This window comes from Jaculus jaculus, chromosome 12, assembly GCF_020740685.1.
Source record: "Jaculus jaculus isolate mJacJac1 chromosome 12, mJacJac1.mat.Y.cur, whole genome shotgun sequence".
NCBI lineage: Eukaryota > Metazoa > Chordata > Mammalia > Rodentia > Dipodidae > Jaculus > Jaculus jaculus.
In genome coordinates, this window is record NC_059113.1 from 14,684,907 (window position 1) to 14,756,995 (window position 72,089).

A 72,089-nucleotide genomic window follows, 5' to 3' on the forward strand; every position below is an offset into this window, starting at 1 on the left:
GAGACAGGTTTGCTTGCTGAACTCAGAGCTCACTGATTTGGCTAGATAGCCACTGAACCCCAGGGACCTTCTTGATTCCGCTTCCCCAACACCAAGATTATAGTCATGTACCATCAAGCCCAGCATTTTTATGTGTGTGCTGCAGATCTGAACACAGGTTCTCGTGATTACAGGGCAAGCGTTTTACCTGTTAAGCCATCTCCTCAACCCCAGGCAATCACATGTGCTTTTGAACATCTACCTCATAGTTTCTGAAAGAATATTTCAAGTCTTCATTTAAATTCACAACTATAATTTCTGAAATAATTAATTTCCAATTGTCTTGATTATACTTTTAAAATTATTCTTGATTTTTTTAAATTTCCAAATGAAAGTTTGTTAATCTCCTAATTTTACTTCTTGTCCCCAGTTGCTTAGAAAATTAATCCTTTCTTCACTATCCTTAAAAATAAAGTTGTTCTACATGTCCTCTGTGTTTTGGAAGTAAGTGTTTGATAGAAGAAATGCTACTTCTCATTTTTCACAGTGAGATTAGTTCAAAACAAAACAAAACTGTAGTTTCCTCTTCTATTAGACCCATCCTGATGAAGAATGTCAAAGCTGGTTTCTTTGTTGTTGGGTTTTTTGGCAAGTATTCTGTAAGTGATTATGCAATTCATTACTGGAATCTGCAGCCTAAACTTCATCTGTACTTTGCCTGAATATAGATTGACCTTGGTTATGGAGGAGAAGGGGGCTATAATTAGTAAAATTCAAGCAGGACTCTGTCTCAGGGGCAAAGTGTTATTTTCTTTTTTAGTGCATTTGTGATGAAGACCTTCTGCTCCTGTAATGAAATGGGCATGTCAACTCCCTAACATATACAGCAAACATCTGTTGGCCAAAGGGCACAAACTGCAATTATAAGGCAATTCTGCAGACCTAATGTGCAACATGAGACTAAAGTACGATGGCAGAAATTGACTGAGAGAGTGGATCGTAAGTATATGTATATATTAATTAGCTTAATTTGTGAAAATAACTATGGTATATATGTATCTTAAAATATCATACTTGAAGTCTTGGTAAAATTTTATATAAATTTACATAAAATTTTAATTTTTAGTTATATCTCAATAAAACTGCAATGACAGACTAATTAGACAGAATAATTAACCGTATGGGATTGGCCCACTCTCCACCTCTCTGTTTTTATTTAGTCTGTTTTTCTCATTTCCTGTAAGCATGGATCTCCCTCTATTTCCAAGCATGTTAGTGGGAATATGAAAGTGGGCAAGTGAAAGGAGGGTTTTGTTTGCTCAGTCCTCTTTGTGTTGCTATAACAAAAGACCCAGGAGTAGGTTCTTTATAAAAAACAAAGCATTTTGCTCATAGATTAGGTGGTTGGGAAGTTCAAACTTGGACAGCTACTTCTCTGGTGGGGACCTCATAATCAGTCCAGATAATATCACAGGGCGAATGAATATACAGGTGTAATGAATGTCATGTGTGGAAGAGACATGTATTGTGATCTTTCCTTTTAACAACCCATTCTTATGTTAACTAAGCCAGCCCCAAGAAACCAGCCAACTCCTGTTAATCCCTTCTAAGCATGAAGCCTCTGTCAGCAGATTACCTCCTGTTGGGCACCATCTTGTAAACCTTCCTCCACCTTTCAATACTGTCACATTAAGGACCACGATTCTAGAAAATGTACCATTAGGAGACAAGCCATACTCAAACCATAACAGAGCTTTTCAGATTATTTGACGTATACCATATTTCAATTTGTATCTTTGACATTAACAAGTCAGCCTCACCATGCTAGTTAGAAATTACAATCACAAATTATAACCATAAACCAATTGCTTTCAGCTTATCTATATTTTACTTGCAAATTGTCACACATCTTGCAAAACATATCTGGGTTTGGAATATGCATAGAGACAGTATCTTAACAAAATAGAATACTAGGTTGTACAAAATGCAAGTATTGTGTGGCCTGTGGTGTGTGTCATCATTAATACCTCTGTGCATGCATCTCCCCTTAAAGTTGGTATCTTTCATAGAGACATGGACTTGATATTTCATTTTTTTTCTATTGAAAAAAACTGAAGTTTCAAGAATGCATTATTATGCAAGTTTGCTGAGTCATTGTCAGCCTAGAAAACTTGCTTTTAGAGAAAACTGGAAATAGCTGCACACTACAGAATGAAGAAAGAAATTTTGGCAGTATATTTTGGTGTCCTGCCCAATGTTTAACATTCCTTGAGGGAATATCTGATTTTAATGAAAAAATAGATTTGTGGACTAAAAGAAAACTTTTTATTTGCTCCTCAATCAAAAACTAAGGCTCTGGCTAAAGCCCAAGAGACTAGTATTGCATTTTTTTAAAACTTAATAGACCTTATTCAAATTAATGCATTATAAGTTGTGAAGAGTAGCCATCTTATTTTATTCTATTCCACCCTATCCAGGACTAGCCTCGTTCAAACAGTAAAGAAACTGAAGGTGAGTTCCCACTGCACGGGAGTAATGCAGAACCTAGAACGTCTGGATTCAGGAAGACTTCTTGTCAATCTTCCTGAGGCTGAGATCCTGGTCTGTAAATGATGGTATCTTTCTGCTAGGATTATTGAAGAAATTATATGTGATAAAACATGCTAGATACCCAGCATCGTATGCCTGAGTAGAAGCCCACTGGATGACAGTTTAGTCATTATTTAAATACTATCCCCATCCCCCAATCTATTTCTTTTCCCCCATTCTCAAGAAAAGCAATCTAAAGAAGGTCGTGAAGTAAGGAGGGTAGGAGTGACAGAGAGTGATCCTTGGCCTTTAGATTGGCGATAAAATGGGGAATCTTTGCTTGTGTCTGCCTTCAGCATGTTTCTATTTCTCCACCAAACAAAGCAATGCATTGTACAATGTGCAACAGCCAACGATACATATGTATTATAAGCAACCAAATAAAACAAATGGCTTCTGTGATTTAAATTGGAAAAGGACCTTTGATTCCAACTACAACATGTTTTATTTTTCTTTTTTAACATCACTGAGAAGTCTGTGAGTTTTGCTGTGATGGGTCTGGTCTGTTTGGATGCCTAATTCCTGCATCCACTGAATCAGGAGGAGGTACAGGAAAGGAAAGAGGACCATATTTGTGAAACCAGCTGATAAACTTTGGGACATCACATTCTTGCCATTTCCTCCATTTTTCTGGATCAGAGCTGTGGCTTGGATTAGGTTCACAGGGAGAAGTTTTTCAGAAGCTGAATTGTTTATACTATTTCAGGGGTTTGTGTAAACTCGTATGTCCTTTGCTGTCCTCTTCTATTTGAACTCCATTTCTAGGAAGTCCTCTCAATGTGGCATCTACCATCTTGCCTGCGTTTGCTGGTTTTTTCCCCCTCTTACCACTTCCTCTGCCATGGGCGCTTCTCCATGTCTGTCCATTCTTCCAAGCTGTCAGATCCCCCACCCGCCCCAATCTGTGGCATGCAGGACTTTATAGGCGCCCTTCTTTCTGTGGAGAGTAACTGCTGCCTCCTCTTTGCATTTGAGCCAATCCTTATGGTCTCAGTTAAGAAGTCGCTTCCTGCACAAAACCCTCTATGACCTTGTAGTCAGAGCCCAGGCTTGTTTCTCGAGCAGGGCTTGCACACGCGCAGTAGAGGACGTAGCAGACAGAGCTGAGAATGGTGGGTTGTCTATAGAGTGTAACTACATCCTCGTGATGGCACACACCATCTTCACATTGGTGTCCTCGTTGTCCCACACGCTGTCTGACTCACGGGAGAAACCCAATGAACACTTGTAAGCCAACACAATACATCTTAAAAATAAATAAATAGAAGGAATTTTCGATGATGTTTCTGGTCAAAACAGTCTTCTATTTTTCTTTTTCTTAGCTATTCCGGGTCCTTGCCATTCCTTTGTCATATCCTTTTCTGGAATCTGGGCTTCAAGTAAAACATACTAAGGACCTTACCAGCAGTGATGGAAACATTGAGGAGCAGCATAGCTTAGATGGTGAATCCTAGGCCCAGAGGTAGGAGCAGTGCTGGTTTTCACTCTTTCACGTGGTACCCTTGAACAACATACATGGTCTCTGTAAGAAGTGGTTTCATGGTCAACAAAACTACATGACATACTTCATGTGTAAATGGTTTATTGACCACCATGGCCTCAGGAGGGTATGAGTAGGAGGAAAATAATATTTTATATAATTTTTATTTATTTATTTATTTATTTATTTATTTATTTATTTATTTATTTATTTATTTATTTGAGAGCAACAGACACAGAGAGAAAGACAGATAGAGGGAGAGAGAGAGAATGCGCGCACCAGGGCTTCCAGCCTCTGCAAACAAACTCCAGACGCGTGTGTCCCCTTGTGCATCTGGCTAACGTGGGACCTGGGGAACCGAGCCTCGAACCGGGGTCCTTAGGCTTCACAGGCAAGCACTTAACCACTAAGCCATCTCTCCAGCCCGAAAATAATATTTTAAAAATTTATTTTATTTTATTTTATTTGAGAGAGAAAGAGAGGCAGATAGAGAGACAATGAGTGCGCCAGGGCCTTCAACCACCGCAAATGAAATCCAGATGCATGTGGCACCGTGTGCATTTGGCTTACATGGGTCCTATGGAATAGATCCTAGGTCCTTTGGCTTTGCAGACAAGCATCTTAACCACTTAGCCATCTCTCCAGCCCCAGGAACATAGTTTTTTTTTAATCTCTACATTGGCCTTTTAAAGTTGTCCTATCCACACCTTCTTTCCTCTAGGTAAGTCTAAAGAAGTAACCAAAGGTTTTCTGATCACTGGATATGGATGCCTTATTTTTCAGGCATTATACAGTCCAATCCATTACAACTTTCAAACATTAGTTTCTTACATCAATCTGAGATTTCTCTCCCACTCCCCAAGGTACTCAGCTTTGGATAACTTCAGGTTAGGAAAATCACGATGAGGAAAGAAGGTTATGGGAAAGTTCTTCAATTCTGTCCTGGACTACTTCTTTACCTATCTTTCACCCTGCTGTCTCTTCCCACGTGGCAGAGTCTGGGCATAGAAACACAGTGTAGGGTGGAGTTCTTTCTTGCTACCATCACGTTTACATGGCATTGGTATCTTGCCAGTGTTATAAAGGAAGATCTAGGTCATTAATCTCTTGCTAAGTGTTTCTCAGAAGACTGTGGCTCAGGGTATCTCCTCTCTGCTGGCATCTGATGAGGTCATGTTTCCATGGTTGGCTGCTAAGGTACCTTCTTAGATCATTTCTGTCTGTTCTACAGAACTTCCACAGGTGTCCCTTGGTCTTCCAAAACCACCTTTGGCACAGAATCTCTTTCAAATTGATTCACACCTGGATTCTTTCTCTAGGACCAATCTTTCTTCTCAACCTTCAATCTAGAAATTTTCAAAGTGCAAGTTATTCTTAACCTTCTGTCAGTAATCAGAGGTGGGATTTGAAGACCTTGTTCTACATAGGAAACAAAGAGGAATAATTTCCTTTTTTTAAAAAAAATATTTCATTTATTTATTTGAGACACACACACAGAGAAAAAGACAGACAGGGAGAATGGGTGCTCCAGGGTATCGAGTTACTGTAAATGAACTACAGAGACATGTGCCACCTTGTACATCTGGCTTACATGGGTATAGGGAATTATACCTGGGTCCTTAGGCTTTGCACGCAAGTGCCTTAACCTCTGTGTTATCCTCCAGCCCATCATTTTCTATTTTGATATTGGATTTGCAATGTAGTTTATGTTTTATTATCTATAACATAAAACATAAGTATATAACATAAACCACCAGTATCTTGTCTGTCTTCTAGCCTTTTGGCTTTTGGGGTGAGGGTTTAAGTTAGGCCCAAGGCCTGAATATGTCCCCTAAACTTAAAGGGCATATTTAAGATTTCTGAAGCTATTTGCTTGCATAAAGGGCCAAAGGGGGTGGCAGCATTTGAGATACTCTTTAAAAAGTAATACTTACACTCCAGCCCCTTCTCCCCAGTATCAGGCATCCCTGGTTCTCTGTGCCTCCCAGATGGCCCAATATTTTCTAAGCTTGAGGACCATCAGTTACATGGTCTTTAGAATACTGGATATTCTTCATCCATTACTTTTAATTTTAATTTGGGATATCAGCCAAAGTTAACATGATGGGAAAGTACCCTCTTTGACACCCTTTTGTACATGTAAATTTTATGTGTAGTATAGTCCCTTAATAAGTAGTTCTGGTAATTAGCTTGCTATTAAAGCTAAGTAGAGGTGTCAGCACCAATTCTGTCATCCTGAGTCATTCTATCTCCTATGAATGGTAGGGAGCCTTAAGAACTGGATGCCAAATCCAGTGAGAGATGAAAGAGGACCGCAGCTATCCAGGCGGTAATCACCACCTGGGCGTGGTTTTTTTCCCCCCACTCCTGACGTTAAAGCAGATAGCACGGACTTCCCTTTCTCAAGCATGGGGAATTTAAGTTCCATAATATCCTTGGCCTGGAGTTTCCTTCCATCTATCTGTTTGCTCATTTGCCTATGACATACTTATTTATTTATTTTTTACACGTAAATTCTAGTTTATCCTGTTTGGAAATTTTTTCCAATTTACCTATTAGAGGTGGTGCAGATAACACTCCATGGGAATCTTTGCTTCAAGACATACATTGCAATGCATATTTATGTGTCTCTTATTTTTTAAAAAAATATTTATTTGTGTATGTGTGTGTGGGAGAGAGAAGGGGTGGGGGGGGGCAAGTGAGCATGGATACACCAGGACCTCTTGCCACTGCAAATGAGTTGCATGTGCCATATTGTATGTCTGGATTCACCTGGGTACTGGGGAATTAAACCCAGACTAGCAGGCTCTACAAGCAAGCACCTTCCGTTGTTGAGCCATCTCCTTTACCCTTACATGTCTCTTCAGAGTAAGAACTATCCCTTATTATACTCTCACGAATTGAACACTCTTAAGGGGACCCATGTTTACTTTAAATAAACATCTATAAAATAAATAAGTGAATATATCACAGTAATTTGCTGATTACATAAGAATGTCTTACAGAAGTTGGAAAAGAGATTTGACTATACCATTGGTGGAATTTTATGCTCATACTAGAAGCCCTTTAAGGTATAAATTTATTGGGTGACCCCACTTTTTGTTTTCCTTACCATAAAGCATTTCAGTCTGCTCTACAATCCTGATACTGTCCTTTAATGCCAGAAAAATCACCCATGCTTATAATAAGCAGAGCTAAGATATGCCTTATGTAATATGTAACTTTGGGTGATATATTTCCTACTATTGACACATGATTATTTGTGTTACTTCTTTTAATAGCTTAATGAAAACAATATATCTAACCCTCATAGTAAACCAGAATTTACAAAGTATTGTCATACCCATTATCCAAATTCTTATTACTCTATAAGACAGTGTGATTACCACTGCTATTTTGAGAAATCAATGCCCTGAGAATTTAAAAACTGCATATAAGGAAGAAGCAATTTACAGACTCAGAAGAGATCAGGCACATTTAGGGTGGTATGGCTTCAGATATAAGGTATAGATTTCATTATTCAAACCAATTCTGCTGACTCAGGGTTCCATATTTTTTCATTAGACTAAAGTTGTATGTGACATGATTAATATCAGTAGAAAGATGCCCATATGATGTTGTGTAGAACAAATTTAGTGCATAAATATATTTATATTCACCATTACCAAGTAGTTAATATTCACTGCAAAACATGATATGCAAGTAGTCTTTAAATGTATACCAAATGTTCCTATTTATAGAGCACTCTATGTCTTTAAAAAAGAGGTTCATTATTCTCAACTAATTTTCCGACTCTGGAGCTTACATTATTTTCTGAGCAACTCATACATATTCTAAAAATAGGCATAAATTCAAACATTTGGTGACATTGCATAATATAGAAACTTACTTGCAAAGTCTGAGGACCTGAGATTATAAATCACAATGCCCTTTATAGCTGTTTGTCTAGTGATAAAGCTATCACTTACACAGTCGTTTACTGATTAACTGTGATCTTGTCATAGTCCAAAAAGAGCTTAGAGCTGTAGAGAGAATAAAAATGAACAAAGCTTACCCTTTGCCATGAAATGTCTTACATTTGAGACCATATATATATATATATATATATATATATATATATATATACATACATATATATATATATATATGGTCTCAAATATATATGCATATATATACATATATATGGCATCTTTTATGAAAATATTGAGTAAGAAAGGATAAAAGATTGAAGAAATTTATTTGGTGACCCCACTTTCTGCTCTCCTTACCATAAAGCATTTAAGTCTGCTCTACAATCCTGATACTGTTCTTCAAAGCCAGAAAAGTCACCCATGCTTATAATAAGCAGAGCTAAGGTATGCCTTATGTGATATCTAAATTAGGGTGATATATTTAATAGTTTAGGAAAATGAGAATGATACCACCTCAGGAAATCAGGTAAGTCTTCACAGAGGAAAGAAAACATTTAAATAAGAATAACACAGACAAGAGAAAAATGGAACGGGATGCTCTTTTATTAGTTATGAATATTACAATCCAATACAAAATAAATAAGCACAGATTGAGTTTCAGGGACAGCCAGTTGGATTGCAGACTGTGTGACAGGGGAGATATGACTGGATAGGTGAGTCATTGTATGGCAGTAGTTTTAAAACTATACCAAGCTTTCTGTTTAAATATCATTCAGTACCTTAAAAAGTGGTGCATTTTTTTCTCAACTACTTCCCATAATAAGCCAAAGTTTAAGGCTTATTCTTTCATTATTGTCTTAGCAACTCATAAGTACTCTAAAAATAGACACAAATTCAAGCATTTTGTGGCATTGCATCATACAGAAAATTGGTTATGAAGTCTGAGAAAGTGCAACTATAAATTACAACTTAAAGTTTTAGCAGAACAGGACAGTGATGGGCCTTGAATACCAGGCTGGAAGGTGCCTTTTATCAGAGTCTGTGGGGAACATCTGAAGGGCCTTGATTACGATGGTGTGGCAGGTTGCCAGATGCACTCTGCAAACCATTTGAAGTTGAAAATTAGAAGTACCTGTTAGCATGATCCCAAGTGTACTTTTGATAATCTCAGTCTTCTTGTCATTGATACAATGGTTTTTCTTGTCAATGAGAAAAACCCAGACCTTTAAAAACATGTCTGTGATGAGTTCAGACATTTTATTTTCCAGTCTTTCTTTCTCACTTCATGCCTCAAACTCACTCTTCAGTCAAGGCCCTCTTTTGAAACAATAGTCATCCTCCTGCTGCAGCCTTCCAAGTGCTGGGATGGCGGGCTTGCTTCACCCTGCTGAGCTTTCTGTAGCTTTCCAGTTGGACCACAAGCTCTCAAGGACACAAAAACAGCCTTGTATATTAAGGTACCCCAGCTCTGTGCCTGGCTTATGGAATTTGCCTTCAAAATATTTGTGGAATAAAAATGTGCATATAAGTGTATCACCAAGCGTATATGGAAGAAATCCCAGAGCAGTAGCACATATTTTATAACCACAAATAAGAAATGTCAATAAAGCCAATAAAAACAAGCGTGCTAGCTAGTTTCTTCATATGACCTCATTTAGTCGATTAGACTGCCTAAGGATTGTGGAGAAAGGTGTAAAAAAATCCTGTGTGGTTCTGTCCATGGTACTAAATATGAATATTTCACTCTTGAGGACTAATATTTCTTTAGTAGTTGGAGGATGGTCATTTCCTCTTTTCTTCTGTCTACATCTATATGTACGTGCTTCCTCTGTATTCCTCAACAACCATCATCATCATCTCCCTTCTTATTATTTCTATCTTATTTTACCTAGTGTGAACAATGGAATGTAAAGCTATCTGTTTTAATATAAGATTATACATAAAGAAATGTCAAATTAGAGATACTCAGTAGCTTGTTCAAAATTGCACAGCGAATGATTAACAAAGCTAGAATTTAAACCCAAATATTTATGGTCTCTAAAACTATTGCTAAACACTGGGCCCCCCTGCCCTTAGCAATCATTTCTAAGTTCAGCTGAAGGATGTTTTTTTCCACTCTAGCATTGTAGGCAAACCTCAGCCCACCAACAACACTGAATGTCCGTGCTGTTTCTTAACGTGCCTACCAAATTCCACAGTTATAAACCCTCATAATTTATCTAGTTCATAATACTTCAGTAAAATTGGTATGGTTGATGGTCTTACATTTGATTGATAGAAAAAACATACATCAAGTTAGGAAATGAGTCAAAAGGTAACTGAAGCATTGAACGTATTGTGGTATCTCCATGTCGGCTTATATAAAAGCGAATGCATAATTTAATAGACTGAACAAAGGACAGTGGGAAATACTAGCTTTACTTTTTTTAACTACCTTTTCATCGCAAGAAAATAACACAATGAACTTACTGATTTTTTTTTTATTTTCCACTTGTGTAGGAAGTGAGGACTTTTAGTGCCTTATGTAGTATTAACTATTCCTTCATCTTTACTAACAAGACTTACTAACTAGTTGGTTGGGAGACAGGAAAGCATGACAGGTTAAAAAAAAATCTGTATCTATGGCTGTCTTTCAGACATGGTTAACCTTGTAACTATATCCTTAGAGCTAAGAAAATTAAAAAAAAAAAGATGAATTTGTTCAATGTTTGTCACACAAACTACACACAAGAGTGATAACAGCTATACTGTGATGATCTGCTTTATGTGAGATAATTGTACATTAGTTTAGCAACTGTAAAAATAGACTTTCAATAGTGTCAAAAGATTATCTACAGACCCTGTAGTATATAGGGCAAACAAGACTCCTACCCCTAAATCCTTGTATTTTCCCATTTCTCTCTTCTCTTAATTTGAAGTGGAAAGATTTGACACTTAACAAAGTAAAATTATAGGAATTCTAAAGTGACCTTGGTTTAAATTTGTAAATTCCCCAAGGGCTATAGAATCATTTTATTCTCATGTATATGTCTCTGTAGTCTTATCTGTGAGTACCATATAGTAATAGAAATAGTTTTGTAATATATATTCTCCTACAGATAGATAAGAGGATAATTTGGTATTTCCTCTAGCATGACTGATCAGAATTCATATCTCATAATTGGTTCTTTAGAGAAGCTTATTTCAGCTTTATAACTCATGGCAGAACAACCTCAGCAACTTCCTCCATAGTGTCTTGCTTAGAGACAAACCCTGGGAGCACCTCAACCTTTTTCCTATGACCCCGTCATAAGAGCTGGTCCACACTAGTCCAATTTCAGTCTATAACCACTCCCCCCCCCTACACACACACCACACTGCTTTCAGAGCTGCAGGAAGGTCAGTACAGCAGACACCTGCACATCAGAAGTTCCTACAGAACAGAGAAAGTGCTAAATGACAACTCCAGTACCTCTTTTTTTAAGAAGTTCTTTTTTTTTTTAAATTTTATTTATTTATTTATTTGAGAGTGACAGACACAGAGAGAAGGACAGATAGAGGGAGAGAGAGAGAATGGGCACGCCAGGGCTTCCAGCCTCTGCAAATGAACTCCAGACGCGTGCGCCCCCTTGTGCATCTGGCTAACGAGGGACCTGGGGAACCGATCCTCGAACCGGGGTCCTTAGGCTTCACAGGCAAGCATTTAACCACTAAGCCATCTCTCCAGCCCTAAGAAGTTCTTTTTATTTACTTATTTGAGAGTGACAGACAGAAAAAGTGAAGGAGAGAGAGAGAGAGAGAGAGAGAGAACAGGTGCACCAGGGCTTTCAGCCACTGCAAACAAACTTCAGATGAGTGTGCCTCCTGCTAACGTGGGTCCTGGGGAATCAAGCCTCGAACCGGGGTCTTTTGGCTTTACAGGCAAGTGCTTAACCACTAAGTCATCTCTCCAGCCCCTCCAGTACCTCGTTAAGGACCTAAATGTAGGGTCTGAGCACTGAAGCTCATCAGACACAGCCTGATGGTAGTCATGGAGAGGACATAATGGTGAACTGAAAATCAAGGACCACCACCACAACATTAAAGTTTCCAGCATCCTCACCCTTCTTGCTATCATCTCTTTTTGTCCATGTTGGAGATCAGGGCAATGCTTGAAAAAGGGCTGAGTCATGAGATAGCTTTTCATCAGCTTCAAGGCACACATATTCCTGCTTATAACCCCAAGGGAAACCCAACTTATTGTTTTCTGGCTATTCTTTCCTCTGGAAATCCATGTAGCTTGCACTTTGGATGGAAACACGTCAGTGTCTCTTTGCTGCCCCCTCTCTTCCTCTGAATCAATAGGCTTGGAAACCCTTGTGGTCTACCTTAGACATACTAAAAGAGTTACCCTTCCCTGTAAGGTAAACCTTTCCTTTGTGGAATTTTCTTCCTTGACGGATATAGTAGCTGTCTTCTATTGATGAGGTGAAACACCCAACCAAAAGCAGCTTATAGGAGGAAAGGATTTATTTCAGGCTTGCAGCTTTGAGAAGAAGTTTCATCATGATGAAGAAAGCACAGCACAACAAGCAACCAGCTCACACCTCCATACATCAGCAGCAAGGTGAGAACAGAAGAATGACTTAGCTCTGCACACCCAGTGGGCTGAACTAATAAACCTCAAGGTCTTCTCTCAATGACACCTCCAGCAAGGCTCTACCCTCCAAAGGCTCCATCAGCTTGGGATAGAGTATGCGGTTTAATCACAAACACATGAGTCTGTAAGGGGCATTTCCCATTCAAACCATCACAATGGTTTCTAAGTCTTAAGTAATTCACTTCTATGCCATTATTCTCTCCAGTGCCAAATCAAGTTCTTTGTCACCTTGGCACTAGTAAATTCAGTGTTTAAATTCTTGATAATCAGCAGAGAACCTAATATCAATGAAGTTTAATAATACGAAGAAACGTGATCCTTCTTGGCTTGAGGTCAGTGCTGAGAATCTGTAAGAATCATTTCTCCTCTTTGAAATTTACTGAGTGGCAAAGGGCCATGGAGGAAGGTATTAGTCCATAGATTGCTGGACTTAAGTGTCTTATTTAACAGGCTAGAACTGAAAACAAGGGAGAACTTGAGTTCTCATCATTGCATGGTGCTTAATAGGATAAAGAATCATGATCCTCAATGGGGAATGGCTTGAATGGACAGGTATGAAACCAAGCAATAGCAATGGAGGTAAGATGAGAACCCAGTTAAATAAACTGGACACCGTAGTGATGGTGTATGTAGTAGAAAGCCTCACATCACTGAAATGAACCTCCAAACCAGGCAGTTGTAGGAGGAAGGGTTTTTTTTTTTTTTTTTTTAAATCAGTGGAAGTTCCATAATGGCAAAAGAAGCTTACCAGCTTTTACAGGTCTAAGAGAGAGAAAGAGAAAGAGAGAGAGAGAGAGAGAGAGAGAGAGGATCCCCACACCCTAGGATCCACCCACAGTGACACCGCCTTCAGCCAGGAGGCTGCCGATCTAAATTACAATCTGTAATAAAATCCTGAATATATTGGGGGGCACCCATTCAAACTACCACAGTGTGTGAGTTACTTTTCTCATTGCTGTGTCAAAATACCTAACATGAAGACACTTAAGAGGGGAAGGGTTTATCTGCCTTGCAGTTTCAGGATAGAGTTAATCATGACGAGGAAGGCATGGTGGCAGGAGCAGGAGCCAGGTAGTCACACTGGATCCCCAGTGAGGAAGCAGAGGGAGGGGAATGCAGACACTCACACTTTTTCCTTTATCTGGGATCTGAGCACATGCTTCAGTGCCACTCATATTCAGGGTGTGTTCCTCCTTAGCTCAACTGGAATACTCTCAGAAACACATCTAGAGGTTTGTCTCTCTGGTGATATAAAATCCCACCAAGTTAACTGTGAAGAAAGGAAGGAAACTACAGGTGTTCTGGGTACTGTGGAAAGACCTTTAGGAAGATGGATCAGAAAAAAAAAAAAAAAAAAAAACAGTGGGAAGCTGAGAGACTCTTGCAGTGAGGAGTCAAATAACTGCTCTGCAACCACCAAAATTAACAGAATCACTCTAATGACTGACTTAAAAGAGGACAGGGCTTATATTAAATGTCAAGCGCAGTAGCAGTAATAGGTAAGTTTCACTTCACTTGAGCCAGCTATAGGTAATGTTATCACACCCATTTTCCTAATGAGAAATGCCACAATTTGCAACAACATAATTGAAACCAAGCCAGCTGGTGCTATGTTAAAATGCAGTGAAACAGCAGTTTGCTTTTATGCGGTGAGCCTTTTAGATATGAATACTGTTGCTATCTTTCTGAGATTCTTAAGTAGCCAGAATTCTTAGAACAAAAAAAATCCAGCCCAACCAATATCTGATGCCTGGAAGTGTTCCCCCACCACCACCACCACCATGCCAGGGAACATTTTTGTTCTGTGAGCTGTAGCTATTGAGCTTCAGTTCCAGGATCAAACACTTTACATGTGTTGGCCCTGGGAGAGTGCCCATCTCTTCAAATGCGTGGGTTAGTAAAAGCTAGCATTTGAACTCAGCGATGGGGTCATCTGGTTGACCTTAGCCAAGATTAACATGAGATAGGGATGAGTTCAAGAATTCTGAGCTCTCCCTTATAATCTGCCCACTTTGAAGATTCAGTATTGAACCATGAGTCTGGGTTGTCTTTAGAATAAATCTTTGTGAACCAAATTATTGGTTGGTCCATGGTTAATAACAGTAGTGCCCTTTCTTTCTTTTTGACACGTATGTGTGTGTGTGCTGCATATGTATGTATGTGAGTATGGGTGTATATGTATCATACCATTTGGAGGTCAGATGAAACCTTACAGATGTTGGTCCTTTCCTTTGCATGTTTGAAACATGTTCTTTCATTGTTCCACTCTGTTCACCAGGCTATCTGGCTAGTGAGTTTCTGGAGGTTTCCTTGTCTCTACCTACCTCCTTATCAGAGGCATGCTGTGACTATAGATGCCTCCTACACGCTGTCTTCTTTACATGGGAGCTGGGGATCTGAACTCAGGTACTCAAGCTTGTGCAGCAGGCATCTTACCCACTGAGCCACTGCCCAAGTCCCATGTGGCCTTTTTGATTAAAGAGTTTGTAATTATAATACTTGTACAGCTGAATCTCACCATTTGGAAAACAGAGAGATTGTGGAAATTCTTAAAGTTTTCCCATCCATTTTGCCTCCTTCTTTAGTCTCATTATATTAACATGGGACTGAACATTGCAAGAATCAAAATGTTAATTTTTTAGATATATTGTTTTACCTTGCTGGTGAAAGAGACTTTTGGAGAGCAGAAAAATCATTTTTTATAAAATGCCCATTATTTTGTTGAGGATTAGTCGTCCCTAGATTATAGTATGTGTCTCTGTAACAAACTGTTCTGCAGTGTCATACCAAAAGAATGAGTCAAGGAAAATGCTGAACATTAGCAGCTCTGTTCCTAATCGCCACTGAAGTCGTCCTTCACCTCCAGGCAGTAGTTTCAGTCATAGTGACATACTGTGGACAGGAAAGGACCATATCCAGCACATTTACATGACTCTATCTTCAGACCTTACTTTTTTTTCTCTCTTACCAGAATGAAATTCTGAATAGTAGGGTAAGAACCTACCTGTAAGCAGCGCAGTATATACAGAGATAAGTTCAACCACAAGCCATTCTATCAGTTGGATACTGATCAATTAAAGGAGCATCAAAAATTGATTGTTCAGAGAATATGTAGAGTTGTTTGGAAGCTATAGCTAGATAGAACTGACTCCCAATTATCCACCTTTGACCAATAGAATATCAACAAAGAATCATGACAACTGTGCACTTTAATTCTGGCTTCTAAGGTGACATAATCTAACATGGGCTTCGTGACTATAAGACATGTGTGGTGTTGGTAATATTTTAGTTGAGTGGATGGTGGCATGGCTTTCCAGGAACTCAGAAGCATTGGATCAGGGAGCAACTAGAATTTCTGGAAGCAGGTGAGAAACTTTCAGAAAAAGGAGCTAGGAAGAGAGGTGCAGCAGGGCATCTCAAGCAATATTCAACCGTGCTGGAAATGAGGATAGGTCTCCTGGAACAGCAGCTATCTTAAGAGCTGGGTCATGACCATGAGGCAGAAATCTAGTCAGATGCATTGAATGCACATGGTGGGGAGAAGAGAAAACTTGGATTCTGCTATGGAAACTATCCAGTATAACAGGAGCAAAATAACTTTTTAAATTTCATCTGATGCTGAGTCTGAGGCTGAAGTTTTAAAAATACCCTTGAAGGGAGACTGGTTTGTGAAAGGCATGTCCTCTGAGACATCATATATCACTCCCTACCCTCTGTGGTTTGGATGTGAAATGTCTCCGATAGGGTCAAATGTTTGAACGCTTTTTCTCCAGCTGGTGGCACTATTTGGGAAGATGAGAAGTACCTTTAGGAGGTCATTATGGGTGGTCTTGAGGTTTCCTAACCCAGCCCCAGTTCCTGAGCTCTCTCTCTCAACTCTCTCTCAATGTTCTCCTCTTCCTCCTCCTCCTCCTTTTTTTTTTTTTTTTTTTTTTTTTTTTGAGCTAGGGTCTCACTCTGGCCCAGGCTGACCTGAAATTCACTATGTAGTCTCAGAGTGGCCTTGAACTCATGGCCATCCTTCTACCTCTGCCTCCCGAGTGCTGGGATTAAAGGCGTGAGCCACCATATCTGGCACTCTCTCACTCTTTGCTTATTTGCCAGTGTGATCAGTTTATGTATTCCCCACCATAGAATTTCCCCTCAAAACTATAAGCCAAAATAAACCAGTTGCTTCCTTAAGTTGTTTTTGGTTGGGTATTTGTTCAATGGAAAAAAAAAAAAAAGAAAATAACGAATACACTACCCATCTCTATTTCTACTTTCTCAACGAGTAAAGAATTGAATTACAGCATGGCATAAAACTATCCAGGCAGGGGATCTAACTGTCAGTATGTGTTGAGAATTTTAAGTCATCCATACCATGATAGAATATAAATTTAGATTTTACAGTGAATTCTGTATAGTAAATGTTCTAATTCTTTGAATTCAATTTTAGTTACTCTAGACTGCTATAGGTTATTTATAGCAAACAATCCCACTTAGTTCTTCACTGACAAGATGAGTTCAGCTTTTCTAGGAAATATGTGTATTTACATACTGTTTGGAATTGTCCTGTCAAATTCTACCCAACAAATGCTTTTAGGATTTTTGTTGGGATTTTGTTGAATGATCAAATTGTGAAAATATGTATTGACCTATAATAGTATTAATTTTTCATTCTATGAGTACATCTTCAAATTTTAACTTTTAAAATTCCTCTCAACAAATTTTTATGCTTTCACTGTATAGAATTATAAGTATTTCTTATCAAATGTATTCATTCAGTGTTTATATTTTAATATTATTAATTATGCTTGTAAAATGAGTTTTGAAATTCTAATTTCCAATTTTCTGTGACCAGTATGTGAAATAAAATAGAATTGTAAAATTATTAAGTTTATACTCTATCAATTTGTCATCTTAATAAAAACATCATGCATGCACAACTATGTCATCTGCAAATAAATACACTTTTTTTGTCAAATAATATGCCTTTTTTTTTTTCTTGCTTTTTTACTTGCATTAGGCTGTCTGATGCAATGGCAAATAGATATAACTTTTGAGGCACAGAAAGCACCTGAATCATGAACGAAGTCACCGGTATGTTTGAGAAGAACTTCTAACACATAAAAAATGAAGGTGTTTAGGAATATATGTATATGTGAAACCCTGGTACCATATGAATTTGAGGGCATGGTGAAAACCCCAGTTTTTCTTCAAATTGGTAAGATATGTGTCTTACTTAAAATATAAATTAAAATAACTTTGATTATGTAAACTGTTATAGTGAATCAGATTTATCCATTGTCTTGCCATTCATTCTATACTAACCTTCCTGGAGTATATCTAGCCAAAGTTTCTTCATGTCAGGATTAGATGGTTGCCTGCGAGGAGTGTATAATGAGATCAGTGAAAAGAGGAATGGACTACCTGTGATGCTGGTACAATATACAGTTGGGAAATGCAGTGCTGAGTGGGCACGCTAATACTACATAGCATCATCCGTATCTGAGAGGGTTCAGTCCAGCAACCTGTATTAGTATTGAGGTTCAGGCCTGATGCCAGCAATTGAATGCATGAGTATGACCAGCGCTTCAGGGATTTTAAGAGTGTCAAGCCTAGTAAGGTGGAATCAGAGAACTCAAGCAAGACATCTAAGATGGGTCCAGTGGGATAGGAGTTGAAGCTTATGGAAAGCTGGTTGCATGCACATCAGGAGGCTGGGAGGATGGTAGATTCACAAATCTGAAAAACATGTCCCTGAACAGTTTAGGTGACATTTCATGAGAGTGAGTTTCAGTGGCTACTGCTAATATATTCTCTTTCCAGTTAGGCTAGAAACAAGTCAGGGTCAGGCCCACACATGAAGGTGAGCCTCTCAGAAGCTGATTCCTTATGACTACACCAAAAGGAACAAAGATGGTTCTACCCTAGCTCCTAATTCTCCTCATATTCATTGTCCTCACTCCCTGTATATTTTCCTTTCTCATTTGATTATTTTTCTCCAGTGTTAATTTTTGTTTGAGATGTAAAATATTCTTTTGTCTGTCTTACAAAAGTACTGAACTAAAAGTTGTCCATATAGTCTCTTCTAGCTTAAAGTTCCTATGACCAAGTCTCTTTCTCTCTTCACCCACTCTCTCTCTCCATTATAAGTACTAGTGTATATGTAATTGTTGATCATAGGTTTTTTGAGAACTGGAAGAAGTCTAACTGATGTATATCATGTATAGGAAAAATTTCATGTCGTATAGAAATTTTACATTGTTAAGTTCTATATACCCATACACATAAATCTGTGTGTCATATATGTGTATATGTGCACATGTAGAGAGATAGAAAATGCCATCTTCTATGTTACTACTTTCATTGAAGAGTCACATTTTAAGTTATGCTACTCAAATGCCAAATATTTGGTGGTAACGACCTTTAATATTATCTGTCCCTGGCCTGCCTATTGAGATCATTTGCTTTTTCTTCATTTAACAATGTGACTATTACTAAGGTCCAGTGTCAAAGGTAGAAAGATGTAGCTATTATTGAAGTTTTGCAACCAATAGGCATAAATGAATGGGTTTTGAGGGCTCTCCATATCTAGACCAGATGGGCCTCCTTCCTCTGTCATCAAACCATCTGATGCTTCTGCCAGATGACCAGCAATCTTGTTGCCTAATCCTGGACCATTCCCTTCATGAAGCCCACTAGATGTTCATTCCAGATAAGAGTCGTGTTTGGTTGATTTGGACTGATGATCTCTTCCTGGATGGGGACAGTCCTTTCTTCCTAGTACATGTGTCCTGGTTTCACCCAAAACTAGTCCTGGTGTTCCTTTCCTCTCTTGGCTAGAAGATCCCAACATGCCATGCCACTTAAACAAGAGCTGTGTTAAGACAAAACACGATTAAGGTTTTATTTCTAGGTTTGGATAAAAGGAGGAAAATGGACATAGAGAAGCTCATTAAGGCTCAGGAGACAGGAAGACAATATGTCTGGGAAAGCTGAAATCTAAAAGGTTATAAAATGTCTTCCTAAGGGTCTATGAAGGGTAAACAACTGCCTGGAAGAAGACATTCATCTACCTCATAGCCATACAGTGAGCTGCAGAGATTCATCTTCTGGGAGTCGTCACCTACGTCAGGGTGGGCTTTCAGTGATGAAGCTGTCTTTGATTCACCCATATAGCTGTAAGCAAGCCCTCACTCCACTCTGTATGTAACTCCAGTGTACTCATTTATTTACCAAAATTGATTATGGTGCAACCATGCTATGGTCTGTTGTCTGTGCTCTCTCTGGTGTGAAGAGATGTGTCCTTGTCTCTCCAGGAAAAAAAAAATGTTTCATGTGACATACAATAACATGGAAGACTGGAATCAGAAAGGATGAATCCACCAGAACACATTAAGATTCATGTCTGTGTGTTGTCATATCAAGCTGCTCCTATGTGTGACCTGCTGGTTACATGGCCATTCTTTCCACAGTGGTGCACATGCTTTAATTTCAGGAGGGCCAAGCACTGCTTCACCCCAGTCAGGTGACTAGTGGCTAGGGTGACAATGTATGAGCTGTTGTAGCACAATCGCAGTTTCATAGACTCTCATGGCCTTCAGGTGAGTATGACCCTACTTCTACTGTCCAAATCTCATGCAAATATTGGCCAACTGTATCCAGAGCCATGTAAAGAGAGGATTCTAGGGAGGGCAGTTCCTGTTCATGTAAATGGACATTGTGTAAGGATAACACAGTTCATTAGTTGTTTGATTAGAACTTTATAAAGATAACAAGGACTAGGTATGTAGCTTGGTGGAGAAAGCCTTTACCCCATAAAAGAAGCCCTGGATTTGATCTCTAACATTATACAAAGATAGATAAAAATCATGCTTTTGCCAAAAAATGGCATGAATTTCCTTTGTAGAACAAGACCATAACAACTTCTTCCCCCGAAGTGGATACAAAATTTCTTTTCTGATTTCACTATCTATTCCTTACCAGAGCTCCACTTTATTTGTTTATTTATTTATTTTAGGAAATCCCAACAGGCTGATCTTTTTAATATGTGAGAAAGCAGGAGTGGAAGCATGTGTGTGTGTGTGTGTGTGTGTGTGTGTGTGTGTGTGTGTGAGAGAGAGAGAGAGAGAGAGAGAGAGAGAGAGAGAGAGAGGAGAACTGATGCACTAGGACCTCAGCCACTGTAATCAAACTCCAGATGCATGCACCACCTATTATGCAGGTGATGTCTTGTGCATCTGCATCACCTTCTGGCTTAAGTGGGGCCTGGAGAGTTGAACATGGGTCCTTAGACTTCACAGGCAAACACCTTAACTTCTAAGCTATCTCTCCAGTCCCTACTTCATTTTTTCTCAATTTTTATTAACATTTTCCATGGTTATAAAAAATATCTCATGGTAATTCCCCCCCTCCCCCACTTTCCCCTTTGAAATTCTATTCTCCATCATATCCCCTCCCCATCTCAGTCAGTCTCTCTTTTATTTTGATGTCATGATCTTTTCCTCCTCTTTTGATGGTCTTGTGTATGTAGTAGTGTCAGACACAGTGAGGTCATGGATATCCAGGCCATTTTATATCTGGAGGAGCATGTTTTAAGGTGTCCTACCCTTCCTTTGGCTCTTACATTCTTTCCACTACCTCTTCCACATTAGGCCCTGAGCCTTGGAAGGTGTGATTGAGTTGTTACTCAGTACTCTAGTCACTTCTTTCCAGCACTATGATACCTTCTGAGTCATCCCAAGGTCACTGCCATCTGAAAAGAGAAGATTCTATACCCAAAGTGAGAATAGCGTTAATATAAGGGTATAAAGGTTAAGAGAAATGCTTACTGGGCAGTTTGATAATCATAACATATACATTTTTCCAGACATCAGCAGATGTTACACCCCTAGGGCTCATGACTACCTCTGTTTTAAGTTTTCAGTATCAGGGATGTATTCCCCTCCCGCCCCCCACCCCCAATGGTGCAGGCCTCCAGTCCAATTGGAGGGCAGTTGGTTTCCACCATGACAGACGTGCCACTATTGCACCCGTTGGCTCATTTGGCCTGGCTGGCCAATTATAAGGCTTGCAGTGTCCATTGTTGAGTATCTTCACTGGTGGTATCTCTTTCTGTCATTGAACTGCATGCAGAATGGCTTCTTCCAGCTTTCTGTCAGCTGGTCTACATGGAAGAGGTTATCAGCTCTGTTTCAGCAGGATTTCTCAGTGGCCTTGCAGCCCAAGTATGTGGAGTCTTCAGCAATAGGGTCTTACTGTCTATTCCTTGTGGGAAACCAAGGGCCTCGGCAATGGCCTATTATGTTTTGGGCGAATCAGGGACCTCCCTGGCCAACAACTCACTGGAGGTATCCCATTCCTGGCACTGAAAATTTTCTAACAATGGCCTATGATTCACTCCTGAGTGTTCCATTGTCTGAAACTGGAGGATTCCATATGATTTATTTGCATCCTCTTAGATTTTGATTAGCCCTCCCTCCACCTTTCCTTTACTCAATATCTTCATTTTTTTTGTATCTCAGGGTATTGATTATGGGTTGTATAATGTCTACTATTCATGTGTCTCATGTTACATAGTGGTGAAACGAGGAAAATGAAAATAAACATTGGTTAAATCAGTCAAGCAATGCACATTATCATAAATGATCAACTGCATATGTGACTGTGGCCAAATAAGACTAAGGTAGTACTGAAAAAATTCCTGTAGCCTTGTGACCGCTTTGTCATCCTCACTTGATAGCACAGCATATGTAATTATGTTGATGCTGTTGCTAACAAGCTTATACACTGCTAGTTGTAGCATGTGAAAAATTTTATGGTGATACCTGGTAATGATGAATATATTATTGCTTATGTAATTAGTGTTTTGTACTTCTAATCATTGTTTTAAACCCCAACATATCTACTATCAAATATTATGCTGCATTATGTCAGTAACTGCCTTACCCATCTTGTTTTACTCCATCTCTGGATGGCAGCAAAGATGTTGAGTTACTGACTTATCTTCACTAGACTTATGTCATCACAGTCTATGGCATTCACATAATGAGTAAATCTCACCTCCCAGTGTACTTCTCAGAATAAATCCCTGACTTTTAAGAGGCATGTAACTGCATATGCAATTTATTTGTATCAGAAAAAGAAATAGCTAATTATTACCAAATTCATTATTCAATGGGCCATGTATCTGGTATTCGTAGTTTTCTTACTCAACTATTCACTTTGCCCTCGACAAGTCTTATAGCCACTTGGGTTCCTCACCTGGTAGGCTCATGACATGTTTGTTGTTGAAGTGTTTCAGTGAGTAGACTTGTCTTAAATTGGTTTGTTGGTTTTTTTTATTGTTTTACTGACTTCAAACATGGTATATATGAGTATTTTTAGTCACTCAAGACATCTTTTACTTGGGGCTTGGGATATGGGTCAGCAGTCAAAGGTGCTTGCTCACAAAGCCTTTGGCCTAGAATTCCACAGCCGCCCATGCAAAGTTAGTCAGGCAAGAGACCTTGGTATGATCACATGCACACGCATATTCATGTGTAAATAAATAAATAAACAATGAAATGGGATCTCCTACTTTATAGGCATGCTCCTCAGTTTCACATTGTATTGTAGCAAGTTGATCTCTCCTTGTGAGAACAAAGGTCAGTGTCAGAAACAGTCATCTGGCCAGGATTGTATCTTAACTTCCTCCTTTGCATGTTTACTCCATAAAGAACTCAAAGTGTCTTGGTGGCAGTTGTGATTTTCTGTGTCATAGAACTATTGTTGTGTTTTCTAGTGGAAGTACATTTTCATTATTAAGAAAACCTAGTTCTGCATAGCTCACAAATCCTGGGAAAAGAAGCACATATTTTACTCTTTCATAGATATTCTGGGGTGATAGTTTGAGGAGCAGCTCTCACTTCTGCCCCTTGCTCCCTAGATCATGAATTTTTGCAACAGGAGAACTAGCACTATATAGTAAACACAGATTGAGACAATACATTAGCTTAAACACACAGTTCTACAAGGTATTTCTATCCATGTTTTATACTAATTAAGTCTCCAGAGGCCATTCCACCCTACTGTCATATTCTCCTAATGATGGAGATGTTATGAGACCAGTGAGCTCCGTACGTGTTCACTGTCACATTTACATGCTATAAAATCAATGTACTGCTTAGAGTGATGCTATCAAGTAAGTCATGGTTGTGAGTAAGGCATTTTCTGAACTCATGGATGGTGGTTTTGTTGAAGCAATATAGTCAGGAAAGCCAATCCATATCTAGAACAAATATCTCTTCAATGTTTATGCTGTTCTTATCTACTTGTGACGTTCCTTTTGAAGTAAATGGTGCAATACTGTCAAGGTGGTAGCTGGCTATCAGTTATATGGGAATCTGGAATGTCTTTGAGAGGGATGGAGCCATACACAACTCTTGGTTGGGCTTTTGACTTGGGAGTTAGGGTGGCAGACACTCATGATCATGCCTTCCACTGTGTCAGAGGCCTCCAGCTTCTTGTCTTGTTAATCTGGACTGAAATCGACAGCCCATAGCGGGTGAGGTTTAGAATGTTTTTTTTTTTTTTTTTTGCAGCTATTAAGAAAAGGAAAGAAGGCAGAGCTCCTATATAGCAGAAGGTTTCCAACATGGGTAATCTGACCAGTGATTCTGATTGGGGTATTTACTGAATGGATGTTTTTACCTGATGGGAGACGAGCTAGTCAGTCCAGTCCCCATTGCCAGGTATCTAGGTGTGTCGCAGTGTTGTTATTCACAGCTTCTTGTCAGATTTCTAGAGAAGGGGAACTGCTTTAGGGAAGAAGGAATAAAGAAAATCTAGACCCCATGCCCTAATTCCAGGTACCTTGTGATCTTGTTCACATCTTTATGTCAGATTCCTAGAGAAGGAGGACAACATGTAAGGAAAAACACGGATTCCCCCTTTCCGGCTCAAGGACATTTCCTACTTTTAGCCACTTTTAGTTTACTTTCAGGGTCCTACTCACCCTAAACTGCTCCATCAGGTAGCTGGCTAATCTTTGCGAGGAATGTCACCAAGCATGTCATTGTTGGCTTCTTGTGCTGGAAGTTGGGCTTTGTCACTAGACAACGCTTGGTAAATAGCAGTTCATATTGCGAAGTACATGAGTGACCCCAGCATGCAGTCACAGTCACGTTATTATCAGTTCACCAGCCAAGGACACGGGTGGTTTTTGAACAAAAAGGTTAATTGGCATTCTTTCATGGATGATGGATGGGGCACATGAGGCTACCACTCCTCTCCGAGGAGTTATTTATTGGCAGTTAATGATTGCTGAGGGAGTAGGGGACATTTTCTGCAGTACTCTTGTAAATAAACTCCTACCGATGTTCATGTAGGCAGCCCCAATAGAACTTAGTGGAAAACACACACACACACACACACACACAGAGAGAGAGAGAGAGAGAGAGAGAGAGAGAGAGAGAGAGAGAGAGAGAGAGAGAGACATAAAAGTCAAAGACATGAAATAATAGCAGACTAATTGACATCCATATTATTATTCCTTCTCTGCTAAGGATAATCTTTGTTGAATGCAAGTATGTCATCTTGGGCTATAATCATCACATATAGTTATCAGCTTCTTCCTCTTTAGAGCACAGAGGGTGGGAAGCCAGAGAGAGCTTGAGTCAGAGACATGTCCTTCCACAGAGAATAAAGCTTTGGTAAGGCTTTTTCTTCTGGAATGTAGGCTTGATATAGACAAGGTCCTATGTCTATTTCACAGTGTTTATTCTTGCCTAACTCTGGCTCAAGCCATTTTTCTTGAATATTCCCAGTAAGAAGTTTGTCCGTTTCCTGAAAATACAGCCCAGGAAATTGTGGCACCCTGTAAGATTATGAGCTCCCCCCACCCCTAGGAGTTTCTCTTCTTCGTATCAGTCCCCACTCAGTCTCCAGGAATTCTTTCTCCCACTTGCCAGCTGAGTGTACTTGCCAGTTTACTGCACTTGAAGGCTTCTGCTCAGGATAAGCTGATGTTAGCTGTCCTTGTCAGAAGTTGCCTATATCTTCTACATTTGCAGTACAAGTTTGCCATGAATATATCTTAAAAAAGTCATTATTTCAGCTTATTCATCTTTTCCCATCCTGTCATAGGGACATGCTTTTTGCATGTCATGGGTAAGACTGGAAATATTGGTCATATATGTTTAATTATTCATGGTTTTGTTCACTTTGATGTTATGAAACAATGTTGAGAAAATACATCCATGTTCTCTGAGGAATAGATTCTCTATTCTAAAGAAGTAGGACCAGTAGATAATAGATGTTTTTAAAGTGAGTGTTTTACTTGGTTTTATGACTGTAGTAAAGATGTTGCTTTCTTCCTCCATTTGTTTGAACTGTAGTACCTATATCCAGGATGTTTTCCAAGTTGTGAAAATATCCCTATCCTTAATTGATTTGCTCCACTGGCAAGGTTTGCGGGGATCTGGGAAGGGACTACACATTTAGAGGAGTGAAGTAAAGTGGCTTTTCCACAGAGTTTATTTTTTTATTCTATAAAAGTTAAATTTGCCATAGAAGCAAAGGAGAAACAAGCCAAAACTAAAATCTAAAAACTGACCAAAGTTATGATAGGAAGGAACACTTGAAAACTTTTCTCTGTGTGGCAAAGCATACATCTGTGTCTTTATTCAATAACATTACTGCCCAGTAGATCATAAAATTACATGATATAATTTCCCTGTACTACAGAACTTCCTATGACTCACAGATGTGAGCTACCTTGTGTTTAACAAGCACTTTTTTCTAATATTCACCAAGAGCCAAATTAGTTATTAAGCTTCCAGGAATAGGAACAAGATTGTCTTTGCTCTTATTCTCTCTTTTGAAACCCACAAGTTTACTTGATGTTATTTCTTCTTTCTGTTCAAATAAGAATTACTTGCCAATTTTGATAAAAATCCAAAGCACTTGGCAAAAATTGATATTCCCTCTCTCCTCTGCTGTGTTGTCAAAAATGCCTCACCAATATGTCTTCAAGTAATTTACTCTGGAAACACCACGAGTAACTGTAATTCTTCAAGAAACAGGAGTTTTGCATGCTTATCAGCTAGCTTAGTAGCAGATAACCTGAAAAATACTATTCTTATTGTATACAATAATTCTGTGACTGTTGACTTGTTTTAGAATAGTCAATTTTTTTTTGCGTGTGTATGTGTGTGCATGCTTATGTGTAAGTGGATGCACAGGTGTTGGTGGGTACATTGTGCATGTGGAGGCCAGAGGTCAATGTCAGGTATCTTCCTCAATCACTTTCCATCTTATTTTCTGAGACAGAGAGTCTCACTGAACCAGGAGCTCACTGATACTGTTTGGTTTGCTAGCCAGTAAGCCCTAAGGATCCTTCTGTGTCTACTTCCCCGGTACTGAGATTGTGAGCAGGCACTGCTGTGCCTGGATTTCATGTGGGTGTTAGGAATCCAAACTCGGTCGTCATATTTACATTGAAAAACTTTACCCCATGGACCATCAGTTCTAGAACATTATACTTTCACGTGTACCCTTAGCACGGCAATAATGTTTATCTTATTCTTTTAAATATGTAATTCACACATTCACAATTCGACTACAAATTTATGAATGAGGAATTAGTAGAGCTAAAACTCAGAAGGCGCACTCTAGCATGGACAGGTGACATGTATTGACAATTATTAACCAACCCACTTTAACCATAAGAAACCTGTCTGAATATTCCTTTTCTTACCTGAGGTTTAGCTAGAAGTCAGCAGATCTGACTTCCCAAGCAAGATGTCGTGTCCTACCAAATCCCTTCAAGTCACTTCACTTTGCTGAATGATAGTAGTTCTCAGTGACAGAGCCTCAAGTGGGCCAAATATGTAACATGGAGGGTTCCTAGAACAGTGAATGAAAAGGCTGTAGCAGAAGGGATACAAGAATCATATGTAACTATAAAAAAGCATGACTAGTGAGCCAAGCTAAGACAAATTTATGATGAAATGACTTTTGGGGTTTTTTTTGTTAATATATTTTAACAGTATTTAATTTTATTTATGTATTTGAGAAAGAGAGAGAATGAGAAGGTGCACCAGGGCCTCTAGCCACTGTAAATGAACTCCACATGCATGTGCCACCTTGTGAACCTGGCTTTATGTAGGCACTGGGGAATCAAACATGGGTCATTTGGCTTTGTGGGCAAATGCTTTAACTGTGAAACCATCTGTGCTGGTTTGATTCAGGTGTTCCCCATAAACTTAGGTGTTCTGAGTGATAGGTTCCCAGCTGATGAAGGTTTGGGAATTAATGCCTCCTGGAGGGAGTGTATTGTTGGAGGTGGGCTTATGGGTGTTATAGCTAGTGTTCGTCACACTCTCCTGTTGCAATTGTCCATCTTACGTGGGCCAGGGGGTGATGTCCACCCTCTGCTCATGCTATCATTTTCCCTGACATCGTGGAGCTTCCCCTTGAGCCTGAAAGCCAAAATAAATCTCTTTTTCGCAGAAGCTGTTCTTGGTTGGGTGATTTCTACTAGCAATGAGAACCTGACTGCAACAGTAGAGTGGTACTGAGGAGTGGGATTGCTGCTATATACCTGACTGTGTGGTTTTGGCCTTTTGGGGCTGATGTTCAAGAGGAATGTGAAAGGGTTTGAAACCTTGGCCTAAGAGATGCCTTGCAGTACTGTAAGTACAGCTTGATGGACTATTCTGTTCAGAGTTGAAAGGCCAGAATACAGTAAGCACTACGGACTTTGAGGTTTGGCTTATGAGGGTGAGAAAGTTTTGCCTGGATTGGGCTAGAAGTTTGTGTGTGAAGCTTGCTGTTATGCCTGTGTCCTGAGAAGTTGTGCAGGGTTGCTTTGCGTAGACATGAACTGGTATGAACAGAGGGATGTGGCATAGAAAGAAAATCTTTGAGTGAACTGCTGCCCATTCAGCTGCAATTGAGAGATTACAACCTTTGAGATTGGGCTGGCTAGCTAACCTGCACTGGGGCAACAGGAAGAGCATAGACTCTTTTGAAGGGGCCTGAGTGTTCAAGGAGTCCTGTTCTTCAAAGTCTGCTTTATTACCCCTGGGTTAACAAATTGGCACCCTACCTGGTATTGTGGAGTACAAAAAATGCTAGAAAGAGGGTCATTGAGTTTGCAACACAGTCTTGTCTCTCTTTTCCTGAGCCCTTTCTCTTCCCGTCTCCTTCTTCCTTCCCTTCTTCTTTTTCTTCTTTTCTTCCCTTCTTTCCTTTCTTTTTATCCCTTTTCTTCTCCTCTTCTGTTCCTCCTCTCTCCAATTTTCTCTTCCTCTCCCCTTCCTTCTCTCCTGTTCTTTCTTACTTATTTTTTTAAAATATTTTTTAAATATATTTTTTAAAATTATTTATTTATTTGAGAGCGACAGACACAGAGAGAAAGACAGATAGAGGGAGAGAGAGAGAGAATGGGCGCGCCAGGGCCTCCAGCCTCTGCAAACGAACTCCAGACATGTGCGCCCCCTTGTGCATCTGGCTAACGTGGGACCTGGGGACCTGAGCCTCGAACCAGGGTCCTTAGGCTTCACAGGCAAGCGCTTAACCGCTAAGCCATCCCTCCAGCCCCTTACTTATTTTTTTTTAAGGTCATTTCATTCTTTTCTCATTTTTTAAAAACATTATACCAAAAAATTACAAGGACAGAGTACACTTGACAAAGTAAGTCAGCCATTGTTATAATGTACTAAGGTTTGAACTCTAGCATATGTACAGGTCAGCCTATGTTGGTGATTGTGTCAAATCCTATTCACTCCTGTTTTGGTAAGACAAAGTCTGAGGTATACTTTTTAAATGACTAAAAGAAGCAAACAAAAGAGAAAGACATTTTGTAACACATACAAATGACATGAAATTTAAATTCAGAGTCCATAAATAAAGATGACTAGAACCCAGTCATGCACATTCATTCACACATCGTGTCTGGCTTTCATCCAGTCAGAGTGGCAGGGCAAAGTAGTCCTAGCTTAGACCATGTGGCTTCTAAGGCTTAAATTATTTATTTCTGTTCCTTTATAGAAAATTTTTTTGACCCCTGTATCAGAAGGTTAATCCTTTAGAATGTTAGAATTTGACAAAAACTTAGAATTCAGCATCAGATCTCCTTCATTGCAAAGAGGGATTATTGTTTCTTAAAGCTCTACATTCTTCCTTAAAAATGCCACATTTTTCCATAAGAAAAATTATAATTATTATAATATTATAAAATTATAATATTATAATCATTAGGAATAAATAAGACTCTACTGATTGGATCAAAAAATGTCATGAAATAAATAGTGGGGGTTAAAAGATAAAATAGTTGAGAAGGTTTTCTCTAGACCTTTCTAAGTGGCTCTGAGGGGTGTGGCAGACATGGGCTGAGCAGAGGTAACATTGACTCTGTCTAGTTTACTATAATAATACTTGTTTATACATTTTTAGTTTAAAGTCTATAATACTACTAGGTGGACATGAAAAAAATTTAAATATAACCCAATGAACTGGTTATGGACATGAAAGTTCTGTGTGATGATGAAGATGGAGAACTGAAGAAACATGGGTTGAATCATGTCTGAAAACATTAGCTATGATCATATCAAGTTATCATTCTCCTGTTATACAATTTTGAATACAATTGGCTTTAGTCACATTCTTGGGGCACTAGCCTAATGCCTTCATTATTAAGTTGCCATTTTTAATGATGAACTAGTTGTTTGGGTTCTGGTTTATGCAAGAGGTAATGTGCTATCCCTCTGGCCTGGACAGGTTTAATGTATTATGTAGTTTTTTTGGGAGAGAGAGAGAGAGAGAGAGAGAGAGAAAGAGAGGAATGAATAGGGGGATGACAAACTAGAAACATCAAATAGTGCCATCCCCTCGGAGCTAATCTGCTGAATTGAATATTACTTTCAAAAGTGCACTTCAAAAACTCCTTCATGAGAAGTGACCTAATATGTTTGTGGGCTTCTCAAATAAAACTAGCAAGGTTTGGAAACTTCCAAAAAGGTCTTGTGGAGTGCATGGAAAAGGGCTGAGCAATTCTCTTTCTCATAATGCTTTTGGAGAGTAGGTAACAAATCAATAGAACTCTCTTGCTGCAAATAGGCAGAAATATACTCTGCCATTTTGCTTGTTTACTAAAGTCACAAATTCCATCAATAATCCTTGCATCTACCTTCTCCAAACCCAGTGTACCCAACTGCCTTTACTTATGGTAGCCCATTACAGCAAACGTGGCTGTTATATGTTCAAAAATTTTTTAAATAAAGGATGGAACATGTCTACATTCATGATGCCTGTATTTCTATTTCTCACAAATGGAAACCAATATGCAACAAATTTATCATTGACTTCTTACCTAAATTTAGAGGCAGTTGAAGGAAAATCATGAAGCTCATTAATTAATCATCTATCTATGTATCTGCCTACCATTCATTCTGTAAATGTGCAGTGATTTGGAGTATCACACTAATTTATTTGAGTATGCTGAACCATTTTTGCATCCCCAGGATACACTTGGCTTGGTCATGATCTATATTCTTTTAAATGTGCTTTTGAATTCTGTTAAGTAAATGCTGTGTATGAGGTTTTTTTTTTTTTTTCTTTTTGCAGCTATGGTTCTCAAAGATATCAGTCTAATGTTTTGTTGTTTTTTTTTTTTTTCCCTCATAGATTCTTTTGGCTTTCGTATCAAGGGAATATTGGCCTTGGGAAATAAGTCTGGAAATACTTTTGCTTCTTTGATGTTTTGAAAGAGTTTAAGAAGGATTAGTACTAATTCTTCTTTAAATGCTTGGTAGAATTCACCAGGAAAGACATCTGTTCCTGGGCTGTTCTTTGTTGTGAGGTTTTTGATCACTGACTCAATCTCTTAATTCAAGCCAAAGCAATCAGACAAGAAAAAGAAATAAAAGCATCCTATAAATGAAAGAAAAAAGTAAAATTATCTATTTGCAAATGATGTAATCATAAATATAGAAAACTCAAAGAATCCATACAGGAACTGAGATGACATACTTAATCTAAAAAATAAAGATGAAAGATATAAAATCAACACACAAAAATATACCTCAGCAAGGAGAGGCCATGGAGGAAAAGGTAGGACATGGATGAGCCTAACAATGGTACCAAATTGACTATATTCAATGAGCACAAAACTAATTAGTAAAAAAAAAAGTAATCCTAAGGGGAAGTTTTTTAATGTCATTTATGATACCATTAAAAAAAATAAATAATTTGGAATAAACTTGAAAGTGAATGACATATATGCTGAAAAGTATAAAAAAGGTCACTAAAAGAAAGAAAAGACAGAGTAAATAGAAAGACATTTTCAAAGACAGGAAAGTTTAATATTGTCAAAATGTCCAAACTACCCATAGTGTCCACCAAATTCAGTGTAAGGCCTATTAAATCTCAATGGTCCTATGATCCTACATTCTGGGAAGGCTAAGGCAGAATGTTTTCAAGTTCAAGGGTAGCCTAAAAAACATGGCAAGATGCTCATTTCAAAAGAAAGTGCAATTTAAATAAGAGTAAACAATGGCTTATTTTTAAATAGAAGATTAAAATTTCATATGGAGCCATGAGATACCCTGAACAGACAAATAAATTTTCAGAAAGAAGAATGCTATGGGAGGCAAAGGAAACTTCTTTATTTGGAAATACCCTAGAGTACTATAGCAATGAAGACAGTTTGATACTGTCATAAAAATAGATACACAGACCAATAAGACAGAATAAAAAACTCATAAGTAAATTCACACATGTATAGTTAACGAATCAGTCACAGGGGAATCAAGAATACACATGAGGGACCTAGGGAGATGGCTCACTGATTAAACGTGTTTGCTTGCAAAGCCTGACAACATGGGTTTAATTGCTTAGTACTCACATAAAGGCAATACACAGGTGGCACATGCATCTGCAGTTCATTTGCATTGTCAAGAGCTCCTGTCTGTTCACAAGTAATAAATAAATAAACAAATGAATAAAATATTTTAAAAGGATGCACAGTAGGGAAAATAGTGCAACTTCAACCAATCGTTGGGGAAAGCTATATTTACAAACAAAAATAATGAACTCAACTTATGTTACATGAAAAAATTAACTCAGAATGGGCTAAAAAGTATGGTATATCTTAGCAATATTCAGTCAATATTCATATTGACTATTTTCTATAAAATGTACAGCTGCTCCATTACCTGTATTAATAATAAATTATTGGAATATTTAACAATTGTAGAATTTTGTTATTATTTTCATTGAAATTTGCAGTGAAAAATATGTCTGGGCTCAAATTATTGTTTGCTACCTTATTATAAAAATACTTAAATAATTATTTGTGGTATTCATATTTCCATCATATAATGAAGTATATAACCATGTCTACTTTCTTATACTTGTCTCATACTGTAATTGTTGTTTCTGACATTTTCCACTTAATATTTTCAGACACTGGCTGACCATAAGTAACTGGAAGTAGAAAGTGAAGCCATGAAGAGAAAGTACCTTTTAATAATGGAGTAACAATTGATATGGAAATGTTACAAATATAGAATTACAGTATGTTCTTCACATAGCTTACCATGGCCTTGACATACTTTACAACTATAGTAGATTTGCTAAAAATAATCAGTTAAGTTTCTTGCCTACATAGCCTAAGGAGCCAGGTTTGATTCCCCAGTACTCCCAAAGGGCACATAATGGCACATGTGTCTGGAGTTCCTGTGGATGGAGACCCTAGTGCACCATTTCTCTCTCTCTTTCTTCCTCCCTCTCAAATAAATAACTAAACATGTTTTAAATATATAAAATAATCTATTAATACCTGTACATTACTATTTCCTAGTTGAACCAGGGTCTTAATCTGCAGCCCAGCATGGCCTCGAACTCACTGTGTAGCTAGGCTGGCTTTGGGCTCAGCAGCAATCCTCCTCCTGCCTCATCCTCCCAAGTGCTTGGGGATTACACGTATGGGCCATTCCTATCCCCAACCCCAAACCTAGTTTATATGACCATTAACTAAAACACAGATTTGATGCAGATTTTTCACAAGACTTCAGTTGAAGTGGTCATGTCTTATAACAAAGCCAGCATACCATGTTGTTTACCAAACACCACTAAGAACCTAAAACTTCCTAAATGAGAAAATTTTAACTAGAAAATGGACCTCTTCTGGGCCTTCCACTGGGAGATAAAAGAGAGAACGATGATAGGAAATATTACCATGTGTTATATGGGGCTGCCTTATCCCTACATCACTAAGGCAGGACATAGTTGGCAATGGAGTATTTGTGTGTATGGGGGTGGGTGTGAATCCATACCACTGTTCCTAGGATCTACACAGAAAATCATTTCTGCAAAAGGATACCTATTGCAGCAAATATTTGCTTCTTGTTGAAACTGTATCAACTATGTATACTTATTTAATTCTACTCAGAAACTTTGATTTGCTTTATTATATATTTGTTTCTTTATTTGTAAGGAGAGAAAGAGAGAGAGAGAAGATACTAGGGTCTCCAGCTGCTGTAAATGAACTCCAGATTCATGGGCCACTTTGTGCATCTTCACTTACATGGGCACTGGGGGATCAAATCTGGGTCATTAGGCTTTGCAAACAAATGCCTTAACCACTGAGCAAACTCTCTAGCCCCAGTAAGCAACTTAAAAATGACTTAATAACTCTCACAACGCATAAAACACAGCCCCATGGGGAATACCTGCAAGCCCACTGAGGAGTATCCCCAATGGAATGGAGGCAGGAGTGAATGAAAAGAGGGCACCAACACATGATGTGTCCATACAAAATATGTTGTTAGTAATAATAATAATAATAATAAACATAAAAATGACTTACTAAATACAATTTGGTAAACTTTTGAGTTTTGTAGGGGGAAACAAGAAATTGAAATTTGGTAGTAAGTAGGACTATATGTGGGCTAAAGATATGTATATGTGTATATATAATATATATTATAATTATATATTCTATATTATATATACTTATAATTATATATTATATATATTATATATACATATATATTTGAAGTGTTGGTCTCTTGCAGGGCTCTATGGTGGGGGACAGTACCACTGACCCATAGAAGAGGATTTGTAGGAAGCTATGAGATAGAAAACTCATATGGGTAAGTCCAGAAACTACACCTAATTGACATAGAGAACCTGCTATATACTGAGGTTATGTCAATTAGTGGAGATGCCAGGAGACTGTTACTGTGGGATCAGATTAGGTAGCTGACTGTAGATATGCTTAACAAGTGCCTTAAACAGATCTTATCTAAACTCTTGTACTGATGTTATCTGATCCACTGTATGGATTTCCCTGGCAGGCCTCTCCTCTTGATTGTACCTAAGCTCTTGAGTGTTCCAGTAGAATATTTCTAGATAAGGCATATAACCAAAATACTACAAAATCTCAGCATGTATTAGAGCCACTGAGACAAGGTCATTCTTGTGAAACCCACCTTGGCCAAGAGGGCTCACTGGGTAGCATACCTGGCAAAACTTTGGGGGAAGGGAGAGCTGGATTCATGTCCACCTACATCCCTTCTTGGTGGTGTGATTTTCATCTTCTTGTATATACTGTTCTTAACTTTCCATTTCCTTGTTTATAAAATGACAAGTCTAATACCACCTTTGCAGAATTCTAATGAACAAAAGAGACGATGATTATAAAATAATTGACATATAATTGTCATTCCAAAAATAGATGTTTTCACTACCCTCATTATTCATCCTTTCCTAGAAAAATCAAGAATCTTGGTTAGGAAGACATGATTTGTATGTAGTAATTTTATTTTGACACAAGGCAGGGATGATTAAACAAAACCAGTCATGTACTTTCCAGCAGAAATAAGTGAATTCAGAGTTTGAATGTGAACATGGAGATAGGCTTTTAACTATCAAGGAATCCTAGCAAGGTAGAGAGAGACTGTGATTCATCCTTCCATCCAACTGAATCATGAGCACCAGCCTCACTGCAGATGCTGGGTGCTCATAGCTTATTTCTAGTTTCATCTGATCAGTTTTCCTAGGAAGCCAGAACTAAATGAATCCCAAATGAGTTCCGGCCATTCTAGAGCCAGTGTGATCTTCCTTGAAGCTGCTCATTGCATCTCTTCCCCTAATGCAGATCCCACATGTTTCCTACTAAGCACTTTTCTGTGGTAAAGACTACCAGACCCAAAAATGTTTCCTTTGAAAATAGTGCAAGCTCCTTTAATCCAAAGAAGATGAGATATTAAAAAAAAATAGGCTTTAGCACACATTAGCCCTAATGAAATGAACTTAGCCTACAAACTTATGTAAAAATGGGAACAAGAATGTGTTGTTTTGTTAGAAAATGATTTGAGGTTGCAAATGTTTTTTCATTAAATGAATTCACAAGTTTTAAAATATCCTGTGACTAAAGATTAGGTGAGTTACTTAACAAAAATTGTCACTCCTTTGTGAACAAATTAGCAAACATTCTGAATCAGGGGTTCAGTACTTTGTTAGGGCTTCTAGGAGTAATCTTACAAGCAAATCTGCACCTGACATTCAGGTAAATATTTTTTACCATGTATTTTGTTAAAAATTGGAGAGTCAAATATTATTGGTGCAGAGGTTTTTGAGCATTTCATTTCCACCTATTTTTCCCCAAGTTAATCCACTGGTCTCCAGTTAAATTGTTAATATTTTTAAAAATTTTTTTTAATTTATTTATTTATTTATTTGAGAGCGACAGACACAGAGAGAAAGACAGATAGAGGGAGAGAGAGAGAATGGGCACGCCAGGGCTTCCAGCCTCTGCAAACGAACTCCAGACGTGTGTGCCCCCTTGTGCATCTGGCTAATGTGGGACCTGGGGAACCGAGCCTCGAACTGGGGTCCTTAGGCTTCACAGGCAAGCGCTTAATGACCAAGCCATCTCTCCAGCCCAAATTGTTAATATTTTTACCTTCTGTAATTTAAAAAATATTTTATTTATTTGTGTGTGTGTGTGTGTGTGTGTGTGTGAGAGAGAGAGAGAGAGAGAGAGAGGAAGAATATGGTTGTGCTAGGGCCTCTATCCACTGCACATGAACTCCAGACAAATGCAGCACCTTGTGCCTCTGGCTTTACATGGGTACTAGGGAATAGATCCAGGGTCCTTTGGCTTTGCAGGCAATCACCTTAACTGCTAAGCAAACTCTCCAGCCTTTCAGCAATTTTATATTATATTTATTTATTTCTCTGTGTATGTTTGTGGTGCATGTATATGCATGTGTGTATGCATGGCTGTGGAAGCCAGAGTCAATGTCAGATATCTTTCTTAGTTGCTCTCTACTTTAGTTATTTGGTGTGTGTGTGTGTATGTGTGTGTGTGTGTTTTTGTGTTTTATGTGATGTGCTGTGTGTGTATAGTATAAGTAGGTGTGTTTACAGATGCAGCACCTGTGTACCTGCATGAAGACCAGATGAAATCATTGTGTGTTCCCCTCAATTCCTCATCCACTTGTTTGCTTGAGACAGTCTTTTCACTGATTCCAAAGCTTTGGCAGTTTTGCAAGCCCCATTGGTTCTCTAGCCTCTGCTTCCTGCAAGAATGGGGTTATAGATGTGTATGGCCACGCCCAGCCATTTATGTGAGTTGTGGGGCTCAAACATGGTGATCTCAGGCCACTGCCGAGTCATCTTCTCAGCCCTCCACCGTATTTTTAAGACAGAGTCTTATGTTAAACCTAGAACTCATCTATTCAGTTAGACAAGCTAGCCAGCAAGCCCATGAGATCCACCTCTCTCTGCCTAACGAGTTCTGAAATTGAGGTCGAATTAACACGAGAGAATGGTGGTGTCTATGTTGGGACTAGGCAACTTTAACAAAATATACAATCTATAACACTACTCACAGCTTTTCTGTGGACCAGCTCCCATTCCAGAGTGATTTTTTTTTTTAATGGTGACCAAGTCAGGACAAAAGAGTAAGTTTTCAAAAATTATAATAGCATTTGAAAGAGTAATTTTGGGTTCTTTGAATCCAATACACCAAAAAACCTACTTATATTTTATATGACTTGTCTTTCAATTTCTTTTGAATAAGTCACTGAGTTTGATTGCATTTTGCAAGTGTATTGGATCAGGACAGATGAGAAAGCTTAGGTGAATTGTCTTTTAGGTGAATTGAGAAATGCTGCTCTAGACTCTTCCATTTGTGGTTTCCCTTTCTTTGTTATTTTCTTGAGGTGGTGTCTTCAAATTGCTCAGAAATCTACCATTTCCTCTTCTTCCTGCCTCTCACCATAACAATTGCTAACTCTTTTTTTTATTTGTTTGAGAGCGACAGACACAGAGAGAAAGACATATAGAGGGAGAGAGAGAGAATGGGCGCACCAGGGCTTCCAGCCACTGCAAACAAACTCCAGATGCGTGCACCCCCTTGTGCATCTGGCTAACGTGGGACCTGGGAAACCGAGCCTCGAACCGGGGTCCTTAGGCTTCACAGGCAAGCGCTTAACCGCTAAGCCATCTCTCCAACCCATGCTAACTCTTTTCTCAGGTATAAGCAGGTAGTGAAGAAAGGAGATGTGTACTAGGGTCCTTTCTGTGTGTCTCCTTTGTCTCACAGTGTGCTCGTGAAGACTGGCACCTGGGTGAAGAAGGCTTAGGTGGATGTCAAAGTTGAGAAGATATTTCTTTTGTGTGTACTGGGGTGGGGGGCAAGGTCTTACTTTAGCCCAGATTAAAGTGGAATTTATTCTGCAGCTCAGGCTGGCCTCAAACTCACAGCAATTCTCCTACCTTAGCCTCCCAAGTGCTGGGACTAAAGGCATACACCACCACACCCAGCTTAGGAGAAAATATATATAATATAATCTTCACAGAATGGAGCCAGTGGCATGTGAATGGGGCCCCTATACTTTTCTTTCCTCCTTCTGACACTGTGAGAATGCCATTAGCATTTAGACTGGTCATATCTGTCCCTTATTCAGAATCGTGGGATGTTCAACTCTTGTTCTTGCTGCTTTAACCACCATGTCATCATTATTTAGAACACATAATTTGTGATTCTGAACTATTAATATGCATCTTGTGATGTCAAGTTAGCTCATTCACTCTCCCTATATGCAATTTCTAGCTCATAGAAATGAACTTTTGGAAAGAGAAACTTTTTGTATCAATGGTGTGAGCAGAGCATATATTCATTTTGTCTATGAGACTCATTCCCTCCCTTGAAAATGTCCCATGAAGGCGGTGATAGGGAGTCCAAACCCAAGGTCAAATGTTCAGAGCTTTCTGGACTCTTCCTGTTGGCCTGTGATGGCTAGGATGGTTCTACTTCCTACTATTCCAGTATGTGTTTACTTGCTGCTGCAAATACTGTGATTTTTGTATGGCTCGACCCTTTGTGGTGGCTATTGAAGCAAATTACCACAAACTTACTTCCCTAAGACAAAAGGTATTTACTCAAGAAAGGGTTTTACATGGTTAAAATATTGCCTTTGATAGCTTCCAGTAAGGGTCTTGCTACAATCTCTGATCCTGCCCTTACATTGCCTTCTTTCCTCTCTCTCTTTCTCCTCTTTGCATAGCATCTCCCTCTTTTTTGTTTTAATGTGTGCATGTTTGTGTCTGTGTGGGTTCAGGAGCATGTGTGAGTGGTGGGTCATGTGCTCGTGCGTGTGTGTGTGTCTGTGTCTGTGTGTGTGCCAGAGGATGACCTTGGGTATTGTTTCTCTCAGGCATTGTTCACCTCTCTTTTTCTGAGATAGAGTCTCTCCCAAGTAGACTAGATCCACTGCCCAGTGAGTCCCACAAATCTATACATCTCTGCTTCACATGAATATGCCTTTTTTTTTTTTAAACTTGTATTCTTGGGATCACACTCAGGTCTTCATGTTTACAAGACAAACACTTTACTGACTAAGTTAGCTCCCCAAACCTTCCTTCTTTCTGTTTTGAGAACACTTGTGATAACCCTGATGGCTCATCTGGATCATCCAAGTTAAGCTTCTCATCTCAGTATCCTTTGCCCCTGTAAAGTAATCACTCACAGGTTCCTATGTTTAGGATGGGGGCACCTAAGTGGTCAACTATTCAGCTTACTACAGGTCTCAATAAAATTCCCTTAATATTCTTTTCCTCAGCTCATCACATTTTTTAAATGCCAAAAAATGTTGTGGGTGGTAGTGGTGGTGGTCATGATTTGACAATTTAATATTAAGACAAAAGTTGATAAGAAATGTAAGTCTTACAGTGAGACTTAATTAGTTCTGCTTAAAACACAGCTTGGCTGATTAAAACCTAACATAAGCAACAACTTCTGTGTGTCTGATTCTCCTCATTTATGAGATGATAATGGTGGCATCCAATTCATGAACTTATAAGAATAGAATGAATCGATTTCTGCAAGGGAAAATAGAAGTTCTCAATTATTAAGTAAATACCTTTTGGTTCACAATGTATCAGGCATAGTGATAGATGCTAAGGCTATTTATACACAATCTGTACCAGACAGTACTGGTATGATGAGTGGTAACTATTGAGAATCAACTGTCTCATCCTCTATTTCTCCTCTATCTAATGTAGCTGCCTTGAGTCAGACTCATCAACCAGTTCCAAGGGAAATCACTGTATGCAGTATGTCTATGTTGGAAAGAAGCAGTGAGACCAATAGCTGAGTAAGAAATGAAAGTCACAAGAGTAGGCAGAGAAAAGCATTGAATCATGAGGCAGTCAGAAAACAGGATTGAATCAATGCCATCAGGACCTCTGGAGCTGGGATAGATCTTCTGAGATATTCTACCAGGAAGCAGTTCTGACCCAGTGGTGGGTCTCACCCTAAGTGAGTGTTCATCTGATGGCAAATTCCAGGGACAGGTGGCCCCTTTCTGATGTCAGCCACCACTGATCTCAGCAGCTGGAGCAGTGGGCGTTCCTATATCCACCCAGGTGGCATCTTCTGCAATGCCCTCACAGACAAGATGTAAGGAAGAAGTCCAGAATCTCAAGGTCTCAGATTCCATTGCAGTGGGTATAGCATCACATGATTTTGACTGTAGCAATTAGAGGTGCTTGTAGAAGACTTTCCTTCACAATTAGCTGAAGGAGAAAGAGGGGAGAAAGGTTCATTTTGTTCTGTGTGTTTCTACAGAGTCAGGGAGTGTTTTCATGTAGCAACTCCATAATCTGTAGCCTTCTTGTGTTGATGATTACACTTCTCCTACCATCATGGTAGAGCCAGGGTGATGATGTGAACAGTGAAGAATTGTAGAAATTAGGTTACAGCTGGTTCTCCCTACCAGTCTAGGATGTCATAAGTAGTTAATACCTGGTAAATTCTTTCTACTTCATTTAGCCAGAAGGTGCATTTTTGGCAACTATACCTAATCCAACAATAATAACCATATTGTCTTTGGTTCAATACATAAGAAAACTGAGTGGCATGGAAGTACAGTGGTATGCATTTCACCATGGAGCTTTAAGTGGAAAAGCCCAGATTCTAGTTCCAAATGCTATATTCTACCCCTCTAGGTGGGTTAGAAAATGCACACAATGTGTGCCTCCTCCCCGTGTCCTTGATGTCCAGAAATGGGCTCATCATCTTTAACACAGATTTACAGAAAGACAAAACCAGTTCATAGAAGTTACAAGTAGATAAAAGAAAGAAAACCTATTGGTAATTAAATTGCATAGCATTCAATATCTACATACCCTGGAATACAAGTCTTATATTTTATTTCCTTTTCCCTTCCTCTCCTCTGTCATATATTTTTTAACCTCTTCCAACTCCAGTGCTCTCAGCTGTGAATTGCTCTTCTCCCCTGGAAAGGAGGGGTGGGGGTGTCAACTCTGTTTTAACCTTACAGGAAGGTTTCTGGCATTTTTAGGGTGACCTCCAAAAGAAGATGTTGACTAGCCTCAAATATGGACCTAGTAATAGAGTAGGTAAATACTAATTGCAGATAGGTGTCTGAATTATTTCTGGGGACTGGCACTTCCCCTGGTATGGCACCTTGCATCATTTTGCTCAGTAAATATTTTTTGATCGGATGATTTTCTAATTTGTCTGCTAATGGCTGTGTGGGCAATGTCAGAAGACTTGGATTCAAAACAAAGAGAAGTATTAGGGTTAAAATTATTCCTTCCAGGGACAGCTCCCAGGGTAATATTCTAGAGCATAAATTTAGCTTGGCTGATCTTTTGTGAAGGAAGTAGAGGAGTCTTTATTTATTTTGAAATGCAATAGCCAAGGATTCAGCCTTTGATTTCCTTCCAGATATGGTTGGAAGTCCTGAAAAGGTCTTCTGGGTGCCTTGATCTTGCTGTCCCAATGTGAATCTTCTCGGTGTCTCTCGTGGGTAGCTATAATCTGCCTTTGATCTTTCTCCCCATTTCTGGGCGTGCGTGTTGACAGTTATAGTTGTAGATTTGTTTGCTTCCTTCTATTTGCCCAATTGAACCTCATTTTCCAGCTGCGGGGGGTCAATATCCAAAAGCTGTGACTTTGGTGGCAGTGCTACCCACCCCAGTCTTAAAGTGAACACATGTGTGTATTATATAAACACAGTGATATTACCCTCACTGGGGGAATTTATACCAAAGCTGTGTGTTTCTTCAGGTGGCTGAAATAAAATTACATTGGTAGTTTGACAATGGGTCCAACCTAGACAACCACCATATTTAGGCTACGTCTGATAGAAAATGGGTAAATAAAGCAACATTTATTGATCCTGGGCAATGCTGACCACTGTGACAGGCAATGGAAATAATGCCCCCACCTTTTTTTGAGGTTAACATTGTTACTCTGAGGAAGGAAGGCCATATAGATTTTAACCAATTGTGTTGTAATCCACTTCTCAGGCCATCATTTATACTTTTGGTGGTCTAGAAAGCCCCTTGTAGATGAGTAGAGGTCAACTGGGAAGGCATAATGATGAGATGTGGTGATAGTTTTTACCTTCACTTTATTCTTTCATTTACGGTCTCCTAAATGCAAGAAGAAAAGTGGAATTGGACAAGAAACAAGGAACTTTTTTCGTGAACTTGTTGCAAAGTTAGGCAAACACTTGACTTGATGAAGCTCATTTTCTTCTCATCCATAAGATTAATCTGGACTAGATTATTATTGATTTGCTCTTTTGGCTTCCTGGGAGTAAGGAATGTCTCATGAATTACCTGACCTGAGTCTTGAGGAGTAAAGATAATGACACTACTGAGATGAAGCACACAGGATGTTCACACAGGTATGAAGCATGGTGATAGGCTGAGTATACAGAATGAGAGTGAGGACATGGGATGGGAGAGAGAGAGAGAGAGAGATCTATAAAGAGAGAGACCTTGAAAACCTATTGTAAAGTTCCTTGGAGACTACTTGAGTTCCATCTTTTTGTGTAAGAAACCAGTGAAATTCTTAAATTTGTCAAAGTCATTGCCAGAACTGTACTTTAGCAGAATTATTTTAGATGTAATGGTGAGGATGGATCATTTGGAGATGTGATATTGGAAAATGACCATGTAGGTATTACATGTTAATATTCAGATGTAAAGGCAATGAGGGCAGTTATGGTTTGCATGCATCCTCAAGGAGTGTATGTGTTAGAAGCCTGACCCCAGTGTGGCACCAGGAAAAGGTGGGACCTGTAAAGGTAGGACCTGCTGGAGGGTGGTTAGGTCATTGGGGCATTTCCTTTGCAATGAGTTAATGGTTATCCCATGGATGGATTTGGTTTCTATGGGAGGGGTTGTAATCAAGCCATAGTACTAGTCTCGTCCTGGTCTCTGGCTTCCTGTCTTAACATGTGATCTCTGCTACATGTACTGCCACCATTATGCCTTCCGTCATAAGACCCCCAGCAGAAGCAAGAAAATGCCAATGCCTAAATTCCTAAAGCTCCAGAATAGTGAGCTAAATGAACCTACTTTTGTTGTATATTATCCAGCCTCAGCTATTCTATTATAGTAACAGAAAGCAAACCAATACAAGGGTTTAAGTTAAAATTTTATCAGAAGAAACATAAAGGAGTTTCCACAGATATATTTGAGAGATAATTTTTTCCCTGTTATTCTGGTCTGAGCTGCACATTTTATTGACTCTAAATAAATACTTTTTACAAATTAAATCCTCATGAAAATAATATTCATTGTAAAATTCATTCATTTTGATTTGGCCTAGTATAATTTTTTTCTTTCTAAATATATAAATGATGCTTACTATGCAAGTCTTGTATGCATTGCAACTTTTGATTTCTTGATGATGTCAAATTTCTGCCTTAAATTAAGTGCTAAGTAGATTGTTGCTGAAGATAATCTACATGAGACAATAAATATATTTACCAAGATCTCTAATTTTGAGTTCTTCCTTAAGGATACTAGTTGTGTGACCTTAGCCAAGTCATTTGAGTCTCTCTCTCTCTGAGTTGATCATTTTACCTCACCCATAAAATTGAAATCTGTCTCATAATATTGGGGTAAGTTTCAAGTAAGATAAAATATTCACATAGATAATTTTCTATGTTGATATCATATTTGATTCATGTAAGCTTCAAATTACTGAAGAAAGCTTGGGTATTAATTTCTGGCCATATCTTTCTGCCCCTGTGGTATGTTCGTGGCTGATATGCCACCAGCTATCTCAGACCTCCAGAGACGCTCCTTGGCTAACCTGTTTTGTAAGTTGGCTTTAAGAGCACATTTTGGTGGCGGATGTGGTATTATGAATGTTCTAAAAGGGAGAGTGCTCTGCCAGAAAGTTGTGCCAACTGAAGGCAAAGTGAAAATTCAGAATTACAGAGATTTAATTTCCTGCTGAATAATTCTCCACAAGCTGTGTAAACTTCACTGAACAAATACTCATAATAAAATACCTTAGATGCTCTTTTCCTTTTTAATAAGAAAATGCTCATATTATTTGCCTGAAGAGCCAAGGGAAGAAGAAGGTCTGGCACTCTTGAGCTGAGTTTGTATAAGTCATCGAGAATCCTGCTGTGCCCCTGACTCATGGAGTTTGGAAGACTGGGTGAGAAGAACTATTTTCAAGAGCCTTTTCTTGCCAAAAAGAGCCACAAAGATTGTCTATGGGCTAGTTCCTTACAGCCTATATTACTTTGATCTTCTTAATGAATGAACCATGTGTGGACAATGTCTACACACAGGGCTTGGACTCCTATGATGAGACAGCCCTGAGATAAAAGACAATAGACTGAGGCCCTGATTTCCCAGAATATCCTTTAGAAGGGGAAAAAGTCACCCAACAAATGTTCCCGTACATGACATAGAGGTAAAAATCTGCAGTATTAGCTAACATTAATACATTTAAACTCAGATCCAAGGCATCTGTAAGAGGAGGTCAGTTATTGAGAGTATAGATGAGTGTTTAGGCAGTAGCCATCATGCATGCAAAGCTTTTGATATAGGGAACAATGGGCACAGTTGAGAATTTGCAATGAGGCAAGAATATAGAACAGAGTGACTGTGTAAAGGCTATTACAAGATGAAGGACATGGTTTTTAGCTAACCAAGCTCTCCTGGACCTAAGCGCAGTGTGAATCTGTTCAAGAATGAAATCCATAGGATGACCTCATCAAACAACAAAGTGTGCAAGAGGGAGGCTAAGGAGAGCATTCTTGTAATATTTCTGATTGTAATGGGAGGCGTGATGGACAAGAATGGGCACTTTTGAAAGGTATTTTGAAGGCAAGATCTGCAGGAAATGTCCTGAATTCTGTGCAAGAAGTAAGGCACAGAGAATGAAGCTGCATCTCAGACTTGTAGTTTGTGCATGAGCTGGGCATGGTGTGGAAGAGCCATCCACCACCTCCACCATCCTGAGTGAGGAAAGGCTGAGGAGGTGTGAGCTCCACCACCTCCACCACCATGAGCGAGGAAAGGCTGAGGAGGTGTGAGCTCCACCACCTCCACCACCCTGAGCGAGGAAAGGCTGAGGAAGTGTGAGCTCCACCACCTCCACCACCCTGAGCGAGGAAAGGCTGAGGAAGTGTGAGCTCCACCACCTCCACCACCCTGAGCGAGGAAAGGCTGAGGAGGTGTGAGCTCCACCACCTCCACCACCCTGAGCGAGGAAAGGCTGAGGAGGTGTGAGCTCCACCACCTCCACCACCCTGAGCAAGGAAAGGCTGAGGAAGTGTGAGCCCCACCACTGGACCAGTGATATATATATATACATATATATTTATTTATTTTTGGTTGAACACATGGTATTTATACACTCATATTGGATATAGCATGAACCTTTCAATGAATGTTTTGGTTAAATCAGAGTAGTTAGAATTCCCATGTCATCCTTTCTTTATTCAAACTCTCTTTTCTGCTTCCTTATAAGACAATAGATTGTCCTTAACTAGTAATAGTCATTCATATTTATAAGTTTTAGCATCTACATATGAGAAAGTACACATTGTATCTGGGAAACTTTTAAGTCCATGAACAATGAGATTCTGAAGCATGGCTGGTGTGCCCTCCTCAGATAATTTTTTATGAGTGATGCATACTAGGGTTAGATGAGGAAGACATAGGCCATGCCCGAGAAGGTCAGAGCTGTCACTGTGAGAGCAAACAGGAGGCAGTCACTGGACTGAAGCATGTTAACCGTGAAGCAGCCTTATTGCCTGTGCAAACCAGACGATGAAGAAAGCGTTGACTCAGTATGTCGAGTGTAATTCAGCTATGGGAACAGCATTTTATAAAGCTTTCTCCAATTCAAACTTTAATAAAATAATCTCATTATTGTAAAAGTTATATACACACATGTATTAGAGTCAAGAGTTAGTATAACAATAGTTGTTTCCTATGTCCTATCTCTCTCTATCTTGTACTCCTGCTGGGATGCTGCCTGCCTCTTCTCCTTTCTTATTTTTGTTTGAGAGAAACAAAGAGAGGTAGGGAGAGAAAATTGGTGTACCAGGGAGCCATCCACTGAAATCAAACATTTGTGCCACTTAGTGGGCATATGTGACCTTGTGCTTGCCTCACTTTTGTGTGTCTTGCTTATGTGTGATCTGGAGAGTTGAACATGGGTCCTTAGGATTTGCAGGCAAGCACCTTAACCACTAAGCAATCTCTCCAGTCCCTCTCCTCCTTCTGGTGTATGCGTGTGTGTTGACTACTATAATTTAAATCATAAATTCTTGATTTTTACTTTTTAGCTTCATACTTTGTATTTTGATTTTATTCTCCATGAGAGATGAGAATTTGACCCTTTTCTTCAAGTTCCTCCCTGACAAATACAAAATTACAGAGAAAATATAAAGCCTATAGATAGTAGAGAGGAGAAAACATGTTTACAAATATCTCTAGAGGAGATTGAGTTTGTACGTGGATCCTGAGATGTGGCGCAAGAGATCTATAGGCCTGGTAGAAACATTTCACCTTGGAGGCCATGTCTCACCTGGGAAGAAGCCATCTCACTTGGGGAGGTACAGTGTCACATGGGAAGGAGCCACATCCCTGGGACAGGATGGAACCAGGCTGACATAGATGTACTGGCCATAGCGTCTTGTACTGTAGAGAGATCATGTCTCTCCAGTGATTCTCTAATGGATTCCTTACTTTCCAGAGCAGCAGGTAGGATGATGTTCCTATTCACATTTTTCCCCTCTGAGGAAAGAAGCTAAAGTTAATAAAATTTTAGTGATTAAGACAAGATGAGGAGTCAGTGTAGTAGCCAGAACGAGAGAAATAATCACTAAGTAGTCATGTGTCGGATTCTAAATATACACATGGGTAATGTTCATGTTTCTCATAAGAAATAGAAATTGTGCATATGGATGCCTTCAATGGACAGATATGTGCACATGCATTATACAGATATTTAACAATGCATGAATTTACTTAAAACACCTTTGCTGTTTGCACATATGTATGGGTGTATTATATAAATTAGTACAGATCTAGTAGAAAGTCTGCAAAAGTAAAATAATTTACATGGTACAAGAAGATTACAATACATAAGAATGTTATGCTAATATATATATATTCTTATATATATATTCATATATATATATATATATATATATATTGATAAAATTCTCTATTTGATACATATTTGGGGGGGGCTAAAACTTTGCCTAAGATGTTTTTTAAAATATCACATCTTATCTTCACCCATTGTGCAGTTAAATATTTTTTCTCTTCTGTTTTTGAGGCACTATCCCCGCTACCCTATAGTGATTGACCAAGGCCTTCAAGACCCCACAGTGATCACCATAACAACACTAAGCAGGGCCCCCAGAGTAATGGGAGTTGGGGCAAAGGGATAATAGTATATAGCCTGTTATATTTTATTTCAAAACATATTAAAATGTGGGTGACTTAGTAGGTGTTGAGATTAACTTTTACAATTTCGCAGTTAACATCACCAATGCTACAGGCTATTGTTAGAATTCCACTTAAATAAAATTGTAAGGAAATTACCAAGTGAGTGCAAGGGTTGCATAAAAAAAGAAGGGATGCTATTTTCCCACATTTTATTGGACTCTGCTTTCATCTTCACTTATTTAACGGAATACCTCAAAATCCTAATTTTGGAAGGTATGCATGTTCATCAAGTTTGTGTTGCTGTGAGAAAACGCCTGAGATGACAACTTCAAGGAAGACAGGACTGGGGTTTTAGGCTCGCATGGTCATGCCCCATTGTTTACAAGGGTGCTAGAGAACCGCACTGCTTACACTGCAAAGACACTCTGGCCATTGCAATGTAATCTCTCTTACCTGCTTTCCAGTTCCAAGGAAAAGTCAATATTTTAAGAACTACTTTATGTATGAGTATTAAAGTTATGGGGCAGATGAGTAAGCACGCTGCTAAAAAAAAAGATGACTAAGCAATTGGAAGCACTGTTGAGAATGCCACCTTCCTTCTGTATATAAGTGTCCACACACACACACACACAAAATGCAAATATGGGCTGGGAGATGGCTCAGAAGTGAAAGGTGTTTGCTTGCAAAACCTGAAGAGCCAGGTTCAATTCCCCAGTATCTATGAAAAGCCAGATGTACAAGGTGGCACATGCATCTGGAATTTGTTTGCAGTGGCAAAAGTTCCTGGTACATCCACCCCCTCTTTCTCTCATTCTCTCTCTCTCTCTTTGCTTTCACATAAATAAATAAGTATTTTTTTTTTTTTTGCAAACAAGGCTGCTAATTTAGACATAAGCTATTGAATTTCATATCTCTGTTAGGAACATGGTATCTTGAAATGTACTAAAATACCACTGAAGTCCAAAGTGTACTTTTTAATATAGCTTTAACAGTGAATTGATGAAAAAACAGAAAAAAACTCAAAACTTTTTTTGCTCGATTCTCTAATGAAGACAGCATGTTTTCAGATAGTATTCGTGGCTTACATAGGATAATCTATGCTTTGAAGAATCCAAAGTGAACACCTTGCTCCTGGTTACTTCCTGTGATGTGCTTGTTTCTCATGTGTGTGACGATGCTGACGTACAGGTGAAAGTTTGCCTCCAGATGGCAGGATTCTACCCTCTCCCAGGTGGAAATTCAATTTGTTGGAGGTATTTTACCTTACAGAATATCCCAGTTAAAAAAATAGGTTTTAGGGCTGGAGAGATGGCTTAGCGGTTAAGCGCTTGCCTGTGAAGCTTAAGGACCCTGGTTCAAGGCTTGATTCCCCAGGACCCACATTAGCCAGATGCACAGGGGGTGCACACATCTGGAATTCGTCTGCAGTGGCTGGAAGCCCTGGTGCATCCATTCTCTCTCTCTCTGCCTCTTCATCTGTCTGTCACTCTCAAATAAATAAATAAACCAAAAAAAAAAAATCATGTACTAAGTGTGGTGATACCTGCCTGTAATCCTAGCTACTTAGGAGGCTGAGGCAGGAGTATTACAAAAAAAAAAAAAAAAATAGGTTTTAAAACTTTAAAGCAATCAGGGAATTTTGTATTTCATTAACCTCTCTTTCTTTGGATATGAATTTTCATGTGTTTTGAGTTAAGGATGCATGTCTTTTAATACGAAGCTTAGACCCCTAGTATAAGCATAACATGTGGGGCTGGGGAAATGGCTTAGCAGTCAAGGCGCTGGCCCTGTGAAGCCTAAGGACCCAGGTTCAATTCCCCAAGACCCATGTAAGCCAGACGCATGGTGGGGGGCGCATGCATCTGGAGTTTATTTGCAGTGGCTGGAGACCCTGGCATGCCCATTCTCTCTTTCTCTGTGCCCCCCCCCAAATAAACAAAAAAAAAATATAAAAAAAAAAAACATAGCATGTGCCTCTCCTTCCCCCTCCATCAGAGATACTGTTGAGAATGATCAGGAACTACCTCCTTAAGAATGTTTCTCTAATGGGCCTGGACCCACAGTGTCTGTAGGATTTGAAGAAGAAAGCTTCCCTCATAGGCATATGCATTGAAGGGTCAGTTCCTAGCTGGCACTGTTGGTTTGTGAGGGGGATCATAGTTGAGCAAAGTGAATCACTGGGGAAGATGTGTGGACATATATTTGGGGACATAATCTTGCCCCCAGCTCCTTCTTGCTTTCCTGACCACCATGCAGTGAGCAACTTTGCTTTCCACAATGTTCTCCTTCCCTATGGTTTACAACTAACCATGAATTGAAATCTCTGAACCCTGAGACAAAATAAATCCTTCTTTTGACTTACAAAAGTTCTTTATTAAAAAAAACAAAACAAAACAACTCAGGTGTTTGTCATAGTAAAGAGAAACTAGAACACTAGTTTTTTATTATTATGAAGATCATGTCTTATCAACAACTCTGCATGAGGAATCAGTAGAGAAGAGAGATGGCACCCGGGGAAAGGAATGAGCAGAGAGAGCTCTGCACAGTACAATCTGCCCCCCACGGGTAGTGGCTTTTAGAGAGCAGGCTCCATCATGTGCTGATTTAGGCTGGCCTGTCACTGAAGTAGTGAACATTGGTTTATTGCTATAGGACTATAGACAGAAGTGACTGTTTTCTCTACTGACTCGTCCCAGGGGTGTCGTTCTCCTATGAAAGTCTTGAGCTGTGGTGCAGGGTGATGGGTCGTTCATTTGTTCTGCAGAAGGATGGTTGATTGAGGTCATCACACACTCGGCAGAACATCGTTCATCCAAGGGGAGACGTTTTTGATTTTGCCCTTGCACAGGCTCTCTTCCACCGTTGACTAAGCCCATCTCCCTTTGTTGTGGTTTCTACAGTCATGGCAGAAATCAGATGGTTGAGGAGAAGGAAAACTTTCTCAGCAATTTTTTTTCTCAGCAGGTTCTTCCGTCCACCATTTGTCTGGCCAGGGCTATTTTGGGGGTGACATGTGTTTTTGTCTGCTTTTGGGTTTAATATCTACCGTCTGGCCTATTTCACTGGCTGTTATTCCTTCTTTACTCCTCTAGCAGAAACAGAGAGGCTTTCACTCCTGTCACTTCCTGAGGACAAATGCCCAGCCACATCCCATCGTGTGTATTGCTGTTCTTTGGGACAAGTCAGATTGAGTGTGCATGCAGACACACACACACACACACACACACACTCACCAGTGACTGTATTTTCTATTCCTTGTTGCCTGTGGTTGTATACTGGGGTCTCAAGTTCAGTTTTTCAAATGAAATATTTTGTTATTCATTTATTTGAGAAAGCAAAAGACAGACAGAGAGAGAGAGAGAGAGAGAGAGAGAGAAAGAGAGAGAGAGAGAGAGGAAATGAATGTATATACCAGGGCCTCTAGCCACCAATGAACTCCAGACACATGTGCCACCTTGTGCACCTGGCTTATGTGGGTACTGAGGAATCGAACCTAAGTTCTCAGGCTTCTCAAGCACATGACATAACCGCTAGGCCATCTCTCCAGCCCCATTTTAAAAAGTTTTGAAATAACTCTTTGAAGGAATAATTACCAATAATTACTGAAAACATCTATTTTCTGGCTCTGTCAGTAGGGATGATGCACCATTGTATAGTAAAATCTGATGAGCATAAATGTCTCCTTAGCAGGGATGCTATGCATTCCCCCTTCTTTCCCTAAAGCAGATCCTCTCCCTCCACCCCAAAAGATACACCCCCCTGCCCCAGCTGCTTGCAGATGAGTGCAGAAGCCATGCACAGACCTGCAGGCTTGAGCATCAGCGCCTCAATTTGGATGTGGCGTCGTTTACAATGCTGCAGGCTGTGGCTTAGTCCACGTCAATGACGATTTCACAAGGGGCCGTTTATCTGGAGGCTGACATTCAGTGAAGGACGGTAGGAGGCATGAGCAGGTATGAACACATTAGTGCTGGTGGCGAGCTGGTTTTCGGCAGAACACTGGTGAATCCGAACAACGGAAGGTGGCTCAGTGCTTGGGGTCCTGTTGGGAGAGCTGGGTGTAGTGCTGTTCTTAGCACCCCAAGATGTTGAAGGAAGAAAGAAACACAGAACTGGTCATCTTAAACTGAGGGTGATGTTTGACTGGAATTATATCAGTTAATTGTTTTTCTTAAAAATTCAAGCTATTTTTATTGGCTACTGTTTTTTTTTTTTTATCAGACACATCTACTGATTAAAAAACAATTTACTTTATGTTTTCTTGTTTGTGTGATGTCAAACACCAACCCTTAAATTTATTTTTATTAATGTGTATTAGTTATGCATACGCATGTGGTTCAGTGTCACCCCACTTACTTTGAAGCCTTTGGAAAATCCAGTCAGTGTTAACAAGCATGCTTGATAATGATAGTATGCATATAAATATACTGATATACATAGGTGTATAAAGTGCATTTCTATTGGTACAAATATAAATATGAATACAAATATGCATGCCAGTATAAAAGAAGTGCCAGTATAACTAGGTATATTTATGTTTTTATTTTTGCATACATATAAATATGAATATTTAATTACATTTGTAAAAGTATAATTTTTTTTTTTTTGAGGTACTGTCTCACTAGTCTAGGCTGATCTGAGATTCACTATGGAGTCTCAGGGTGGCCTCAAACTGCCAGGATTAAAGGCATGCGCCACCACACCTGGCTAAAGTATAAGTTTTTTATATATGTATGTATGTATGTATATATATATATATATATATATATATATATATGTGTGTATATATATATACATACATTTTTAATTTTTAATTTTTTGTTTATTTATTTGAGAGCTATAGACAGAGAAGGAGGCAGAGAGAGAGAGCGAGAGAGAGAGAGAGAGAGAATGGGCACGCCAGGGCCTCCAGCCACTGCAAACAAACTCCAGACATGTGTGCCCCCTGTGCATTTATCTAACATGGGTCCTGGGGAATGGAGCCTTGAACCATGGTCCTTAGGTTTCACAGGCAAACACTTAACTGCTAAGCCATCTCTCCAGCCCTATATATACATTTATATTATATACATCTGCTTTGCCAATAATATATATACTATATATAACATGTACACTCAGTTCATTAATTCATTCAGTAATTTTATTCCAGTAACTTTACTTATGATATCTTTGTAAATGAATTCCCTTCAATATTAATTTTGTAGTTAAGCAATATTCCATTTATGATGTACTCTAAGCCGATATTGCATACTCGTTGAATTATATATTCTTGTTATTACAAAGAAATTTTTTTAACTCAAAAGGTTTTTGTAGGTTTTGATTCATTTCCCAAATTTCTCATCAAATTATTCTTAGAAACACCTCAAGCCAAAGATTATGGAATGTTTCTAACATTCAATATCAATACAAAATTTGTCGTTTTATGAGTAACACATTTACGGTCTTGTAAGCGCTTACTGCACTGTGAGGAGGTCTGTGGGTTCTTCTGGTTTTGTTGTTTAATGCATCATTAGGCAGCAGATCAACAAAATGATGAGCAGACACTAAGATTCTCTCTTTATTCAGTTTCTTCCTTCTCTGGTAAACAGCACTCCAGAATATTTTGTTCAGCATTAAGAAAAAAACAACTGTGTGACTTCCTCCTAAAATAAACTTATTTAGCTATTTCCAATAAGGTCCCTGACTTAGAAAAGACAGGCTAATGAGTATCCTTGAAAGTAAGTCTCTCATAGCAACTTTACTCTTTTGTGACTATAGTGAGAGGGGAATAGGGTCCAGAAAAGACAACCCCGAGACTCTTCTTATCACGAGGAACTCACTTGAATTGTTTAATCATAAGCATTACAAATACATTTTTAATTTCATAATTGAAAAAATTTAAGCAGGGGGACTGGAGAGATGGCTTAGTGGTTAAGGCGTTTGCCTGCAAAGCCCAAGGATCCCTGTTTGACTCTCCAGGACCCACTTAAGCCAGATGCAAAAGGGGACGCATGTGTCTGGAGTTGGTTTGCAGTGGCTGGAGGTCCTGGCACACCCATTCTGTCTCTCTCTCCCTCTTTCTCTCTATCAAATAAATAAGTAAAATATATTAAAACAAAAGAATGAAAAATCTAAACAGAATGAGCATTTAGATGCCCAGTGTAGAATAGCAATGAGGGGACAAAAGCTTGCATTTGAATTCTGACTTTGTGACTTATAATAACGATGGGATCGGCATTACAAAGTCATTATGAGTATAACATGAATTGATCCGCATAAAATATCAGAAAGACCTACTGGCACATAGCATGTGATATGTAAATGAGACTTTTAGAACTTCAGTTATCCTTCATATGAACGAACTATGAAGCACCAGACAGATCGAGTAATTTGTTCAAGGTTAGAGGGTTAAAAAATGAGGGTGCACCACCAGATTCCTCATTTTTTAAAAAATATGATGAAGTAATGAATCATCTTTCTTTTTTTAATTTTTTTGTTCATTTAAAAAAAATATTTATTTGACAGCGACAGACAGAGAGAGAAAGAGGCAGGTAGAGAGAGAGAATGGGCATGCCAGGACCTCCAATCACTGCAAATGAACTCCAGATGCGTGGGCCCACTTGTGCATCTGGCATATGTGGGTCCTGGGGAATGGAGCCTCGAACTGCAGTCCTTAGGCTTCACAGGCAAGCGCCTAACCGCTAAGCCATCTCTCCAGCCCAGATTCCTCACTTTTATGTCATTTACTGTTTGCATTTGTATTGCACTTGCTCGTACTGTAGAAGGTGATGATCTCCAGAACAGCATTCACACATCATTGTGGGGAAAACAGTGAATGACCACTCCTTTCAAAGGACCCTAGTTTCATGCCAGGGTTTCCATGTTTGCTCTGATGTGCTGACCTGAGCTAATTTCTCCATGCATTGTTTTGCCAACTTCGTGTTCCTCATGGTACAGCAATGGCCTGCTCCTGTCTGTGCCCACAGCTGGAATCTCCTAGACCACTTTACTGGGAGGGCGGTACTGATTCCAAAGCCCGGGAGCCAGAGTTTGCCATGCCTTGACTCCTTGCTGTAATGCATGGAACCCATTCTGAAACCAGCTATACTCAAAAGCTTCCTGGCTGTCATACTTTAGTGACAAATCGCTAAAATAAATCTAACAGGGCTGGGAAAATGGCTTAGCAGTTAAGGCATTTGCCTGTGAAGCCTAAGGACCCCGGTCCAATTCTCACGCAAGCCAGATCTCACAAGGTGATGCATGCATCTGGAGTTTGTTTGCAGTGGCTAGAGGCCCGGGAATGCCCATTCCCTCTTTCTCTCTATCTACCTCTTTCTCTCTGTCTCTCTCTCAAATAAATAAGTAAATATATTTGAAAAATCTAATTATCACTGAGGTGTTGAAAAGTGATTTCCAGATCCCAAAGGCTATCCCTGTGAGACAGCTTCTTCTCAGCCTTCTGACTGAATGGGCTGAGGTACTAGAGCATCAACAGGCTGCAGTCTTTGCAGTAGTCAATAACATGGTCTGGGGCACCCCATTCCTGTGAGTCCTTAGGCAACAGGCAAGCTGCTTACACACACACATGCACGCACGCACGCACGCACATCCTTTGTTGCTGGAACAAAACACCCAACAAGAAGCAGCTTATGAAAGGAAAGGGTTTATTTTGGCTTGTAAGTTTTTTTTTTCCTTGTTATTTTTCAAGGTAGGAGGTTCTCACTCCAGCCCAGGCTGACCTGGAATTCATTATGTAGTCTCAGGCTGGCCTCGAGTTCACAGTGATCCTCCTACTTTTGCCTCCTGAGTCCTCCTGAGTGCTGAGTGTTTTGAGGATGTTTCTTCATGGTGGGGAAAGCATGGGGCATCACATCTTGTCACAGAAGCTATAAGGAAGTACTCTGAGAGCTAACTTTGAATACCCAGTGGGCTGGACTGAAAACATTTCATGGTCCACCCCAATGACATACCTCCTTCAGCAAGGCTCCACCAGCTAGGGACTGAAGAGGAGGCTTAATCATAAACACTTTTAGGCTATGATGGGTATTTTATATTCAAACCACTATATTCAGAAAGATTTATTAAAGAAAAAAGGATCTAGGAGAGAACTATCAGAAGGTGTGACTTGTAGACCTGAACACTCTAAGGTGTAATAATGGGATTGATAACATTTTTTTCTGAGCATGGAACTTGGTATGTGACCCCAGTTTCCTTGTTGAGGAACATTCTTTCTACCCTAGGAGCACTATTATAATGGAGAAAGCACATGGATGTGGTTTATCGACTATCATGAGCATCAGGCTGAAACGGTCAAGTCTGCTTATGCAGATAGGGTAACTCATCAATAGTCCACGTAGTCCCAGTCATGATACAATTCATATAAACTTAGCATCCTGTAAACCTTTCATCTTTGGAAAACAACTGGAGGCACTAGAGATTGAACCTAGGGTCTTCCAGAGAATAGGCAAGTGCCATGCCACTTAACTGCATATTACCCCTGAAAAAAATTTCTTGTAGTTTATTTTGGAAAGAGGAATTTGATATCCACATAGCTAGAAGAAAGGCGAGAACAAACACCCTTCAAACCATCCTCATGGGCCGGACATATGGCTTAGCCATTAATGTGCTTTCCTGTGATACTTAAGGACCCAGGTCCTACTCCCCAGGACCCACATAAGCCAGATGCACAAGATGGCACTTGTGTCTGGAATTTATTTCCAGAGGTCCTGGAATGCCCATTCTTTCTCTCTATCTGCCTTTTCTTTCTCACTTTCAAACAAATAAAATTTTTAAAAATCATCATTAAATTAGGGGAAGAGACTCACCTGAAGAAACATGAAATTGAACTCATTCCTGGCGTCCGAACTCATAAGTTCTGATTTTGATAGACACAGAGGGACCTCACCACTTGCATTTTGATACATGCAATGGACCCTCACCACGTGCATTTGTTTTGTGACAGCTTTATTGATGGGGCTCACAGACCGTGTAAGCTGACAGGTATACATGCCTATAGTTAGACCAAGATTTTACAATTTTTATTGTTCATTCTGCTAGTTAAAGCTAATATTGCATTTATTTGTTCATTGATGTTCAATATCTGCCTTTGCCTTTGGATCTATAGTGGGGAAAGCTGATCTCTAAAGGCTATTATTTCCTTTGCTTTTTTTTTTTTCCCCAAAGGCAATCCCAAAATTCTAGGATATGCCACAGATTCCTCACCAGATCTTGACAGTTCTCAGCCCAAGAAAAAGACATTATTTCAAATTCCAGCTGTTGTGAATTCCTTCAGCTCAGTCAATGCTTTGAGGTGTCAATTTAACTGGTCCACAGGGTGCCCAGATATTTGTTTAAACATTATTCATTATTCGTTGTGTGACAATGTTATCAGACTATAAGTGGACCTCAGTACTCCTGGGAATCCAGCTTGCTGAATGCAGGCATTCCAACCCATAATCCATTTTCTTATAAATATCTTTACTTAATCTGTGTGTATCTTTATACCTCATATTGGTCTTGCTTCTTCTCACAACCCCACTGAATATACCTTCTAAGTGTTTTTTTTTTTTTTATAAAGTTTTCAGTTTTCTAGTGAGTCAGGACCCTTCTAAATACACATATTCTAGTCCAGTGATAGGATAACTGGTTATTCCACAACCTGTATTTTAAATATTGAATATAGTTGATGAACACGTGTCACTGACCCTTAAGAATTGAGATCACTGATATTAAAAAAAGCTCTTTTACGTTTCTATACCAAGAATATCATAGAAAAACCTTATAGATTGTTTTAGAGCAATGAATTTGTTTCCCAAGAGATAAATGAGGTGCTGATAAATTTGAAATAACTTCTTTCTGAAAGAATTTTGCATTTTTTTTCTTTTACAAGTTCCAAATGTAAGAGTGGCTGGCGTGCTTTGTCATCCTTCATTTTGACTTGCTTGTTGCCAGCTCTCGGAGTGCACTGGCTTATGCAGGTCTTTGTGAAAATAGTTTAATTCCCTGTAGCAATGGTGTCCAGTTATTTGGATTTTCTTACTAAAGCTGTGAAGCTGCTCTTTCATCTGCCCAATGGAACAACTCTTGTTGAATTTGAAATCCTTCATAATGAAATGCAGTTGGTTCAAGAGAGAGAGAACATTGACCTTGGAACACATGGGCACCGATTAAATGGCAGGGTCATGTAGGGAGAAAGGCTAACCCCTGTTGTGAGGGCCATAGTGATTGAATTGTTGATCAACTTGCACAGTCCTTGACTGTCACCGGGACTTTTCTTGAATGCTCATTTTGTTACTCTCCCAGGTGGAATTCTAGTTATGTTAAATTCTGTCCAATGTGAATCTTCAATGTTTAATGAATTCATTTCCAGAAGTGTCAGCGTTATTCCCAGCAGTGAACATGTATCCGTTCATTGTCTGTGGCTATAACCAAACACCGCAGACTGAGTTATAATAAAGAGAGGTTTATTTTGACTTGTAGTATTGGAGCTCTATTTGGCTGGTGGTGAAAGCCTTCCTGCTGGCAGGAAATGGCATGTGGCAAGTCAGGGTGAGTCTTTTGGAACGCTCTTCCTTTTTTTTTTTTTTTACAAAGTTGCGTCATGCAGGCCCCACCCTCTCGTCCTCATTACCTATGTGTGAGCTCTCCCTCACCATAATGAAATACTCAAGATAACCCATTCAGGAGACCAATTGCCACCTTTGCTTTGGGTATGTGACGAGGTGGGGCATCGTGCTAGGAACTTTGGGTGAAGCAAAACTTTTCACCACATTATCTAGCATGCAATGAAGAAGGAAGAGGACGCCAGGGCGCACGGTTCCCTTCCAATGAGCGCCCCCATTGACTCAAGGAGCTACTTCTAGTACCTCTGCTTAAGGATTCTCATATCCCCCAAGAGTGCTTCTGGGAATCAAATCTTTACCACATGGACCTCTGGAGGCCAGAGAAGTCAGCTTTCCCTGCAGTCGGTTCCTGTGATTGACTCCTCCCCTTTCCTTGACTTCTTAAAAAAAAAAAAAAATTCCTTCCCTTTTCCTCCTTCCTCTCTCCCTTCATCTTTCAGATTGGCTATGACGTGCTTAAGTGTTATTATCCTTAAGTTTATCCTGCTTTAGCTTCCTGGATCTGTAGTATGCTGCTCCTGAACAAAATTTCCGACAGTCTTTAAAGTACTTTCCACATCTTTGCCCTTTCTTATGAGACTAGAACTATACACGTTATTAGAGGACATATTACTGCTTCTTTCATAATTAATTGCTGTTCATTCGTTCTACTTCTTTTTCTTACTGTGCTTAAACTTGTCAACCTTCTATTGACCTGTTTTGCAAATTTACTGGTCTATTCTCCTATAGTCTGTTCTAACTATACAGCAAGCAGCTCATTTCAGTTGTTCCACTTTATTTGTTTTGGGATTCCTGTTTGTTTCTTATTTATTGTTTCATTTAAATATGAATAATTATATTCATGAATCAAATATATAACCCAATATATAAAGTTTATATTTCTCCTAAAATTATCTATCTTTTTGGCCCATTAAGTATATATTTTCTTATAGCATCTCAATAATCTTTGTCATTGTTATCGAAAGTCCTTGTTTGTTAACTCACTTTAAGACACTTGGCATAGTTGCAATTTTGTTATGAGTTGTTCTCTCATTGCATTACTTTCCCCATTGTAAGCACATATCTGAGAAGAAGCCACATCATGAAAGAAAGGGTTAATTTAAGCTTATAGTTCAGGTGGGGAAGGCATCACAGCAGGAGCCAGAGTCTGCTGCTCACAGGTCCCCAGTTAGGAGGCAGAGGATATATAGAAAGTGAGGCCAGGCTAAAATATCAAGGATTCCCTGCCCCATAACCCACTTTCTCCAGCAAGGTATCACCTCCTAAAGGTTCCACCATCTTTGCACACACCATTACCAGCTTAGGGCCAAGTGTTCAAACATATGAGCCATTCATGAGGGGTGGGTTGTGGATTTCATATCCAAACCATAATCGTCATGTTTTCACAAATCTAAAACTTTTTAAGTTGGATGCTGTATATCATATGTAGTAGTGTGGAATCTGTCATTGTCTAAGGGATGCTGAGCATTGTCCTGGCTCCTTGGAGTCTCATTGCATGAAAACACCCTTGGGGTAAACAAAGAATTTGAAGAAAGTTTGTAGACAGACTTTTGAGACTTATTGCATTAGCTTGCAGCTACCATAGCTAACTAAACTCCATTCTTTGCCTTCTGGGACCAACGATGCTATGGGATCTGTGAGTTTTATCCTGTGTGTGCAGGAAAGACAAGGAAATATCTACAGAAGGTAGTTTGGTAAGAAAGTTGCATGCTTGATGTGCAAAATTTAAGGAGAGTCTTAATTACAGGGTCATGCAAAGTTGGGGTAAGAATGTGTGCTCAGTTGCAGGGTCAGCAAGGCTGGTTGGAGCTGGTATTTGAGAACATTTTCTCCTTACATTTTATGTCCTATGTACTAATCTCTTTCTCACATTGAACTCAGCCCTGCCTGGCCGTTAAGAAAAAAATCTGCATAAACTAGAAACTAGGAAAGACAAATCAAATTACTTATCTTACTACAGTAGAAAACAAGAGAGAGAAAGAAACATCTCTCTCCTGGTAAAAACATATATGCGGGCCAGGGAGATGCCTTGTTGGTTAAAGCACTTGTGAAACCAGCCAGCTCTGATACAATTCCCCAGTACCCATGTAAAGCCAGATACACCACGTGGCACAAGCCTCTGGAGTTTGTTGCAGCTGCAAGAGGCCCTGTTGTGCTCATCCTCTCTCCCTCCCTCTCAAAATAAATAACTTTAAAAAAATTTAAAAAGCATATATGTATGTCTTTGTATCCGAAAATAAAGCTGCGAGGGAGACTATGTATCAGAGACATCAACAAATTTGGGACAAAGGCAACGAGTTGAGGGTGTGTTTCCCCTGTCTAGCATATCAGAGAAGCTGAAACCCAAAGTGCTGATGCAAAGAAGCAGCAAAGTGATTTGAATCACAGAGCCCTGCAACAGCTCCAGGTTACTTAGGAGGGAAGAAGCAAGTGGGACGATTAAAATCAACAGACTAAAAGTTTGTTCCATGATTAATGAACATTGCATATCCCACCCCATTCAGCTGCACACTTGTCTTCCTTAGCACTGTGGAAGACAAGAGACAAGTCCTTGGGAGAGGTCAGAATACCCTGTTTTAGGCCAGAGGCTACACATTGTATAAAAATTAGGGGATTCAGGGAAAATATATCTTTGGTGGGAGTGTTCTTGGCCCTCCTTTGATATTCTTCAGCCAGCACGCTGGCAATCAGCCTCATATCTCTCTTGGCAAGCAGCTGTGCGATTCTTCTCTGGAGAAACTGGCTCAGGAGAAATGCCTACAGATGCTAACATTTGGAAGCACACTAATGAAATGGTCAGGACCCGGCAAGATTTATAACAGCACTATAAGACTTAAATCCACTTATCTCAGAAATTAACAAGCCAAAGAAGACAAACATAAACAGAAGGCTTGAATTATGTAAGAAATAAGCTTGAAGTATAAACTCTTGTGTCTCATAAACTGAAAATAAGCAAAAATGTGCTGTTAATAAAATTTAACTGTTTTAGACCAAAGGAAAAAAAAACTCCATATAGTTCCATAAAACAGAATTTTTATAGACAATACTTTCTAGCTCTATAGCAGAGCAGTATAAATTACCCTGCCCCCCCAAAAAAGTACTTCATGTTTGCAAGCAACCGAACGTACTAAGACCTTTTAAATAGCTAAGAAATTTATTGGGAAAAAAAATGAGAGCGTTACGGAATTGACTTTATGCTGATAAATGCAGCAAGATGCCATGGCAGGTATGAAGAAATATGGCCATGGTCTTGCTCGGTGCCTCAATGTTCTTGGGCTCCTAATGCCCCACTCTTGGATCTCCACATGATTGTTCTGGACGTAGAAGAGCCCTGTTGAAGGAAGTGCATCCCAGAGGGGGAGGTCGGGCTTGAGGATTTATAGCCCAACCTGCTGCTGTTTCCTATCCTCTCTTCCTTAGCAGAGATGCAGTTGAATAGTCATATCTTGTTCCTGTTGCCATGCATCCCTACCGTAATGGGTAGCCACTCCTGGAACTGAAAACAGAATCAACCATTTCTTCTTTATCTAGCTACTTTTCCAGGTATTTGGTTACAGAAATGTGTAGTGTGATTAATAAAGCCTCTATCACTAGTCAAAATTGGACCAGAACATAAGCTTGGTTAAGTCTAGCTAACACAGCCTTTGACTGACTGTCCTGACTTAGGATGCTGCAGAGACTTTCACGGGGCCTTGCAAAACAGTGGCCTGCCTCAAAATTAGAGGGCAGCTGAATACAAGGTGGTAACATGTAACAAACACACATTACTGGGAACAACAAAACAATGGCAAAGGAAAATAAGACAGTCTGCTTTTAGTCACATGGATATTTAAAAGTATATTTAATTAACACAACTGAAAGAGGAAATCAATGAAAAAAAGACCAAGTATTTGGGGAGGAATAAACATATAATCAAAACTGACAAAGTAAACCTCAGGTAAAGTCAATCTAGTGCTTAAAAGTGGTTATATTAGAAAAAAGACAAATAAAGCAAATTGCTCAACAAGCTTGACCAATGTCCACTATTTCAGTAAGAGTCAGGCCCATTTTTTTTTTTTCTCTCTCTCTCCCGCTTTTGCTGTCATAAATAAAGAAATTTTTCAAATGGGCTGGAGAGGTGACTGGGCTGTTAAGGTACATTCTGGAAAAGCCAAATGACCAAGGTTTGATCCCCTAGTACTTATATAATGCCAGATGCCCAAGGGGGAACATGTTTCTGGAGTTTGTTTGCTATGGCTTAGAAGCCCTGGGACACCCTTATTCTCTCTCTCTCTCTCTCTTGCCTTCTGCCTCTTTATCTCTCTCAAATATATAGACTAATTAATCAGTTAAGAAAGGGCTAGAGGGCTGGAGAGCTGGGTTAGCTCTTAAAGTGCTTGTCTGTAAAGCCTAAGAACTCATGATTGACATGCCAGATCCCACATAAGCCAGACACACAAGGTGAGGCATGTGCAAGGTCACACGTGCACAAGGTGACACAGACATCTGAAGTCCTATTACAGTGGCTGGAGGCTCTGATGCACCAATTCTCTCTCTCACTCTAAAAAAAAAAAAAAACACCAAAAAACAAAAAACAAAAAACCAACCCTCTAAAGACACCAAAATTCAAGGGAAAGCAGAAAATGTATTTGAAATCTATTGAGTAAATTAAGCAACCAGGCTTCAGTTATTGAAATGAAGAATCCTACTCAATCTTCAAAAGAAAAGTAATGCTATTTACACTCTTCAAGTAGAAAAGTAAGGAATGGCTACTAACTCTTCCTGTGTGGCTACAGAGTCTTCATGAAAATCACTGACAAGTATAATATAGAGCAACAGTAAGCTTCATTTATGCACATCAATGAAAGAATATGAGTATGTTATTTTACAATTAAACCCAGGAATGGATTAATAGAATAACCACATTCCAAGCATGGTTTAATTCCAGGATTGTAAGAATGATTCAACAGTAAAAATCCATTACTCTAAATTAACATATTAATTGAAGAAACAAACACATTATAATATTTTTCAGTAGATGCCACAAGGGTTTTGATAACATTCATCATTCATTCCTGATTTTAAAATGCCTCATCAAGCTAAGAATAGAAAACAGCTTCTTGGGGCTGATCATACCCTGCATCAGAAAACTGCAGCACCCAGCCTGTCACTGAAACTCTAGACATATCCCTTAGGAAACCAGCATGGTCTACATGGTTGGTGTGAACTCATTATCATCACCATTTTGTCCTTGCTGACAAAACCTTGGTGTCCTTTCTGATTTTGTCACAGTGCCTCTGTCGCTGTTGGAGGTGGTCACAGGGATGAAAAATGCCTCTTCTGCTTTCTTGATTGTGAGCCATAGACAGATCTTCTCTGCACCTCTTCTCTATGACCTGGTTGAGGGAGAGCATTGTTTTGCAACCAAGACCTAAGTGTCTGGAAGATGCCCTCAACATTTGAGGATGAGGCAACGAGGAATGGGACTCACTCCTGGCACTTTTCCTGAGGAGCTGTGGCACAACTTGTAACCCAGTGATCTCTAACGATGGGAGGGGAGGAAGGGAAGGGAGAGAAGCTTTAATGGAGTTATTCACAGATGAAAACAATTGTGTCTGAAAGAGTCAGAAATTAGCTGAGAATGTCCAGTCAGCTTGATGTAAATAATTAAATAAAGGGTATGGACAATGAGGTAGATTTGTTCCATGAACACAGTGTTTTTACCATGGAAATTGAAGCATTTCAAAGTGACTTAAAAGAGAATCATAAAGTGACTGGTACAGTAGCAAAATGCAATGGTGCATCGAGTTCCTAATCTGTAGTTATGATTGTCAAGTAACTCTGGAGAAGATGGTACCATATGCAAATGGTAATAAAACTAAATAGTTAACAAGACATATTCATGACCTATATAAAGACAGTAGTAAAACTTTACTAGTGAACAAGTGCAACACACGCATACCTTGGTTAGAATGATTCAATAGTGTAATATGGCAATTATTTGCTAAGTTATTTAAAAATTCAGTGAAATACCAAGTTAAAGAGTATTTTCTTAAGTTTAGCCAGAAGTTTCTAAAGTTCTACACACGGATTAAACAAAGTAGGTGATAATATTTGAGGACAGCAAAAAATTGTCTTATGAATATTATCCTACCATGTGTCAACATATAAAACTGATAATTAAGGCAAGGTGATATTATCATAGTAATAAATCAACAGTAATTTGCTCAGTTTATGATAGAGGTGTGTGTGCATGTACACATAATTTATGTGGTGTCTCTTGTATGTCTAGAACTAAGGACAACATAATGCTTTGGAAACAGTTTTAGGTTGTTTTATTATCATATATTAATTATATGTCATGTTGGGGTTTATCATGACATTTTTATATATGTATGCGATGCATTTTGATCATCTTCATGGCCTATTGACTTCCCTTACCCATCTGCTACTCCCATTTACCACCTCCCTCTCTTCTCAACTAGTCGCTCTTCTATTCCCATATCTTTTGTAACAAAATGAGTTTAATTAGGGTGACTGACAGGAGCATGGCCAACTTACCACAGGCTAAACCACTGAAGAAAATGTCCTTCCCTCCCCCAGCAACATCCCTGATGCCTTCAGATTGTCATATCTCCTGGATACCGACACCAACAGAACCTGCAGCCTTGGCGGATGAGGCAGACACTACTTAGGGACATCTGAATCAAAGAAAGTCTAAATACGACATTAGACAATTGGCCTTCAGGTTGTACAGGTATTCATGGTAAAGAGAAACATCTTGTGACAGTATCAATAGTTCTGTGCCTTAATATATGGTCTATTGTAGAAAATGTTCCATGTATTGCTGAAAAGCATGTATCTTCTGCAGCATTTGGATAAAATGTTCTGTAGATATCTGTTAGGTCCATTTATTCTGTGACCTCATTTAATACAGATGCTTCTCTGTTTATTTATTTTTTTGCCAGGATGACCTGAAAATTGATGAGTATCATAAATTGATGGGTATTGAAGTCACCCAATATGACTGTGATGTTATCTGTGACCTTAATTTTATTTTTATTTACTTAGAGAGAGAGAAGAGAGCAAGAGTGAGATGGGCACACCAGGGCCTCTGACCACTGCAATGAACTCCAGATGCATGCACCATCATGGGCATCTGGCTTATGTGGGATCTGGAGAATTGAACCTGTATCGTTAGGCTTTATAGGCAAGCACCTTAACTGCTAAGCCATCCCTCTAGCCCTATAACCTTAGTTTTAATAGTGTTTGTTTGTTGAAATGGGGAGCCTCTAAGTTAGGTGCATATAGGCATAGAATTGTAATGTCCTCCTGTTGGAGTGTTCCTTTAATTAATATAATGTGAACTTCTTTATGTTTCCTAACTAATGTTGGTTTGAAGTCTACCCTGTCAGATATAAGGATAGTTGCAACCTGCTTGTCTTCTAGGCCCATTTGCTTGAGTTACCATTTTACATCCTTTCACACAAAGATAGTATCTATCTTTTAAGGAAGGTGAGTTTCTTGGAGGCACAAATAGAAGGATCCTGATTTTTAACCCAGTCTTCAAACTTGTGTCTTTTGGTTCGGGCATTGAAGACATTGATATGAAGAATTATTATTGAAAGGGCTGTATTCATTCTTGCGATTCTTCTTGTTTTGTAGTTCTTTTGGTTTTTTCCTTTACTTTGTTATCAAAATTCCAATGGCATTCTGCATGGAAATAGAAAAACAATCCCAAAATTCATTTGAATGCACAAAAACTTTGAATATCTATAAAAATTTTGAGCAACAAAAGTAAGGCTGGTAGTATCACCATACCTGATTTTAACGTGTATTAGAGAGCCATAGTAACAAAACCAGCTGGAACAAAAACAAGACATGTAGATCAATGGAACAGAATAGAGGATCCAGATGTGAGTCCAGGCAGCTACAGCCACCTGATCTTCAACAAAAATGCCAAAAATATTCACTGGAGAAAAGAGAGCCTCTTCAACAAATGCTGCTGGGAAAACTGGATACTATACGTAGAAGAATGAAAATATATCTTTATCTCTCTCCATGCACAAGAATTAAGTCCAAATGGATCAAAGGCCTTAATATCATACACCAACTCTGAAACTGCTAGAGGAAAAAGTGGGGAAACCCTTTAACATATTGGCATAGGCAACAACTTTCTGAATATAAACCCAGTTGCTCAGGGAAAAACAAACACACTAATTGGCCACTGGGAACTTATGAAATTACAAAACTTTTGTATAGCAGAGGATACTGTGAATAGAGGAAAGAACCTACAGAATGGGCAAAAATCTTTGCCAGCTACACATTTGACAGAGAATTAATATCTAGCATATACAAAGAACTCAAAAAGATAAATAAGAAATCAAACAACCCAATTAAAACATGGGCTATGCAATGAAACAGAGAGTTCTTAAAAGAAGAAATATATATGGTATATAAACACCTAAAAAAATATTCTACATCCTTAGCCATAAGGGAAATGCAAATTAAAGTTACTTTGAGATTCCATCTCACTCCTGTCAGAATGGCTATTATCAAGAAAACAAAGGACAATAAATGCTGCTGGGGATATAGAAAAAGAGGAGCCCTTCTACACTGTTGGTGGGAATGTAATCTGGTACAGCCATTGTGGAAATCAGTGTGGAGGTTCCTGAGACAGCTGAAAATAGATTTACCATATGATCCAGCTATACCACTCCCAGGCATATGTCCTATGAACTCGTTGTGTTAGCTTAGAGATACCTGCATATCCGTACCTGCATATTGTGTTTATTGCTGTTCTATTCACAGTAGCTAGGAAGCAGAACTAGTATAGATGTCCGTCATCTCATGTGCGGGTAATGAAGATGCAGTACATTTATACAATAGACTTCTTTTCAGTGGTAAATAAAAATGAAATGTGTAGGGAAATGGATGGATCTGGAAAGGATTGTATGTAGGTAAAACAGGCCCAGAAAGCAAAGTGCCACATATTCTCTCTCATATGTGGATCCTAGCTACAAATGTTTGGACGTGTATGTGATTTGGAATAAAACTTTGTAGCAGTGGCCAGTGAGCTAGAAGGGGCTATATGGGAGGGAGGAGAGGGGAGGACTTAAGGGGGTCACATTGAATATTTGTAAGTAGAAGAACATATGACTAGGGATGGAAAGGCCTCAGTGAGGTCAGGGGAAGAGATTGAGTAAAGGAAGGGTAGGGAGAGGGTTAATCAAAATCCAAGATGGTATGAGTAAGTCATATGGAAACCTGTCTTTTTTGGACAATAGCAAACCTAGAAGCCATAGATTGTTACTAGAAAATTTTCAGTGCCAAGAATGAGATACCTTCCAGTGAGTTGTTAGCCAGGAAGGTCCATTGTGCCTCCCAAAACATTACAGGTCATTTCCAACGCTCTTTGCCCCCACCCCCTCAGGCATGGATGGTAAGAGACTATTGCTGATGACTCCACATACTTGGGCTGAAAGGTCACTAATAATTCCTGCTGGAGCTGAACTGAAAACCTCCTCCTCATAAACTGGCTGGCAGAAAGCTGGAAAAAGCTATGCTGCATGCAGCTCCATGGGAGAGAGAGAAGTCATCAGTAGAGATAAACAACAGTGGACCCTGCAAGTCACAAGTTTGGCCAGCCAGTCCAAATGAGCCAATGGGTGCAATAATGGCATGCCTGTTACAGAAGAAACCAACTGCTCTCTAACTGAGCTGAAGGCCCATTCCATGGGAGGGAATACCTGCCTCATACTGGAAACCCATGACAGGGGAAGTCATGAGCCCTAGAGGTATAATGCCTATTGGTGTATGGCTAAATACCTATATTATGTTCGCCAAAGTGCCTGGTAAGCATTTATGTTCATACCCATATATTAATGCTAATCTCATTTTTGGTTAGAGAAGCTTCTCTTTTAAGATGGTGGTGACCTCTGGGATGACCCAAAAGGCACAATAGTGCTGAGAAGAAGTGACAGAGGAGTGTTCAGCACTGAAACATCTCTATCACACCTCCCAAGGCTCAGGGTCCATTGTGGGAGAGATGAAAAGAATGTAAGAGTCAAAGGAAGGGGAAGACTCCTTACAATGCACTCTTCCAGACATAAAATTACCTGGATATCCATGCCCTCACAGTGCCTGGTACTACCTACACAAAACTATCAAAATAGGAGGAAAAGATGATGGCATCAAAATGAAAGAGAGACTGAGAGGGAAGCAGATATTATGGAGCGTAGAGCTGTGAAGGGAAAGATGAAGGGGAGAGAATTACCAAGGTTTATTGTCTATAATTATGGAAGTTGTTGATAAAAATAAACACTGATGATGGCAATAAACTGGATATTTCAGTGTTCTCATTCTTCCCAGCATTTGGCAGTACAGTTAAGGAAGAATGACACCCAGCTCTACCTTCTTTTTTTCCTTTAAGAAAAGGAGTAGGAAGATCAGAAGCTGCAGGAAAACACCTGACTGGTTTACACTGAACCACTTGTAAGATTTAGTGATTAGAGAAGTACATCAGGTACATTCCCTTAGTTGTTGGAGACATGGTACAATTGATATCATGTACGGTTCACCATTATATTTATAAATGCACTCACAATATGATTGTAATTTTGCAAACAGTTGTTTTTACTGTAGATACATCATAGGTGTTTTTCTATATCAGTACCAATAGACATAATCCATTCTTTTAAACAATTTAAAAGGTCTTGTGGTAGGAAAAAGAAAAATTCATCTCATATATCAGTGTTGATGAACATATAGATGTTTTATTTTCTATTTTTTTTTTGCCCTTAGCAAACTGTCCAAAGATTATCCTTGCAAATATATACTTGTAACATTAGAGGGTTTTATCTGTGGGATGAATCATTAGAAATAAAATGGATGGTTTAAAGTGTATGTATGAAAAAAAAATGATGCTGTTGCCAAATTGCTCTGTTAAAATTGTGTTTCAGTTAGTGGTGGCCAAAATAATGTTTGAGTGGGCCTGTTTCCCTGTTGGCAAACGTCAGATATCCTCAAGAACTTTATGTCTTTGCCAGTCTGATATATGGAAAATTTTTACTTTATCACTTTATTCTGAATTTTTTCTAAACAGAAGAGTCTAAAGATGGTTTTATATTTGTTTGCCATATTGTTTCTGTACACATGGTTTTCCAGCAGTGTTTTTTAACATATTATTTTATTGAGCTGGCAGTAATATAATTATTTCTAATTTTTTTGTTAGTTCATTTTTCCTAGAGTTTATTTTCCTGACATTTTCTTAGGATTTTATTTTACTTCGCTTTATTTTAGGGGTGTATATAGTATGTGTGGTGTGGTGTATGCACGTTTGTGTGCAGATGAAGCATCTTGTATGTATGTGAAGGCCGAAGGAGAATGTCAGGTATCCCTCTTCATTGCTACACTACCTGCTTCCTTGAGGTAGATTCTCTGACTCATTTTGAAACTTGCTGTTTTTATCTCTCTTTTTTTTTTTTTCATGCATCCAAGTGATTCTTTGTCTGAGTTTATAGACATGCTTGGCCATGGCCAGCTGCTTAATTGGATGCTAGAAAATTGGACTCTGGTGGTCTCATACTCCCTCTGACCTTTACCGTTGATCATGAAGTGCTCTTAACCATTGATCTATCTCTCAAGCCCTTATAGATTTTATTTTTAACCTCAGAGTCATTCTGTTTCCTGTGAAAATTATAGTTGCACTTTGATAAACATATTTGTTTTTTATTTTGAGAGAGAGAGACAGAGAAAGGGAGAAAGAGGGATGAAGGAAGAAAGAGGGAGGGAGGAAGGGAGAAAGAGAGAGAGAATGGGCATGCCAGGACCATCAGCTGCTGCAAATGAACTCCAGACACGTGTACCACCTTGTGGTACATGTGCATCATGGCTTGCTTGAGTCAATGAGCGTCTGGCTACATGCGACCTGGAGATTCAAACATGAGTTCTTAGGCTTGGCAAGCAAGCAATTTAACTGCTAAGCCATATTTTCATCCCAGACATGATATCTTTAATAACAATAATAGTTACACTCTGGTATACTTTTTTGAGGAAGAGTCTTGCTCTGGCCCAGGCTGACCTGGAATTCTGTGTCGTCTCAGGTTCCCCTCCAACTCACAGAGGTCCTTTTGCTTTGGCCTTTCAAGTGCTGGGATTAAAGGACGGTGCCACCATGCCCAGCTTTTATACATTATTATTATTGTTGTTTGTTTCTTGAGGTAAAGTTTTGCTCTAGCTCAGGCTGAACTGGAATTCACTATGTAGTCTCAGGATGGCCTTGAACTCATAGCAATTTTCCTACCTCTGCCTCCCAAGTGCTGGGATGAAAGGTGTGAGCCACCACACCTGGCTTTGTGATACATTTTAATACATGCTATGTATTTATTGGTATTTGTTATATTTTCTGATCTGTTTGGTTCTTCTGGGTGCATGTTATTTTATTCATATCCTGTTTGTAAGTTTAATTTTTTCCTCCTGGTCTCCCTCTTCTCAGTCACATACATTTTCTGTGTTTTTTTCTTTGTTCCTTAAGTGATTTGAAGACCAATAATATCATGCATATTTTAGTAATAGTTATGTGTAAATATTTAACAGCTATGTTTAAGTTATGTATCAAAAAGAGTTACAGTGTTAATATCCTTCCTTTTTGAATGAAATAAGATCCTCTTAGCTCCAGGGTCACCTAGCCATGCTACTTGCTTAGTGAACTACTCATACTGGACTGAGATCACTGGACATTTCTGCTGTAGGCTGTTTTTGTTATTACAAGTCTATCAGAATTTTTTTCCATTATCCAATTTGATTTTTTTTACAAGTCATATTAGCTAATTTCACAAACATTACCAGTAGTTTTCTGGATATATTTAAAATTCTACTTAAGCATAACCTCTAATATGTCTTCTTCCTCTATCAGAAATTGCTCAGATTTGGCTTTGCTTATTTGATATATTTCTTTAAGGACCTTTTCCAGACATATATTTAAATGGCATTTTTTTTTTTGAGACAGGATTTCATGGAGTCTAGTCCAGCCTCTTACTTGCTATGTATCTAGGATTGTACTCCTGGTCCTCCTGCCTCTACTTCATGAATACTGTGACTACATGCACGAGCCACCTTGTTTAGTTCTTTTAAGAAATATATACATGCGTGGGTGCGCGCGCGCGCGCGCGCACACACACACACACACACACACACACACAAATCAACATCTTGCCTCTTTGTCACATGACAAAGAACTGACCTTTTCTCATCAAAGCTTTTCAATAGAGTTTTGATGGTTGAGTTTGAATTCTAGTCTCCGTAAACAAAGAAAGAAGGTGATATTCTAGACACAGGCACACGTTAAGGAAGTTTGAGAAGACTTGGTATTTCTTTATGAAGAGTGAATTAAAGTGTTATATTAAAATAAGAACACAGGGCTGGAGAGATGGCTTAGCAGTTAAGGCCTTTGCCTGTGAAGCCTAAGGACCCAGGTTTGATTCCCCAGTACCCACATAAGCCAGATGCACAAGGTGGCACATGCGTCTGGAGTTCATTTGCAGTGGCTGGAGGCCCTTTCATGCCTATTCTCACTCTCTCTCTCTTTCTCAAATTAATAAATAAAATATTAAAGAAATAAGAATGCAGCTAAGGAGCAAATAGGGTGGTTAGAAAAATAGAAGAGCCATGTAAATAATTTATGTCATTTTATAGTCAAT